The 68,276-nt window shown below is 50.0% G+C and overlaps 5 protein-coding genes across 6 annotated transcripts; 4 read left to right on the top strand and 1 right to left on the bottom strand.

Moving 5' to 3' along the window:
• The first annotated feature begins 2,161 nt into the window (after positions 1-2,161).
• Positions 2,162-4,982, top strand: FAM110D (family with sequence similarity 110 member D). The gene is made up of 2 exons (XM_036257359.1): positions 2,162-2,260; positions 4,047-4,982. Exon 2 carries the CDS (start codon positions 4,141-4,143, stop codon positions 4,957-4,959), a length of 819 nt encoding a protein of 272 aa, XP_036113252.1. The 5' UTR covers positions 2,162-2,260; positions 4,047-4,140; the 3' UTR covers positions 4,960-4,982.
• Positions 4,983-6,387: 1,405 nt separating this feature from the next.
• Positions 6,388-9,737, bottom strand: CUNH1orf232 (chromosome unknown C1orf232 homolog). The gene is made up of 4 exons (XM_036255094.1): positions 9,654-9,737; positions 8,251-8,334; positions 8,042-8,139; positions 6,388-6,694 (listed from the first exon to the last, which is right to left on the bottom strand). The coding sequence occupies exons 1-4, from the start codon at positions 9,735-9,737 to the stop codon at positions 6,388-6,390; spliced, it is 573 nt and encodes a 190-aa protein (XP_036110987.1).
• A 1,600-nt stretch (positions 9,738-11,337) lies between these two features.
• Positions 11,338-12,593, top strand: ZNF593 (zinc finger protein 593). Its single transcript, XM_036256851.1, has 3 exons — positions 11,338-11,760; positions 11,997-12,059; positions 12,159-12,593. Exons 1-3 carry the CDS (start codon positions 11,561-11,563, stop codon positions 12,298-12,300), a joined length of 405 nt encoding a protein of 134 aa, XP_036112744.1. The 5' UTR covers positions 11,338-11,560; the 3' UTR covers positions 12,301-12,593.
• Positions 12,594-16,993: 4,400 nt separating this feature from the next.
• CNKSR1 (connector enhancer of kinase suppressor of Ras 1) lies at positions 16,994-28,663 on the top strand. 2 transcript variants are annotated; one of them, XM_036256399.1, is made up of 21 exons: positions 16,994-17,051; positions 20,142-20,299; positions 20,399-20,580; positions 21,409-21,493; positions 21,906-21,947; positions 22,029-22,133; positions 23,812-23,871; positions 23,982-24,050; positions 24,351-24,452; positions 24,534-24,604; positions 24,684-24,757; positions 24,901-25,004; positions 25,081-25,111; positions 25,510-25,682; positions 26,498-26,571; positions 26,739-26,810; positions 27,046-27,119; positions 27,274-27,335; positions 27,418-27,517; positions 27,598-27,779; positions 28,021-28,663. In XM_036256399.1, exons 1-21 carry the CDS (start codon positions 17,000-17,002, stop codon positions 28,288-28,290), a joined length of 2,142 nt encoding a protein of 713 aa, XP_036112292.1. In that variant the 5' UTR covers positions 16,994-16,999; the 3' UTR covers positions 28,291-28,663. The 2 variants fall into 2 exon arrangements, with proteins under 2 accessions (XP_036112292.1, XP_036112291.1); XM_036256398.1 differs by lacking the exon at positions 23,982-24,050.
• A 795-nt stretch (positions 28,664-29,458) lies between these two features.
• CATSPER4 (cation channel sperm associated 4) lies at positions 29,459-60,205 on the top strand. The gene is made up of 15 exons (XM_036256823.1): positions 29,459-29,521; positions 29,649-29,723; positions 30,083-30,226; positions 34,418-34,519; positions 39,689-39,786; positions 39,958-40,078; positions 40,274-40,407; positions 42,256-42,430; positions 43,408-43,619; positions 44,163-44,328; positions 51,564-51,657; positions 54,953-55,042; positions 56,719-56,863; positions 59,718-59,887; positions 60,198-60,205. The coding sequence occupies exons 1-15, from the start codon at positions 29,459-29,461 to the stop codon at positions 60,203-60,205; spliced, it is 1,797 nt and encodes a 598-aa protein (XP_036112716.1).
• The last annotated feature ends 8,071 nt before the right edge of the window (positions 60,206-68,276 follow it).

Raw genomic sequence — 68,276 nt, 5'->3', positions numbered from 1 at the left:
CCCTGGGGACTCACGACAAGAAAGACAGATGATCCAGTTCACAGCAAGTGTGGCCAAGAGACAGGCAGAGCAGGCTGCTGCGGCTCCTCCCCATCACCCCCATCTCTTGCTGCTTCGGTCAGAGCTCTCACCCAGGAAGCCAGTCCAGTCTGACCTCTCCACCACGACCCTGCTCTACCAGTCTGGGAGAGGGTCTGTGTCCACTGGCATGCTGGACAGGGTACTGTCACCCCTCAGACTGGCAGCTCCTGAGAGCAAGGCTCCTAGACCACCCTACCCCTCAAACTCCTGAGGGCAGAGCCGTCTCCCACTCTGACTGGAGACTCTCAGGGTTGAGTTGGTGTCTCGGTCCCTGACACGGTGCTCCGGCAGGGAGGCGGGTCACTTCTAGTCACCTCATCAGACCTGGGGCTGCCCAGGGCAGCACCTGTGCTCCCTTTTCTGTAGCCCAGCATCTGTCTTTGGTCCCTAGAAAAGAGAGGAGAAAGGGGACGCCCCAGCCCTTCCACCCAGCCCGGATGCTCCTTTAAGACCAAAGGGATGGGGGTTGTATCAGGAGTTAGACACAACAGCCCCATCCTCCCCCTCCTTCACAGGCCAGGTTTCCTGCCATTGACAGCATCCCAGCTGGGCCCTGCCCAGCTTCCATGCTTAACCCCTTCGTGACCAGATTTCAGAATTAATGGCCTTTATCTATAAAATTAGGAGAATGAAAGTACCTATTTCATGTGGTTGTTTTGAGGATTAAATGTGTTCATAGTTTGTGTAAGGTACTCAGAAAGGTGTGTCACATATATTAATCTCTCAATAAAAGTTAGCTATTATTCCTACTTGTGTGAGCTTGGATCAGCCACTTCACCTCTCCGAGACTCTGTCTCTTCTGCTGTCAAATGGGGAAAAACACCTACCCTCCCAAAATATTGTCCTGGGGATGACTTGTGACAAAGTACATGAAAGCATTTTATAAAGTTGTAACAACACAATATGAAATTATCATGGACAAAATAATAATAATAATCTCAACTAGGTAATTAAAATCTCTTACCAGGAGATGGGCCCCTGGTTTTCAGATTCATTACCCTATTTGACAGGCAGAGGGTGCAATGGAAAGAGTGGGTTTAGGGTTGGACTCAGATAAGTCCCTCCCCTATCAGATCCAGTTTCCCTAACCTGCTGGACACCCAGTCTAGGGTCCTTGGGAGGAACAAAGGAGATCAGAGAGCACAGGTGTGAATGTGCTTTGCAAATGTTAAAAAGTGCTAGAAGGGAGGGAAAGGGATTTGTGGAAAGTGACCAGCTAGAGGGGGGCAGGGACCCCTTGACAGGGAAAGTGGTCTTTGAGCTCTGGGAGCTGCAGAGTTTACCTGCTGGGGAGAGGGGAGGAGACATCCTGGTACCAGCACTGTGGGGACATGGCTCCTCTAGGGACATGAGGTGCCAGATAAGAAACCACGCCAGCTCTAGAAGTCCCCAAGTTGGGGCAGAGGAGGAAGGAAGCCGAAGGACCCAGGCTTGGCCCCAGAATCATCCCTTCATTATCCTCTTCCCAGCCAATCCCCTTTGCCACCAGAGGACTCTGGGCAGAGGCACCTCCAACGGGCTCCCAGGTGACCTTCATATCAAGACTTGCTGAGACAGGCTCATCCTGAATGTCTGCAGCACCACTGTCCCCACCCTTAGGCTGCATATTCCTGGCCTCACCCACACAGAAAGCAGGCTTGACATCGTCCACACACCCGGACCAGGACAGGTCTAAGCCTGCTACAGAGGGGAAAAGGCACAGTTATTAGAACCCTGCTCTGTCTTCCCATTCCAACCAAGTGGATTTGCCAAGGCCCAGCAGAAGGGACTGACCCCACATGAAGAGCATGCCCCTCTCCAAGCCCCTGAAGGAAGCCTGAGAATCAGGAGACCTTGTTTGGGGTCCTGGCTGTGCCCCAAGCTCACTGTGCCTCTATGCAAATCATTTAACCTGTCAGGGCCTGTGTGACCGTCTATAAAATAAAGGAGCTGGACCTGGTCCATAGGTCTTCTCCAACACTGAGACTGTGATCAGGAAGGAGTTAATGGAGGCCAGGCTTTGGGTCAGGAAGGCGAGGGGAGGGTTAATCTGGGGGGGTTGGGGGTGGAGGCTCTCTCAGCTTTTCCTGTGGAGAGTGAGGTTTGGCTGCCACCAAAGTTACTTCTAGTCTCTGCTGTCCCTCCTACCTTCAGTCTGGCCCTGCCCTGGGACCCCTGAATTCAGCCTCCTCACACAGAGGTGAGTGCATCCCGAGCCCAGCATTGGGGTGGGAGGGCACCCGGGGACTCAAAGGCAGGAAGGCTGGCTCCAAGCCAATGAGCACAGTCCCCAGTTCTCATCTAGAGCAGAAGCCTTGAGCAAAGTTCAAACCACTAACCCCAGGACTGGGAGAAAGCAAGCCAAGGGATGTCTGCCAGGCATCTAGGGTGGAATATCTGTGGTTGGGCAAGGCCAGCCCAGAAGGCAGGGAAGAAGCAGTGGATGGCAGACTATTTTGGTCCCTGTGTTTAGGGACTTTTTATAGCCTCTGCACTTGGGCTGGGAAGAGGAGGAGGTGGTGAGGGGATGTGAGAGTATCCATGAGGTCAGATAAGCACAGTGCCCTCCTGGGACCTTGGAATCTGACCCATTGCCTGGTATAGTCCTTGGGAGCCAGGAAGGAGGGCACTGTCAGGCTCTCCTTACTTCCTGGGTATGTGTGAATATGTGTGTGTGTGTGTGTGTGTGTGTGTGTGTGTAAAGCTGAACAGGTTGTGCTGGGGTGGGTGGGGTTGGCAGGGTCTCTGCCCCATGGCCCATCACCAGGGCTCCCTTCCCCCATCCCTGACAAGTTCTGTTCCTTTGTTGCCTTCAGACTTCAGTTCCCTTGAGCCCCCAGAACTGATGTGTCCCTCTTAACAGAATGGAGGATGGTGGGAGTAAGGAGGCAGGGGTGGGGTGAGTGTGTTGTGCCGTGTGGGTGGCCCATTCTGTTACTGCCAAGGAAACTGTCAGCTCTTGATTTACAACCCCTCCTGGCCCCTTTCCCCTGCAGAAGGGCGGTGGAGGAGAAGGGTCAGAGGGTCTCAGGATGAGAAGGGGGCAGGGACCCTGAGGGCAGATTTCTGGGAGTGCAGGTTTTGGGAAGAATTGGTGGAAGGAAAATTTTTTAGTGAGGCAGGGGGCCCATCTCTAATGGAAGCTGAAGGTTTTATAGCAGTGGGAATACAAGAAAGAAAAAAGAGGGATGTTCTGACAGGCAAGTAAGAGATCCAATCTGAACCAGTTCTGACTGCAAGGCAAGAGACATAGGTTCCAGTCCCAGGACCTAACTCTCAGTAAGCCCTGAGCAAGTCCCCTCCTCTCTGGTCCAGGGTCACCTTCTTATGAACTGGAAATGCAGAGGTAGATAAGGTGATGTTTACAGGTGGGCATTCTGGAATTCCCTTGGCAGGGGCAGAGTAGATAGCAGGTAGCTGGCTGACATGAACTGGTGACCACCGCCCTGTTCTTCTCAATGGCCTTCTGGGCCTGGGCAGGGCAGTTGGCTGCAATTACTGGAGGCTCCTACCCTGTGGTTATATCCCTGACCTCGGTGCTTCGGGGTGGGAAGGGTGGGCCCTGCTGGAGCCAGCCTATGGCTGGGAAGCCTCCTTGTCTTGGACTCCAAGTTGCTGGGTTGGGAAGAGGTATTTTTTCCGGTGGAGGCCACTTTCGGGAATTGGGCCGGGACCAGCCCCATTTCCTTTTCCAAGTGTCCTGCTTGTTGATACCTGCTCTGCATGGCCTGCGTGGCTTTTGGAGTATGGGTTCCAGGCTGCCAGACTGGGGCAACCCTCAAAGGGGCATGTTTCTGGGTGACGAGGGGGCCCCTACCCAATGTCTCTGAGGAATGGGGGTAAGGGACAGCCTGAGCCTCTGTCCCCTGGGCATGGCACCCGCTGACTTGGATGGGGGAGGGGTGGCTGGCTGATCCTGTTCCCAGGAATGTGCGCAGAAGGGCAGGGATATCTACTCTTCCCTGACCATGCTTCTTTCCTTGCAGGCCCCAGGAAGCCCCAGCCAATTGCTCTCAGCAACTTAACTATCTGCCTAACTCCAGTAGCTTATGGGGCACTGTCCTGCCCAGTTCTGCTAAGATGCTCCTGTCCTCTCCCTCCACCCCATCCAGGGGACGGACCCCCAGCGCGGTGGAAAGGCTGGAGGCCGACAAAGCCAAGTACGTCAAGACGCACCAGGTGATAGCACGACGCCAGGAGCCAGCCCTGCGCGGAGGTCTGGGGCCTCTCACACCACACCCCTGCAATGAGCTGGGGGCCCCTGCATCACCCAGGACGCCCAGGGCCGCCCGCCGGGGTAGCGGCAGGCGGCTGCCAAGGCCAGACTCCCTCATCTTCTACCGCCAGAAGCGGGACTGCAAGGCTTCGGTGAACAAAGAGAACGCCAAGGGCCAGGGGCTGGTGCGGCGCCTCTTCCTGGGCACCCCACGAGACGCCTCCTCGAGCAGCCCGGGCCCAACGGAGCGACCTACGGCTCCTGGTGGTTGGGCCGCGCCCCAGGATGCCCCGGAAGCGGCGGGAAAGCCGGCGCTGTGCCCCACGTGCTCGCTGCCCCTGTCGGAAAAGGAGCGCTTCTTCAACTACTGCGGCCTGGAACGCGCGCTGGTGGAGGTGTTGGGTGCCGAGCGCTTCTCTCCGAAGAGTTGGGGCACCGACGCCAGCCCCCAGCCTGGAACTTCGCCACCGCCCGGCTCCGGGGACGCCAGCGACTGGACATCCAGCGATGGCGGCGCGGATCGCTCGGATCATGCGGGAGGCGGAGGCGGCGGTTCGGAGGCTGCGGGCTCGGCGCGGGACGGGCGCCCCCCGGTGTCGGTGGTGGAGCGCAACGCGCGCGTCATCCAGTGGCTGTATGGCTGCCAGCGCGCCCGCAGCCCGCCTCGAGAGTCTGAGGTGTGACCGCTGACCGCGTCCGCTCGGGAGCGGGCTCCCGGGGAGTCTGGGGTCTGGGGAGGGTCAGGGGGTGAGCGCGGGGCTGGACCCGGACACGGGCAGGGACGCCCTGCTTCCGACGCGCAGGCTGCCTTTTTGGCAAGCCCTCCGCTCTGGATCTTGGCTTCCCCAAGTAACCATGGGGGCATGGGACAAAATGATTCTCAGGGCCCTTCCCAGTCCAGACAGCAGAGGCGCAGGAGGTAGCCTCGTGGCCCCTGTGGAGGCCAGATCTGAGGAGTGAAGACTGGGCTGAGAATTCAGAGAACCTTCTGAATAAAGTCAAAACGTTAAGCTAGTCCTGAGGTTGATGTTGAGGAAGGGGGCGGGGAAGGTTTGAGAGTGTGTTTTTCGTGAGTTTTTTTCGTGGCTGACTGTGTGACCCTCCCTGGGTGGGCATTTAACCTCTCTGGACTGCAGGTACACCCCTGGGTGTTCAAAATATGTTTTAAATAGCTATAAAGCTCATGACAATGTGCCCCGCACATAGAAGTGCCCAAGGAACGATAGCTGCTATAACCACTACCGAATTAGTACCTACCCACACTATTACTATCACTCCTCCACCGACCCCCACGTCGGTCCAAACTAAAGCCGGGAACCGGGTATTTACCGGGGTTCTAGGACAGGGGTCTGCTGGAGAAATCTAGGGTCCACCGGTGTCTAAAAGGTCCCCATTCCTGGAGTTTTTCCGCCCCCTTAGTTATTAGGTTTGAAGGGCTGAACCAGAATTGAGAATAAAGGGACCCTCCAAATGAAGATTTTGCCAACCCGCAGCCCCACATCCTGCCACTATCTTCTGTCCCTCAAAGATACTCAAGGTCACCTACCTTCCTCACACATTTGGCATCTCTTTGTTCACCGTTCCCCTTTTGCCTGGGTTACCTTCCCCTTTCTCCCCACTCATCCTTCTAAGATTATATATATAATTCTCCAGTCGACCTCATCTCTGAGCTCCCAAGTACAGCCCTATATTTTGAGCCTTGACTTGTCACCTTGTGTGAGATCCTCTGATAGTCTGAGTTCTTGTTACTCTCTGGCCTCCTAGTACAGGGACAGCGCACATAGTAGGGCCACAGGCAACATTTGCCCAATTAAAAGAGGCTGGATAGAGCGATAGAGTCTGTCCTCAGGGGTACCCCAGCTTCCTGAAAAGTTGCACCCTAAATCTAACAGTCTATCCTCTATCCTGATACCCGGGCTGTCCCTGGTCATTTTCTCCCTGTATGTTTGTGAGATGAGGGAAGGATTCCTCCAGCTGGACCCCCACCCTGAGATTGCCCACCCAAAAGCAGCTTTCCCGGCTGTCCAGACAAAAGCACGCGGTCACACGGGCTATCGGGCCAGGGTTTTTATGTTGGAGGGGAGGAGTGGGCGCCCAGTTCGGTCGTCGGGCTAGTCACCTTTGGGCGCAGCCTTCACCCTCAACTCGGCCAGTTTGTGGGTGAGGAAGCCCCACTTGAAGTCGGCAGCCGAGTTGGTCTCCCTCGGCTCGGGGTTTTCGGCGACTTCCTCCGTAGCCTCGTCCCCGGCTTCGGGGTCCCCGGCTTCCGGGTCCGGCTCCGGGGTGGGTTCGGCGCCGCGCAGCATGGACGCTGCCGCCGCCTGCTGCTGCTGCCACCTGCTGGCGAACGCGTCCCAGAATCCAAGCCCGCGCGGTTCCGCCTCCGCCGCCTGCGAGGCGGGCTGCGCAGCCAGAGGGCTGCAGGAGACAGGTGGGGTCAGACGCAGGCGGAGCGGTCCAGGTGAGGACGCAGAGGAGGCGGGGTCAAGGGACCAGTAATTGGGTCAGAGGAGCCCGGGCGATTTCAGGGGACTGGAGGGGCTGGGGAGACTGGAAGCAGGTCAGGATCTGGAGGCAAGGGGTGGGGGGTGGGCTCAGAGGAACCGGGAAAGGGATCTGGGGATTAGGGAAGTGACTTGGGGTGAGGCCAGAGGAGGAAAGCCAGAGGCGCCAGTCAGACAAGATGGGGATGGAACCCTGAGAAAGGGGCGGGGCCCAACGATTAGAGCGAGTGGCGTGAGACCCGGAGGAGCGAGATGCTGGGAGAGGAACGGGTTCAGACTCTGGAAATGGTGGTCTGGAAAAACAAGGGTGGACCCTGGGGAAAGAAGTGGGGTGGGGACTGGGGTCAAGTTCTGGGATGGAGGTAAAAGGGGACAAGGAAAATGAGGGAACCGGGAGAAGGACGGATGGAGCGACCCCAAGGGAAGGAGAAAGGTCTAAATCAGAAGCTCGGGGCGGGAGTGAAAGGGGTGTCCTCGGGAGGTAGTGGGGAAATGTAGGGGGAAGGGCAATCAAGGAGCAGTGGTGCAGCTTGGGGTGGGATCTTAGTAGGAAAAGCCCCTACAAGAGCTAGGAGGGAGAGGAGATAAGTTCAGAGAGGAGTGATGGATGGGTCAGGGGCCTTAGGGGAGAAAGGAAGAGGGGTGTCAGAGAGGAGGGAATGTAACAGCTGGTGGAAGGGGCAGAGATAGAAAGTGTGCCAGAGATAGAGCTAGGAGGAAGACTGAGGCCCTGGGTCCTCCCTGATAACCCTCCAGCATCAAAGACCTGGTAAGACTAGCTCCTAAACTAGTGTGCCTCAGATCTTCAGGGAGCTTGCTGAAATGCTGGATCCCAGGCCTCAGCCCACACCTGCTGAATCAGAATCTTTGAAGGAGAGTCTGGAAATTTGTGTTAGTCACAAGCTCCTTGGGAAGATGAAAGTTTAGACCAGTATTTGGGAACCACTAATCTGGATCACTCTCTGTTCCAAACACCTAAAGGTTCTCTGCTCTGTTCCCCAATTCCAGGGAGATAACCTCTCCCACATGGACGGAGAAAGCACCTCAATCCCAACATCTGGTAAATTCTTCCTAAAATCTAACTTAATCTCCCAGATATGCTGATTTGGCCTCTTTCCTGCTAAGAGAAACAGAAACAGCAGGGACTGGCCCTCCCCAATCCTCAGTGGTCAGAAAGGCAAATAGACCATATGGAAAGGCCATGGAAAAGAGGACCCCAGTCCCATCCCAGACCCCCCACCCTAAACACACACACACATACTGGTCAGCACAGGGCTCTGGCGGCAGCAGCTTGTCCTCATCTTCTTTGTTAAACAAAGATGACATTGTCAGCCAACCTTTCACCCCAACCCCCTGAACCTGTGAGGAAGAGGCTGGGAGTCAGTGAAGGGCCACAGCACCACCTCCCAGGACTCCACAGCAGCCTCTGCCAGGCTCCCCAGGGCTGGGTGGGAAGAAGGGAGAACTCACCCGGCGGGCCAACTGTGACATGGGATTGAAGGCCTCTGGAGTCGGTTCTGCTGTCTCAGTCTCCACTAAAGCTGGGTTCTCCCTCTGAGACACAAGACCCCCACCCAACATGAGAGAGGCCCCAAAGGAATAGGAACTCCCTCCCTCACTGCTAGCCTGATACACATAGACCGGTTACCCCAAACTCCACAGAACTAAACACACCTAGTACTCTCACACCCTTCACAAATGCATAAAGGTATTCCTCTAAACAAAGCTACCAGTCACATGCATTACCGGTATAGAAAAATTCCTTCAGAGACCCTTGAGCACACATACATACCCACTTACAGACATGTCCATACACACCCAAAAACATGTGAACATGGGCATGCACACTGATATAGATATACCTGTATATGAGCATGCCTCCACATGGCTATAGCTCTTCACTTGTACATGACTGTGTGCACTGTGAGGCACTTATACAATACAAGGGCATGTACGCAATTTTACCATTCACATTTGTGCGCCTATACAACAGCAGACAGCTGCACAGAGGCCCACCCACAGCACACAAAACCTCTCCACCCATCCACAGACACCAAGACACTGATGTACACACAAACACACACAACATACAAACAGAACACCTGCCAAACCTGCCCAGAGCCATGCAGGTATAGACTTCTGCCCAAATGTACAGACCTGAAAATACCTATACCCAGTTCACACCTGCACATACACCTTAACTTGGGATCCCATATGGAGGCCAATCCTAATACTGACCCACAAATACTTCTACACATGCCCAGCCCTGGGCACCAACCTGTCTAGATATACATTAATTCACATACACATACCACAGAACATATTCCTGCTCCTTCTACATATTTATACAATTGCCACTTATCACAGCCGCTAGATGTAAGTCTGTTTCAGAGCCTTTTCAGTTTTTTTAATGTCAGGATAAACATGGTCCAAGTGTGGCTCTAATCTGTATGCTGACCCTCAGAATACAATCGTCACTTTCCCTATTCTGGTACCAGGGGCTCACTTCTCAAGAAAGCCATCCCACTTCTGCTCAGCTCTGCTCATTGGAAAGTTGAGTCAAGCTGAGTGTACCTTATGTGGCCACTGCCCACTGGACCTAGAAGGATCTCTTTCCTGTGGCAGCCCTTGAGATCTCTGGAGACAGTGACCACTCCTCCAGTGTTCCCCAAGTCTTTTCTTCTTGAAAGTCCTGGCTTTCTGACACTGCACCATGCCACTTGTCATCCCTGAATGTTCTAATTACTTCTGCAAAAACATGTCCCCCCCTTTCCTCTTTCTCTCCCCCTCTCTCCCAGCCTGCCCCTTGCCCTTTTGCACATTTTACTCGTTTCCCCTCTGCCCCTGCCCCACCCACCAAGCATGATACCCACCTCCTCTGCCAGTTCCTCCTCAGATTCCCCACTCAGGGTCTGTAGCACTTTGGATTTGTAGGTTTTCCAGAAGGCCTGGTTCATAGCTGCAGGGGAAATGGGCCTGGCAACCAGGCACAGGAAGGCAGTGCTCAGTGGGTACCCACTGGGTCTGGCTTTAGGAACTTGGTGAGACCAGGAGCCTGTCCCAGGGATCTAGTGACTTCATTAAAGATGCACCAGCCTCCCCAACTGGCATAGAGCCAGCAAGTGAACTGATCCAAAGGAGTCTAGGGTGGGGGTGGGACAGAGCAGGCTTCTGTCACCTCAGCCCCTTGTTGTGACCCATATTGGCCAAGAATAAGAAAGACATCTCTCCCCACAGAAGCCTCCTTCCTGGGCCTCGGAGTACTTGAATTTGATCTCTTGGAATGGCTCCAGAAAAACCCTCTTCCTTTCACAAAGTCCATTTCGAAAGTCTTTGGACCCAGGACCCACGCTGGTGCCCCTATGACTATAGCCATACCAGCTATGCCCTCAGCAGGGCCCTGCCCTATTCCCCACTTAGCCTCTGTGAATTGGAGTGGGAAGGTCCCAAGGCCCCCAGTTAGTGCTGCGGGCTTACATTTCACTGCTTTGTCTGGGCTGAAAACTGATTCCACTCCCCAGGGATGCACGTGCCTGTCTCCCTGTTTCCTGGCAACAGGTTCCAAAGAGCTGGAGCCCCTGAATTATTGCTGAGCTCTTCTGGTCAGCCTGGAAGGCACCAGGCCCAGTGAATGGGAAAAGGTTTCTCTGGCCCTCTCCTCAGTCTGAGCACACAACATCCAGGCTATCTCTCTCTCTCTCTGCCTTTGCTGCCAGCCCATCCATGGGGGTCCACGGCTCACAGAAAGGGGGCCAAAGATGGGAGGTCTTCCTATGAGCACCTCTTTTTCTTGTGAGAGGAGGTGATCCCTCTTAAGTCTGACAGAATGCCTGAGCACTGTGATCTCTGGGGAGGAAACCCCTTCCAATCTACCTCATGGATTTGGCTGGGGGTGGATAGGGGGTGGACACTTGAAGAAATAACTGGGGAGCAGTGAGAAGGGGCGAGGATTTGTTAGGGAATGAAGGTATCATGGGGAGCTCTATGAAGATCAGAATCCCAAACTAATTCACTCTCATTTATTTATTTATTTATTTTTACTTTTTTTTTTTTTTTTTTATCCTCACCCGAGGACATTTTTCCATTTTTTGTTCAGGTAGAGTGGGAGGGAGAGAGAGGAACAGAGAGAGAGAGAAACATCGACATGAAGGGACACATCGAGTGGCTGCCACCCGCACGACCAACCAGGGCCGGGGACAAACTGCAACCGAGGTACATGCCCTTAGCGGGAACCGAACCCGGGTCTCTCAGGACCGCAGGCCGACGCTCTAACCGCTGAGCCAAACCGGCCAGGGCTCATTTATTAATTTATTCACATCACAGACATTTTTCAGTGCCTCCCGGAGATACTTAAAGCATGCCCCTCCTCCACCGCGGAGTCTAGGATCTGGGAACCAGGAAGGAAAGATGGGACCAGAGGATAGCGCTGAAATAGGTGTTGCAGGGCGGGGTAGGCAAATAGGGGTAGGCAAGGCTGCGGGAAGCACAGGAATTCCCCAAGGCCACGCATCACCCCGCCCCTCCCCAGCGACAACCCGCAAGGCTCCTCACGCCCACAAGTTAGGACACTTTGTTGGACCCTGCCCAGGGCACCGTCACTGATATGTACGGCCACCAGGGGTCGCTCCAGACGCGGCCCGCGCGAGTGACGTCATCAGCTGCAGTCTAGCCCCTCCTGCCCCGCCCCCGGGCGTCGCATGGCGTCATTGAACAGTCCGGAAGCGCCCGCACGTGAGCTTCCAAGTCGGCTGTGGGGCCTCCGGCTCCGCCGACACCAGCCATGGGTCGCTCCCGCCGGACCGGTGCTCACCGAACGCACTCCCTGGCCCGCCAGATGAAGGCGAAGCGGCGGCGGCCAGACCTGGATGAGATTCACCGCGAGCTACGGCCCCAGGTTCCCTCATGGCCCCGGCCAGACCCGGGCGCCCAGCCCGACCCCGACCTGCCAGGGGGCGGCCTGCATCGCTGTCTGGCCTGCTCGTAAGTCCCAGCCGGGCCAGCCTTGGGAGGAGTAGGGTCCGTGATATGGGCCGGGGCTGTGAGGTCCGGGGCCTGGGGCGCGCGGTGTCTCCTCTCTTGGGACCCGAGGTCTGCGGGCCTCCCATCGCTTCACACCCTAAACTTGGCGTCAGGGAATGAACTATATGGTCAGGGAGATAGACGTACCTGAGAGACATCAATTAGCTCCTCATTCTTATTACCCCGCATCCCTATAGGAGGTACTTTATTGATTCCGCCAACCTGAAGACCCATCTCCGATCCAAAGACCACAAGAAAAGGTATGAAGGGGTAAGAAGATTGATGGATAGGTGCCTGGTTTACAGGGCTCGCATCTGGACAGCTCCCAACTTCTTTTTTTTTTTCTTTTTTTCTCCCAGGCTAAAGCAGCTGAGTGTAGAGCCCTACACTCAGGAAGAGGCTGAGAGGGCAGCAGGTATGGGCTCCTATGTGCCCCCCCAGCGGCTGGCTGTGCCCTCAGAAGTATCCACTGAGGTCCCTGAGATGGACACGTCTACCTGATGTAGCCAGAGGATGTACAGCCAAGGAGCTGCCCATGGACAATGATGCAGGGCTAGGCTGGGAGAGACTGTGACGACCTTTTTGGGCCCTGGATTTGTGGAGTGGATGGCCTCTTCTGGGGGCCCTCCCCCTCAAATAAAGGAACTGGATAAAGAGTGCTTGCTTTTACTCCCTAACCTCCAGGCCTCCCCCAACTCCTGCCCTGTAAGGATTTGTCTACTGGTCTCGTGTGCAGGACCCAGTGTGTCTATTCCCTACTTGGTCCAGCTTTGGAACCTGCATCTTTGCCTGGAACCCCCAGCAGAGCCCAGGTGCAGTGGGGAGGGGGTGGGAGTAGGATCAGGTTCAGCAGGTTCATATTGCGCTGCTTCCAGTGAGGGCAGAAAAGAAGTGGAATCCCAAGATTGCAGTCCCTGCTGAGTTACCTGCCCCCCAGGACCCAGGTGAGAGGCTGCCCACTTCGTCATGGCGCCTGTGGTGGTGGCCGTTGCCCCATCATCTTCCAGACAGCGTAGCAGGAACCACCCAGTCCAACGACAGCAAGCAGTGTAGCCACAACCCCAACCAGTGGACTCCGGGGCTCTGCCTTCAGCTCCCCAGCTACCTGCATCTGGGGATGTACAGAGGGTCCACCTGAAGGGTCATTTGAGACTTCTAGGAAGAGAAGGGCCTGAGAAGGTACAGCTGGGTGACGGAGATATGGCCGCCATTACTGCCCCGGGGAGATTCCACCCCAGTCCCTCTCGCTTCAGTGCCCATCTGGGCCCTGGCTGCTCAGGCGGCAGGGAACGTGACCACATTCCCTAGCTGTTGGGGCTGCAAACCCAGCCGTGATGGGGAGGAAGGGGTCGGTGCCAGAAACCATGAGTTAGAGGTACTTACCTGTAGCACCCGGAAGTAGCCAGGGGTCAGGTGTCTCAATCTCATGGTAGGGGCCAGTAGTCTCCCTGGCCGCTTGTGGGGTGGAAGCAGGAATAAGGGCCAGTGGTATTTATAGTGGGAAGAGGAAATATCAGGGCAGAGAGATTCCTGACCTCATATACATGAGAGCTATGCCCTCAGAAGATGCTCACCAGTCTGCTCTCCCAGGTCTGGCAAGGGGTGGGGTAGCTGGACCTTTAAATCTGGTCCCTTCCCCCCACTGCCTGCCCTGCCAGCCTTAGGAGCAGCTGTCAGGAGAGATCAGCATCAGGCCTGAGCAGCACCTCCCCCACTCACCAGAGAGGCTGGGGAGGCAGGAGAGGCCTTGCCTGACAGTGGTCAGGAATCTTGGCCTGGACCAGGTACTGAGAGGGCCTCTGCAGCCCTGGTCCTGGCCCCATCCCTACCTCTGATGATTGAATGTCACCAATCAGCTCTCAGCAAAGGTGGGAAGGGATACCTTAACCACTACCCCTAACAGTGGCACTCCTTTTTCAGTTGGTTTCCGTTAGATCAACCACCCCTACCTTTGGAGAAGGTACATATCACTCCTTTCCCCAAGATGACATTCCTGCAGGGACTTTCCTACCCTCAGCTGGAAAATAATAATAGAAGGTTTGCATATTCTGATTAAGAAAGCTACTATTTTTTAAGCACATGATAGCAATATTCTAAGAACTTCACATATTATTATTTCATTTCACATTGATTATCTCAAAATGAAAAAAGGGCATATTTGCAGAATAGCATATAGAGTATTTATATATAGAAAGAATGGAAAAACACCCAGAAAACTTAACAGTGGCTCCCACTGGGCAATGGGCTAAGGATATGCTGGGAAAAAGGTCCTTTGTTTACTTAATGACCTACTGTTATGTAACAACCTTTGAAATTTTTACAGCAAATATGTAGAAAGAACTAAATAGAAGCTGCCATTTATTGTGCCCCTAACTGCCTAGCCCTGCCAGGTGCTGGGGGCACAGAGTATAGACACTGTTGTGGTTGTTAGGACCCCAGTCCTTCTAGGGGAGTACATGGGTACAAGTAGTGAGTTTGTGTCTCCCCTACAGAATTATGAGTTCAAGGGAGGGCAGAGGCTGGCTGGCTTATCACTTCTATATCTTTTTTTTTTTTTATCCTCACCTGAGGACATTTTTCCATTTTTTGTACAGATAGAGTGTGAGGGAGAGAGAGGAAGAGAGAGAGAGAGAGAGAAACATCGATGTGAAAGGGACACATCGAGTGGCTGCCACCCGCATGACCAACCAGGGCCGGGAACAAACTGCAACCGAGGTACATGCCCTTAGCAGGAACCGAACCCGGGTCTCTCCGGACCACAGGCCAACGCTCTAACCACTGAGCAAAACTGGCCTTCTATATCTTGTGCCAGCCCAGGGTAACCAGTGTTTGATGACATCAGGATGGTGGAGATGGGTCTGTTTATTGGGCTTTCCCTGACTGCCATAGGGACTGTTGTGGGAAGAAAGAGACAAAAACAAAACAAAACAGACAAAAAAAAAAAACCATAAAGGGAGGGCTCAGCATAGAGGAGGATTGTGGAGGACACATAGTGTAGAGTATGAGAACGTGAGGTGAAGGACAAAGCTGGAGAGGTGAAGACCATGTTGCAAATCTGGAGCCTACTGGTTCACAAATGTAAGAGCTAGACCTGTGGGGACCTGGTGAGCTGGTAGAGGGCTGTTACTAAACCCATTTTCAGAAATGGAAAACTGATACACTGAGACAGGAAGAAAGTCTTTCTCTCTCTCTCTCTTTAAATGAAAGGATATTAAGCCTCTTTTATTTATTTTTTCTTTTTTTCTTTATTGATTTTAGAGAGAGGAAGGGAGAGAGAGAGAGAGATAGAAACATAGATGAGAGAGAACATCGATTGGCTGCCTCCTGCATGCCCCTCACTGAGGATCAGGCCCACAACCTGGGCATGTGCCCTGATAGGGAATTGAACTGGCCACCTCCTGGTGCATGGGTCAACGCTAAACGACTGATCCACTGCGGCTGGGCAAGAAAGTCTCTTTTGAAAGAAGCAACTGTTGATCTGCACTCATTTTTGATGCCATGTGTGAAGGTGGGATGTGGTCAGCAGAGAACTGAGTTTATATATGAAATTAATAAATGATGACAATTAACACACACACACACACACACTATGTGGGTATCTGTGGGCCAAATTTAGACTTTAGGTCTTGATTACCAGTAAAATAGTGATAGGCTTTGAAGGCTGGTTTTTGGGGCACTGATAGAGATTTCCAGTTAGGTAACACAGAGAGGTAGGCTCTAGGAAGACCTCATAAAATTAAAGCAATAACTAAGCTCTACTTCATGTTATAGATTTCAAAATACTTAAAGGACCTCCTCCCAGCACTAAGGTCTAGGTGACCCCCATTTTAAAGAAGAAACAAGTTCAGAAAGGGGTAGAGTTTGGGCTCAGTCACACAGCAAGTGGATGCTAATTATAAAGTCCCGGGAGAGTCCCTGGCCTGGGCTGGCTGCTGCTGGCAATGATAATTGCAAACATTGAGTATGTTTCAGATGTTCTAAGAGGAAGGCTCTTAACCTGGGCACCAGAATTCAGGGAGCCCATAAACTTCGGGGGGGAAAAATATATATATATATATTTTCACTAACATCTAATCAAAATTTGCGATTTTCTTCCATATGGATAAAAGTGTTAGCAGTATTTATGCCTTTGTTACCAATGGAAATCACATATATTTTTATATCACATTGTAGTTACTGCAAGTACCTCAAAATATTTATGCTTATAACAATTTCAAAATCGTGATAGTTATTAACCCACTGTGAAATCACACTCTGGCCTGGTTGCAGAGCAGAGAGTTTGCACCCAGGACTCTGGCTCTGTAAACTACATGCTGCTCTCACTGTTCACTTTGCAGCCCCCCCCCCCTCAAATCCCCACCTGAGAATATTTTTCTGTTTATCATTAGGTAGAGTGGGAGGGAGGGAGAGGGAAGGGGAGAGAAAAACATCTCACATGGACTGGTTGCCTCCCGCAGGACCCAACCGGGGCTGAGGACAAACCGCAACCAAGGTACATACCCTTGACCAGTACCCTTGACCAGAATCGAACCTGACTCATTGGTCCGTGGGCCGACTCTCTAACCGCTGAGCCAAACCAGCCAGGGCTCAGTCACTTTTTTTTTTTTTTTAATAATTTAATTTTTTTTTTTTTTTTTTTGCTCAGATAGAGTGGCAGGGAGAGAGAGAGAGAGAGAGAGAGAGAGAGAGAGAGAGAGAGAGAGAAACATCGACGTGAAAGGGACACATCGAGTGGCTGCCTCCTGCACGACCAACCAGGGCCGGGGACAAACTGCAACCGAGGTACGCGCCCTTAGCGGGAACCGAACCTGGGTCTCTCTGGACCACAGGCTGACGCTCTAACCACTGAGCCAAACCGGCCAGGGCTCAGTCACTAAAGGTCAAGGTCTTGCCTTGGGAGGCCAGTTTGGAGCGGGGCCCTTGGCCGGCTCTGAAGTCACACTGGCCACACACTAGGGGCACCGCCCCTGGTCTAGCCGTCCTGCCCGGGGATGTCTGAAGGGCGGGCAGGAGGCAGACAGGCGCTGAGCCAATGGCTGTCTCAGCACCTCACCTGGCCAGCCACGTGGGCCCAGGTATGCTGGAGGCCCCGCCCCGGGCCCAGCCCGGCCCCTCCCCAGCCCTGGACTCTGGGAGCGGAAATTCCTGCGCTGGCGGGACTGAGCGGGCGCCGATCCCATCGGGTTGACTGGGCTCCGCCATGGAACCAGTAGAGACCTGGACACCCGGGAAGGTGGCATCCTGGCTGCGAGGTGGGTGGGGTCGGGGCAGAGTTGGGCTTGAGGGGGCGCTGGGACGGGAGAAGTAAAGGAAAAAGGGCTTGCTGAAGCTGTCAGTCTGTCAAGTATTTTATAAGCGTCTGCCCTGTATTGTGCTGGGCAGAGATGAGCCCGGGAGGCCCGAAGAGCCAGAGGGGTCTTCCGTTGCCCCAGCATCTCAAGAGGCTGCCAGGGTGGCGATGGGGAGGCGGTGGGTGAATGAAAATAGAGGGGGACGGCCTCAGCGGGGCCCGCGCCCACAGTATCTCCTTAATCCTCTCTCCGCCCCAGGGCGTAGAGGGCTGTTATTAAACCCATTTTTCAGAAGCGGAAACTGACGCACTGAGCCAGGAAGTGATTTGCTCAGGCTTTGGAATAGAGCCGACCCTTTTCCCCTCTCTCCACCGAGGCTTCCAGTGTGTGAAGCAGAAGTCCCAACCAGACGAAAGGGTTGGCACAATACCCCCCCCCCCCCCATCAAGGGGCCTCCAAGGGGCCCCCAGACTCAGTGAGCCCAGATGGATAGGAAAGGGCCCAGACTGTCAACAGACGCAGAGAAGTGCAGATCTCTGACAGGCAGGTGGGAGGGGAAGGTGAGTCAGGAAGTTTCTCCTAGAGGGGGAGGAGGAGTGGAGAGGCAGCATGAGTACACTAGGATCAGGCTCAGGGTGACCAGCCCCCATAAAAGCAGGGATTCAGGGTTGAATTCAGACTTCCAGACTGGGTTGCAGGCCCAGCTTCTCCCCTCACCAGTTCTGTGACCATAGGTCTCAGTTTCGCTCACCATAAAATGAGAATGGCAACTCAGGTGTCATGAAGTGCACAAAATGAGACAATAATGACAAGTGCCTAGGAAGTGTATGTAGCTCAATGTCAGGGTCTATTGGGAGGCAGCACAACACATTCACTGTACATGGGAAGAGGTTGTTCAGGGGCCCATAGCCATGGCTTTGCAGGTTTATGAACTCCTGTCCAGAGTTCTTACTGTCACACAGGGAATGAGGGAGAGCTGCTGATCACACACAGGTTCCCCGGGGAAGGAATCTGGCTTGCATGGAATGGGAGGAATTCCTTCAAAGAGTGAGCAAACTGTTAACCTTTATTTGTATCAATCAATTTTCCCATCTGTAAAATAGGAATAACTGGTCTCCACCTTCTAGATTCAGTGAGGATCAAATGTCTGAATGTCTATTTATTAGTTAATTTATATTCTTTAATTTAAAAAAAATTTTTTTAGAGAGTAAGGGAGAGAGAGATAGAAACATCGATGTGAGAGAGATACATTGATTGGCTGCCTCCTGCACACCCCCTACTAGGGACAGAGATCACAACCTGGGCAACCCTGACAGAAAATCAAACCAGGACCTCCCAGTCCACGGGGGTGGGGTGTGTGTGTGTGTGTGTGTGTGTGTGTGTGCGCGCTCAACCTGCTGAATTGTTAGTTTATTTTTAACCCTTGACAGAAGGATGGTCCTCCCTTCTATCTGGGAAGGTTGTCCTCTTCCACTGAGCATGCAGCTTCTGGAGGGATGCACATGGAGTGGTGAGGGAGGAAGGGGACACCCGCCTAGCCAACCAGTTCAGCTGAATCAACCCTGGTGATCAATGGGGTGAGAGATGTTGCAGCGAGATCACACTCACATCCTGAATGTGTTTAAAGCCCTTAAAATTTTGCCCAGCTCATAGTAAGCATTCAGTAGATATTTTTCTTGTTTTTGAGGGTCTACCTTATGCCAGGCAAGGGCTGGAATTAGAGATGAAGGGTTATTTAAGGCCCAGTCCTTGAAGAGCTCTTGATAAAGTGGGAGAGGCTGATGCTCAGTTGCAGGTGTTTCTGGAGACACGGGGGCAGTGGGAGCAGGAGGAGCCCCTGACCCAGCCTGCAGAGCTATGGAATGCTTCCTGCAGGGAGTTAGATGAAAAGGGAGTGCAGAAGCTGGAAGAGCTGTCCAGACAGAAGGAGTAGCACCTGCAAAGACCCTGAGACAGAAGAATGTTCTGGAGCTGCAGGGAATTAGTGCTCTGGATCTTAAGAGTTGATTTTTTTTTTTTTTGGTATGTGCCCCTAGTGGGAACCAAACCTGGGACTCTCTGGTCTGCAGGTCGATGCTCCAACCGCTGAGCCAAACTGGCCAGGGCTGAAGTGTTGATTTTGAGGGGCCCTGTCAAATGATGAGAGAGGCACCTCGGGCAGCCTGACCATACCAGGTTGCAAGGGTTACTGATGGTCTACCATAAACCTGGAAATGGGCCAAATGTTTGACATGTATCATGTCATTTACACCTGATTAGAAGGTAGGTGCTTTTATTGTCACCATTTACAGGTGAGGAAGCAGGCACAGAGCAATTAAGTTACTTGCTCAAGTGTTGGCACTCAGGCCTCCCTGAGTACAAAGCCCCATATTCTTTTTTTTTTTTTTTTTTTTATCCTCACCCGAGGACATTTTTTCCATCCTTTGTTCTGATAGAGCGGAGGGAGAGAGAGGAAGAGAGAGAGAGAGAAACATCGATGTGAAGGGACACATCGAGTGGCTGCCACCCGCACAACCAACCAGGGCCGGGGACAAACTGCAACCGAGGTACGTGCCCTTAGCGGGAACCGAACCCGGGTCTCTCAGTACCGCAGGCCGACGCTCTAACCGCTGAGCCAAACCGGCCAGGGCAAAGCCCCATATTCTTACTCCCTATTCAGTAGACAAGCGAGCATCCAAACACCTGGAGGATTTGTTAAACTGTGAACTACTGGGCCCTACCCCTGAGTTATTTAGCAGGCATGGGGTGGAGCAACAATTTTGTATTTCTAACTAGCTCTCCAGTGAGGTTGCTGCTGCTGCTGCTGCTGCTGCTGCTGCTGCTGCTGCTGCTGCTGTTGGTCTGGGGACCACCCTTTGAGAGCCACTGCCCTAAACTATCCTACTTTTCAACTTAGTAGCCTCATCTGTGAAATGAACAGAACACAGCCTTGGTCTCAGGGTTGTTATCAGGAACAGATGGGAGGGGAAAGGGCTTTATGGGAGTGAAGAAGTGACCAGAAAGGCCCTGACACCCCTGGCTCCCCCATGCTGACCCCTGCTGTCCCTCCAGGCCTCGATGATTCCCTGCAGGACTACTGCTTTGAGAACTGGGAGCTGCCTGGCAAGTACCTCCTCCAGCTCTGCCCCCGTAGTCTTGAGGCTCTGACCGTGTGGCCTCTGGGCCACCAGGAGCTCATCCTGGAAGGGGTGGAACAGCTCCGAGCCCTGGTGAGTGAATGATGGCACACTGGCTGCAGCTTCCACCCCGCTGGGGGTATCTGATGGGCTGGCCACTGCCAGGAAGGTGACCTGCTCTCTCTGGCACAGAGCTCTGGGCTACAGACAGAGAACCTGCAGAGCCTGACAGAGGGGCTGCTGGAGGGGACCCGTGTCTTCCAGAGCTTAGCCCAAGGCCGCCTGGGGAGCTGTGCTGAGCCCCCTGCCGATGTCCTCAGTGCAGCTGTGGACCTGGTGCATGAGGCCCGTACCCTCCTCTTCTGGCTCAACAGGTACCTCAGGCTCCTCCTAGGGTATGGGTTTGGGTGAGTGGTGAGGGGACCTTTCTCATCCCTGGCCTCCTCAGGGCCTAGGAAAGAAAAACAGCTTGGCTCTTGCTCAGATATGATGGAGCAGGGCAAAGAGGGTAGTTGGTCTGTGCAGGGCCACTGGGACTCCTGGCCGCCCCTCCCCCCCCCAGCTTGTAATCATAGCAGTCATATCAACAACATTGCATAGAAAGCTTCTCCTCGCCCTGGTCAGTGGGGCTCAGTTGGTTGGATATCGTCTCATGCACCAGAGGGTTGCTGGTTTGATTCCATGTCAGGGTACATGCCTGGGTTGTGGGCTCAATACCTAGTAGGGGGCATGCAGGAGGCAGCCAGTCAATGTTTCACTCTCACATTGATGTTTCTCTCTCTCTCTCTCTAAAAATCAGTAAAAAATATATTTTTAAAAAAGCTTCTCCTCCCCCTTCATTGGTTGCTGCTTGTTCCACGGGTCCCAGCACAAGTGTCACCTCCTCAGGGAAGCCTTCCCTGTTATATACCCTCAGAGCTCCCTACACTTCACAGCAGTTGAAGTAAATCATTATTGATGGAATTATGTGTTTAACTTTTGTCTCCCTAGTGCCTAAACAGAGCCTGGCAGTGTTAGGTGCTTGACAAACAAGTCCTGTGCTGAGCTCTTTAGTGGTATCAATAATCTCCTTTACCCCAAACCGAAACCTATTAGAGTAGATATTATTCCCATGCCTCAGATGAGTAGTTGGCTTTGAGTGGTTTTGTAAACCTGACTGTTAAGCAGTCTGCTAAACACTGTTCCATCCTTCCCCCTGCCAGGTACCTCTTCACCCACTTAAACGACTTCTCAACCTGCCAGGAGATCGGGGAGTTGTGCAGGAAGCTGGGCCAGGCCTTGCAGGAGGTAGGAGAACCAGGGGCCAGACTTGGCCCGGGCTATAGAGACCAAGTCAGGCGAGAGCTTTTTATAGCCCGTGAATCAGCACAAGATCGGGTGTGAGGGCAGGAAGAGGTGAGAGCAGGAAGAGAGGTACCAGCCACTGGGTAGGGGAGCAGTGGGTGAATGGGCTCTCCCACCTGACAAGGCACTCCTGGAAGTTTGACTCTCAGGAGTGGGGGAGGAGAGGGCATGTGTGATGACTTCTGGGGGGCCTGGTGTCAGGGGGGAGAACTTGGGGCCTAAATTCTGAGGCTATGTAGTTCTGGGAAGGGGGTTAGGGTATGGGAGGCAGGAAGGGACTGCAGGGAACCCACCCTGCCCTCCAGAGAAGGCAGTGCCCCCCTTCAGGGAAGGCCCCTGTTCTCACTGCTTTCAGGACTGTCCAGCAGCTGAGAAGGAGAGCCAAGTCCTGAGGATTGTAAGTGTGTGTGTGGTGGGGGTCAGGGGGGAGGTGCAGTGGATGGGGCTCAAGCTGGACATCGTGCTCCCCGTTCCCCAGTGCAGCCACGTGGCCGGGATCTGCCATAACATCCTGAGCTGCAGCCCCCAGGAGCTGCTGGAGCAGAGGGCTGTGCTAGAGCGTGTGCAGCTGGACGATCCTCAGGTGAGCTCTGAACTCTTACCTCTCACCTTTTAAAAAATTTTTATTTATTGATTTTTTAAGAGAGAGATTGATTTGTTGTTCTATTTATGTATTTATTATTATTATTATTTTAATTTTTTTTTTCTTTATTGATTTTAGAGAGAGAGAAAGGGAGAGGGAGAGAGAGAGAGAAACATCACTGAAAGAGAACATTGATTGGCTGCCTCCTGCATGCCCCACACTGGGGATCAGGCCCACAACCTGGGCATGTGTCCTGACTGGGAATCGAACCGGCAACCTCTTGGTGCATGGGTGATGCTCAACCACTAAGCCACACCGGCCAGGCCTATTTATGTATTTATTGGTTGCTTCTTGCATGTGCCCTGACCAGAAATCAAACCCTCAACCTTGGCGTATAGAGATGATAGTCCAACCGAGCTACTCGGCCAGGGCTCACTTCTCACCTCTTGGCAGCATGGCCTGGGCCCTGAAACATGGTTCCAGGATCCCTCAGAATCCTATACTGTTACAGCTAGAAGGCCTTTGGCCTTTTTTTTTTGGTTAATTCTCACCTGAGGCTATTTTTCCATTAATTTTTAGATAGAGTGGACTCATCGATTGGTTGCCTTCCGCACAACCCTGAACTGGGCCGGCTATCGAGCCTGCAACCTAGAGATGTGCCCTTGACCGGGAATTGAACCCAAGACCCTTCAGTTCCAGGGCCGATGCTCTAACTGCTGAGGCACACCAGCTAGGGAAGGTTTTTTTTTTTTTTAATCCTCACCCGAGGATATTTTTTCCATTTTTTTGTACAGATAGAGTGGGAGGGAGGGAGAGGAAGGGAGAGAGAGAGAGAAACATCGACGTGAAGGGACACATCGAGTGGCTGCCACCCGCATGACCAACCAAGGCCGGGGACAAACTGCAACCAAAGTACGTGCCCTTAGCGGGAACCGAACCCGGGTCTCTCCGGACCGCAGGCTGACGCTCTAACCGCTGAGCCAAACTGGCCAGGGCAGGGCAGGTTTTTTTTAAACTTTTTTTCTTTATTGATTTTATAGAGAGAGGAAGGGAGAGGAAGGCAGAGATAGAAATGTTGATGAGAGAGAACATCAATTGGCTGCCTCCTGCATGCCCCCCACTGGGAATTGGGCCCACAACTTGGGCATGTGCCCTGACTAGGAATCGAACTGGTGACCTCTTGGTGCTAGATCGATGCTCAACCACTGAGCCACACTGGCCAGGCAGCAGACCTTTTTTTTGTACAGATGTTAAAGGCCCAGAGGACTTTCCTGGGGTCTCAGTGTTACTCATCACCTCCCCCAATCCTCCAGTGACACATTCTAGCCCTGAGATCTAGATCTAGAAGATTAGGGGAGAAGACATGAACTTTTCTGCTTTAATCTCTCCAGTGGGGGAAACCAGTGCTGTCCCTGCTTATGCCTTTAGGAGAGTTGCTGAGAATTTCATACCTCACAAGTCAGCAGCCCCAACTTCCCTCTGACCCCATTGGAGGAGGAGGTACAGGCCCACAGAGAAGGAACAACTCCAAAGTCACACAGCAAGTTGGGCAGTGCCAGCTTGGGGCCCGCTCTTTCCCCAGTTCTACCCACCCAAGAATTCTGTTCCCCACGGTGGGTCCTGCTCACTGGCCTTGCTGTCCCCACACCCTCAGTGACTGCAGCCTCTGCCTTCACAGGGCCTGGAAATCCATACTACCAGCAACTGCCTGCATTTTGTGTCCCGAGTGGGCACCCAGGTAAGAACCTTTTCAGCTTCCCATCCCCCAAGAGCCTTTTACCTGCCAGCCAAGCCAGCTTCAGGCCCCAGGAGTGTGCGCCCTCTGAGCACCCCCGTCCCCCAAACCAGGTCCCTTCCAACTTCCGGCTGCAGATCCTGCCTGGAGATGAGATTGTTCAAATCAATGAGCAGGTGGTGGTGAGTGAGGAGAGGGACATGGTGGGAGTGAAGGCGTACTGGGTAGAACCCAGGGATGGTGGGTTGGGAGGGACTCTGGGTGAGACCAAGGTGTGGGATTTGCCTTACATGATGTGAGCCAGCTCACACGGGCCGGAGTGGCCTCAGCAGAGCCAAGGTGAAGGGGCTCATGGAGGCATCCTGGAGGAGGAGGATGTGAGGCAGAGAAGGTTGAGAGTGCTCCAAGGGAGAGCGCTGCTGGGTTGCTTCAGAGCCTCCTGCCAGCTTGATCCAGCCCGGTGTCCCTGTCCTGTCCCCCAGGTGGGCTGGCCCCACAAGAATGTGGTGAGGGAGCTGTTTCGGGAGCCAGCCAGGGTCAGCTTAGTGCTGAAGAAGGTTCCGGTACCGGAGACACCCCCACAGGTACCTGCCGCCTGACCCTGCCCTCAGCCTGCTTTCAGATTCCTGTTGCCAGCTTCATCACCTGTTTCTGGTTGTTCCCAGACCCCTCCTCAGGCCCTGGGCTCCCCACAGCTGAGGGTCCCATTGCTGCCTCTGGCTCCACTGTCTTTCAGGTAACAGGCTCTGCCCTAGGTGTGTCTTGGTGGGGGAGCCATGGGCTCATCTCATCTCCCCTTACTCTCCTCTCCCCAGGTCCCCATCCGAAGACATCTTTGCCTTCAACCTGACTTCAAACCCAAGTCCTGGGCCCAGCCCTGCCTCAATAGGTAGTTTCAAAGTCCCACAAGTTGGTAATGCCCCAGGAAAGATATCTGGGGTACCTGGTTCTGATCCCTGGACTCTGATATCCCCATCCTACTGCTGGGCCTGGGGCTGGGCTCATGAACTCTCCTCTCTTCTTCCCTGACAGACTCTGCCTCCCTTGACCCTGAGCCCCTGTGCAACACCCCTGCACCCCCAGCCACACGCCCCACAGGGGTAGCAGCAGAGACTCGTGGACCCTCAGTAGACAAGGTAAACTGAGGGGCTCAGCAAGGAGGAGCGTGGTTCTGGACCCAGACCCTTCTCTAACCCCCTATGGTCCTTTCAGAGTCCTGCCCCTGGGCGGAAGAAATCAAAAGGTATGAGATGCACCCGACTGTGTGGGGGTCCCCTGACATGAAGAGCTCTTAGAAGTCTTTACAGTGCTGGGCAAGACCACCCCCCATACACACACTGCACACGCAGCCTTTTCTGGAAAGAGCTCTGTTTCTTGGGTCAGCAGACCTGTGCTCTTATCCTGGGCTTCTCGTAAACTCTGTGACTTTGAGCTAACAGCTTGTCCCCTGTTCTTCAATTTCCTCACCTCTAAAATGGGGAGATTCATTCCTCAGAGCTGACAGGTGCAGCATTCCAAGCACACATTGTGGGTTCAGAAATATCAGCTGGGGATGCTCTCATGGTGGGCCAGGGAGCAGATCTGGGGGTCCAGGATGCCTTGCCAGCCCCTCACTGACCCAGCTGTGCTATGCTGCTGCAGGTGTGGCGACGCGGCTGAGCCGCCGGCGGGTGTCATGCCGGGAGCTGGGCCAGCCAGACTGCGATGGCTGGCTCCTGCTGCGCAAGGTGCCCGGGGGCTTCATGAGCCCTCGCTGGCGCCGCTGCTGGTTTGTGCTCAAGAAACACACGCTCTACTGGTACCGCCAGCCCCAGGTGAGACCCTCCACGCACATGTAAGCAGGGCCACTGTTCTTGTTCCTGCTCCACCATTTGCTCCCATCTGTGGTCACAGGTGGGCCACAAACCCCCATGAGCCCCAGTGTTCCTTCTCTAAAATGGGGACACTCTTCAGAGAGAAATGAGCTGTGTGTGTAAAAGCACATTTCCTTCCTCTGCTGTTATTCTGTCCATCCCAGTGATAAGCCGTTCGTTCGCTTGTGTATTCATTCAGCAAACATTCAGGTACCTGCTGTATACTCAGCTCCGGGCTGGGCACTGAGGACACAGGGAAGACTTGGACAGTCCTTGCTACTCCAGGCTGGTGGGGGAGAGGGTGAATATACACTTGAGGACAGTACGGGGAAGACATGCTCTGATGAAGGAAAAGCCCGGGGTGGTGGGGGAGCCCTCAGAGGTGGCCATTCCAGCCTGAGAAGGCTTCCTGAGAAATCAGCGCCTGAGGGTTAGCCGAGGGGAAGGAGAAGGCAGGCCAGAAGGGAGAAGAGTCTGTGCAGAGCCTGTGCAGAGCCCAGTGGTGTGGAGCAGCTTTGTCTGTGCCTGGTGACGGAACAAATGCAGGAGAGGCTCCTCTTTTGTGGCTCTCCCTGATCTCTTTGGCTCCCCTTTTCTGGCTCAAAGGTCACCCCCCTGCCCCCACCCCAGATTCTTGCCCTGAGCTCCAGACACTGAGAGGTTTGTAGTTAGTTAGAGAGCCCAGGAGATACCCTTTGTGGGAAGTGACCTCAGGAGCCTGACTAGACCTCAGGAGTGTTGGGGCTTCATGCTGAACCTCACTGTGATCCCCCCAGGATGAGAAGGCTGAGGGCCTCATCAATGTCTCCAACTACAGTCTGGAAAGTGGACATGATCAGAAGAAAAAATAGTTAAGTCCTGTGTGTGATGGGCTGGGGGTGGTGGGAAGAGAAAGGAAGATATAAGGTGACGGTAGGGGTGAGATGGGGGCAGCAGGGGGCTGGGATTCCCAGTGCAGTCTCTCTGGGTTCCAGATGGGCACACCGGGCTGACTGAGGTCTCTCTGCTCCCTGGCAGTGTGTTCCAGCTCACCCATGATGTGTACAAACCCTTCATCTTCGCTGCCGATACCCTGACAGATCTGAGCATGTGAGTGCCACCATCCCCACCCCCGAACTCCCATAGAGTCAAATCTCAGCTCTCTGATAGTGTTGACTAAAGCACTCACTTCTCTAAGCCTCAGTTTCATCATCTATAAAATGAAACTAATGAGAGTTCCTACCTCTCCGAGTTGCTCTGAGGATTAAAGTAGAAGATCATATAGGGGAAGGGCCTTGGCACACAGTGAATGGAAATTCCCTGAGACCCAGTTACCCCTCCACAGGTGGGTGCGCCATCTCATTACCTGTATTTCCAAGTACCAGTCTCCAGGCCGGGCTTCCCTACCCCAAGAGGAAGGTGGGTGTCTCACAGGGGTGAGTCTCACTGTGTCTCACACAAACCTCTGCCTCCTGGGGTGGGGGCTGGGAACTCAAATGCCCTAACCCACTTCCTGGCCTCTCATAACCCTGAGGAGCTTAGTGGGTTCCCCAAATGCTCCTGTCCATCCCAGACTGCTACAGTGAGACGGAAGCAGAAGACCCTGACGATGAGGCTGGGTCCCGCTCAGCCTCGGTGAGTAGGGGACTGGTGGGCGGTGAATAGCAGGGCATAGAGCTCAGACTGACACCTTCCTCTTCTTCTACCCTGCCCACAGCCCAGCCCTGCCCAAGCTGGGAGTCCATGCCATGGGGACACATCACCTGCAGCCAGCCCCATGCAGGGCAGCCCACAGACCTCCTTAGGCCTTCCAACAGGTGCAGTGCTGGGCGCGGGAGCTGAGGTGGAGGGCTGGGGCAGGGACGGGCCACCCTCATCCTGCTCTCCCCTCCCACAGACGACGGTGAAGGGGCATTGGAAGGAATGGTACGGGGGCTGAGGCAGGGTGGGGTGTCCCTCCTGGGCCAGCCACAGCCCTTCACCCATGAACAATGGCGGAGCTCTTTCATGCGGCGCAACCGTGACCCCCAGCTCAACGAGCGGGTGCACCGTGTGCGGGCACTCCAGAGCACACTCAAGGTCAGCTGGGGGGCACTGGGCACGGCAGGGGGCTGGGCTCGATGCTTTTGGCTCTGGTTCCTGGCCCATAGCTTTGGGCTCAGCTGTGGACTGGGCAGAGTGCTAGGTTCCTGATTTGAGTACCAGGGCTATGCTGGGCCAGGTGCCAGGTTCTAGGCACAGACTCCAAAGTTAGCTCTGGGCTCAGACTCTGCTACCCTCCCTGGGTGAACATGGCCCCTCAGCCCTACTCTCCTCACAGGCAAAGCTGCAGGAGCTGCAGGCCCTGGAGGAAGTGCTGGGCGACCCCGAGTTGACTGGAGAGAAGTTCCGACGGTGGAAAGAGCAGAACCAGGAGGTCTACTCAGAGGGCCTGGAGGCCTGGGGAGTGGTGCAGGCTGAGGGCAGCTCCCAAGTCCTGACCTCTGACTCCAGAGAACATTCTCCTCAACCCCTGCCCTCTGACCCTGAGGAGCACTCCCATCTCTGCCCCCTGACCCCGGAGAACAACCTCCAACCTTCTGACCTCTGACCCTGGCCAGCACCTAGCTCCTGACCTCTGGCCTTGAGGACCACCTCCATCCCTCAGCCTCTCACATGCCTAGGACAGAGCATCCTTGGGTTCTGTTCAAGGTTAGAAGTAGAAGTGGTCCATTGTTTCACCCCAAGCTACCCCCCCCTCTGCCTGAATGTCCACCATTTCTGCTCCCTCCTTCTCTGGAGCAGGGTAAAGCGAGCTCTGTGCCACCCTCTCCCCCCTTGGCAATGAAGGAATGGGATGCCGGGCTGAAAGAAACTTCCTCCGATCCATCCTCTGATCTGTGGGGGCATAAAGCTGCCCTCCTCGGTCCTTCAGCACTTCTCCCCTCCCCAAACCAGTCTGTACAGGTGTTCTTCACTTTACACGAGAGACACTGTTCAACCAAATAAAGTCAATTTCTGTAATGCGAATCTATGTGTGCCTTTGACTTCCACAGTAGAATCAGGAGTCTACTCCCCAGGGGGACTGGATGAAAAACTATCAGACGGGGTGAACATTCTTGGTAACTAGCCCGCTGACTGGGCGGCCCCCTGGCTTGGGCTCTGTATGAAGCTCCTGCCTACCAGGATGAGGATTGCTAGTCCATGGCTCAAAAGGGCTTCTACACATGCTCAACTGTCCCCAGCCCCTTGGAGACCAGAGGGTGCTTTCCTGCCCCATCTCAGGGGGGGACAAATTAAGAAATAGAGACCAGCCTTTCACTCTCTAGATGGGAAACATACCTTGCATGGAAGAGCAGGGTGGGCTCCTGGAGACCTGGGTGATGAGATGGGGTAGCCAGTGGGGCGGGGTACAGGCTGTGGTCTGCAAGGAGGAAGGCCCTGAGGTGAAACATTTGTCTCCTCTCCTTAGCCCAGTGTCACCTCCAGCTTCTGATCCAGAGTAGGAACACACCCCTGTCTCCATCCAGGTTGTAGAGGTGACCTGACTTGCTTCCATCAGACTCTAATGTCTGACCCCAGCCAAAGTCCTTAGTGTTCCTGGCTTCCTCTGTGGGGTACTGAGGGGGTTCAGTGGGAGGAGCGTCTCTCAAGATTGGAATTCCTGGGTGGAATGCAAATGGCTGGAGGTCACAGAGGCCTCTATGATATCACCACGAGGGGGAGCAAGACCGCTTGGAATAAGGTTTCTTTGAAGAGTGGAAGGAGACTGAGCAACTATGACTGATAACTGGTGGCAGCAAAGGCTCAACACCATTAATATCAAATCTTTGAATGTCATGGTATGTGGCCCCTGCCTGGTTCCACCACTTAATCTGGGCATCCCAGTGTCGGGTGGGGCACAGGAGGACTGTACTGAGTCCAGAGGGGCAGAGGCTGCGCTGATGGCCCCTCTCCTCACCGTTTCAGAGGCCCACTCACGAGCTCTTCGTCCGGCCAGAGGAGCAAGTGCTCATCAACTGCCGAGACATCACTAGCAGAAACGTAAGGACAAGGCTGGGCTGCATCCAACCTCACCCCCACAGTGACCCTTTTCCAGCTGCACCCAGGAGGCAACAGCCCTCATGATAACTGTTGTCTCTTTTGCCTTCTAAAGGTCCTTCCAGAGGACATTCCCCAGCAGTAACCCTGCTGTCATGAGTCCCAGAAAGATCCCCCAGCAGTGAGCCCTTTAGGTAGTGACTTCTACACTGATACCCCATTCCATGATTCCCTCTTAGCTACCCGCCCCCCCCCCCCCAGAGTGGCTTTCCTCAGGGAACCCCATTCACTGAGAGCAAACATCCAGGCAGAGGCCTCCTTGGTGACACCTGCCTGAAGGAAGGTCCTCCGCCCTCTCCCAGGATGCCTGGGAAATACAGGAGTTCATCACTCGAATATGTGTCAAGCAACTGCTCCGACACTGGGCGTTTCAGCTGCTGCTGGCCACGCTGCTGGTGGTCAACGCCATCACCATTGCGCTCCGCACCAACGTCATCCTTGGCCAGGTGGGACTCTAGCCTGACTTCTGCAACTACTGATCTAATGGGGGGCCTGGGTAAGGCACTTCCCTCTCTGGGCCTCTGGCTCCGCATCTGTCCGTGATGATTGGATTGGCTGCTCTTCAAGGGCCTGTCAGCTCTGACCTTCCAGGGATCTAGAGATAAAAGAAGACATGTGGTAGAGGGGCCCAACTTTCAGGAATACATTGCATTATACAGGAAGGGCAGGAAAAATGGTGTGAGCAGAGGCAGGCAAACAGATGTGTTGTAGGGAAGGGTATCCCATTTTATTTATTTATTTTAAGATTTTAAAATTGATTTTTAGAGAGAGAGGAAGGGAAAAGGAGAGAGAGAAACATCAATGTGAAAGACAAACATTGAACCCAGCCAGTGTGGCTCAGTGGTTGAGCATCAACCCATGCACCAAGAGGTCGCCGGTTCAATTCCCGGTCAGGGCACATGCCCAGGTTGTGGGCCCAGTCCCCAGTGGGGGCATGCAGGAGGCGGCCAATCGATGTTCTCTCTCAGCGATGTTTCTATCTCTATCTCCCTCTCCCTTCCTCTCTCTCTAAAATCAATAAAAAAAAAAAAGTTTAAATGAATAAATAAATAAAGAGAAACATTTATCAGCTGCCTCCTGCACATCCCCTACGGGGGATCGAGCCCCCCAACCTTTTGATACATGAGACACTGCCCAACCAACAGAAGAACCATACCAACCAGAGCAAGGGTATCCACTTTTATTATTATTTTTTTAAATTTTGAACTATTTTTTAAATGTTTCTTTAAAAAATTTTTTTTCCTATATTGATTTGGGAGAGAGAGAGAAAGAAGGAGAGAGAGACAGAAACATCGATGAGAGAGAACATTGATGGGCCACCTCCTGCATGCCCCCTACTGGAGATTGGGCCCACAGCCTGGGCATGTGTCCTGACTGGGAATTGAACCAGCAACCTCTTTCTTTTTCCTCACCCAAGCCATTTTTCAATTTTTTGTTCAGATGGAGTGGGAGGAAGAGAGAGAGAGAAAAACATTAACATGAAAGGCACACATCGAGTGGCTGCCACCTGCACAACCCAACCAGGGCTGGGGACAAACTGCAACTGAGGTACATGCCCTTAGCGGGAAACGAACCCGGGTCTCTCTGGACCGCAGGCCGACTCTCTAACCGCTGAGCCAAACTGGCCAGACAAGGGTATCTCATTTGAATCAATAGTCAGTAAGAGAGAATCACTTTGTGCCAAGCACTGTACTCAGTGCCAGGGTTCCAGGTATGAACCCAACATACCCAGTTCTGTCTCAGACAGACACAAACATGTCATTGTAAGTGCCTGAATAGCAGAGCACATGGAAGCTCAGAGAAGGCATCAAACCTGATGGGTCGAGGAAAGCTTCCTGGAGAAAGGGACACTTAAGCTGAAGCTAAAGAATGAGTATAAGCCCAGCTGATGTGGCTCAGTGGATTGAGCGGCATCTCATACACCAAGAGGTCATCGTTTGGATTTTTGGTCAGGGAGCATGCCCAGGTTGCGGGCTTGATCCCCAGTAGGGGGCTTGCAAGAGGCAGCCAATCAAAGTTACTATCTCTTCCTCTCCCTATCTTTCTCTCTAAAAAAATCAATAAAAACACATTTAAAAATAAAAAAAGAATGAGTAGAAGTTGGCCAGGCAGAGAGAGGTGAGGAGGAGTGTCTGGGGGCAGAAGAAATAGCATGTGTGTTCTGTGTCCAACTCGAAGTCTAGTGTTACTTTGGTCTCATCCTTGCTATTTTTATCTTACATGGAGTATACTAATTACATGGATTGTGCTATTTAAAAGTCAATACTTTTTAAAATGTCCAATGTGGTGGCTGATGAGTTCAGAAAGGTGGTCAGCAGCAGGCTCCTTACATTATGTCAAGGAGGGGGCCTTTATCCAATGTCATTGGAAAGCCAGGGAAGGGTTTAAAGCATGGAAGTCACATGACCAGGCACACGCTGAGAAAACACTGGCTGCCACACTGTGGATGGGAGGGTTTCAAGAATGGGAAAAGGTGAAGCAGGCAGCACTGTGTTGGAGATGTTCAGGTGAAAGGTGGTGGGGCTTGGACCGGGCCTCTGGCAGCAGGTAAAAAGACCACATGCATCTGAAGTCCCCTAGGAGTCGGATCCATGGGCCTAGCAGATTGATTTTAAGCCCTTAGTGAGCACTGACATGTACTGCCTTGTTTAACATCTGTCATCATCTCACACACAGAGCAAGGGAGAGCAGGAAGTTGGGTTTCTGGCTTGAGCAACTGTGTGGGGATGGTGCTTTTTGTTGGGATATGGGGGCATAGGATGAGCAGGTTTGGGGAGGGTGCTGAGTTCAGTCTGAGTTGTGTAGTGTCTGACGTGCCCATGCAATAGCCACACAGAGATAGTGAGGGGTTATAGGTCAACTCTGGAACACCGCAGAGAACACTGGGGTGGAGTGGTGACATCAGAGTTGCCAGCATCTGGGTGGATAGTTGCCGAAGCTAAAGAAATGGATGAAGCTGCCCAGGGAGAGAGAATTGAGCGAGAAGAGAAGAGGCCAACACAGAGCTCTGAGGAGAGCTTACAAGTAAAGGGCAGAAAGGGGCGGAGACGGTGCAGAGGGAGACAGAGGAGCAGGAGGGACAGTGGAGTGGGAGGGAGACCAGGATAGTGCTCTCAGGGAGCAGGCACATGGCAGACGTGACTAAGAGACAAGCAGTAAGGACTATGAAGCATCCCCTGGTCAAGTAGCTTCATGACCTTGATGAGAGGTATCTCTGATGTGGTGGAGGCAGAAACCCAATTGCCAAGGTTTGGAGAATGAGTGGACTGGAGGGCAGATCACACACAATGTGAATCAGGGTACAGATCCTAACATTAGGATATAGAATGAAATAGTAGGATGAAAAAGAATCAAATAGAAATTATCTTTGTGGGGGCGGGGAGAGATGTTGTAAGATGTAAAATATATTTCTTACTATGGGTCCCAATCAAAAGTGGTAAAAGCATTGGTATAGGATACGTGTCCATGGAGGTCAAATCCTAGGGGCCTATGAATGCCAGTCTGGTTTTGAACCTCACCCTGCAGGCCATAGAGAACCATACAAGTCTTGTGGGTAGAGAAGGCAACTCTGGTCTAGCTATAGATGCCCATGACTTGGAGAGGCCAAGAGGACAATTTAGGAAATTCTTTCTATAAATAATGAGGAAAGCATATTGCCTTTAGTGGCCAGTGGGGTGGAACTGAGATGAAGGGACAGAAAGCTCTTCCTTGTTGTAGGTAGACATCCCTGGCCCATGATGCTTTTTGAGAATTTGGAACAGGCAGGGAGCCCATAAACTTTAACCTCACAATTGGATTTAAGAAGCTCTGCCCAGCTGGTAGATGGGGGTGGTAGCAAGGCGTGGGTAGCAAGAGGCCTCCACGTGTGGCAGAGCACCTTGGGGCAGAATCTGTTGGCCATGCAGGTGAAGAAAGGAAGGAGTCCAGGTGACTTTGGTAACTGTCAGGGTAGAGCTAGGGGGCTGGGAGCTGTTAATAGGGTCACAGACTATAGTGGTGTCACAGCTTAATGGGAGCTAAGGGAGTAGGATCTAGGTTGGGTGAAAGTGATCTGGGGGTTTAAGCAGAATTCAAAGTCATCAAAGTCATCAGTTCACAATCCAGCCAGCCAGGGAACATGTCCTGGGGAGATACCCAGGAGTTTGGTCAGACTGGCCTGGGGGTTTGGGACCTGGGGTAGCTTGGGACAATCAGAGGAGAAAAGATGGAACTTGGTGTCCTCCATCTCAGGGGCCAGGGCTTTTCCTCCCAGTTCTGAAGCCAGTTCTGCCTCTCTCCCACCTCCCTTGTTCAAATATCCTCACTCTAGAGGAGCAAAGGTTTGTAGTCAGACAGCAGTCTTCACTGCTAGCTGTCTGACCTTGGTCACCTCTCTTTTCTCACCTGTAAGATGAAAATTCAGCCTGCTTTGTAGGATGATGGTGAGGGTAAAGTGAAGTGATGCTTGTGTGGTCTTAGCCTGGCTCCTGGCATATACATGCAAAGTGTGCTCTAGTGGAGCTACAAAGATGCAGAGGAAGAAGAGCAGCAGGGATGTGGGCCTTCCCTCCCCCCGGACATCCTCTCACTCTGGCTCAGCCCAGTTCCCTACTCTACTGACCTCTCTGTCCCTCTCTTTTTCTCTGTCTTCCATGTAGAAACACTATGAGTTGTTCTCTACCATAGATGACATTGTGCTGACCATCCTTATCTGTGAGGTTCTCCTTGGCTGGTTAAATGGCTTCTGGATTTTCTGGAAGGTGAGATCCTGGGCCCTCCCTGCCATTGCTCCTATCCCTCCTTAGGAACTGCAACCCACCCAGTCCCCATCCCTGTGCTCCTGGCCCTGTAGACTGAGGTGTGTGTGTGTGTGTGTGTGTGTGTGTGTGTGTGTGTGTGTGTGTAGAGAGAGAGAGACAGAGACAGAGACAGAGACAGAGACTGACTACTTCTGACATGTCTGATACAGTGACTTGTACTAGAAGTGCAGCCTCCTTGGGTTCCAGTCCCTGCTCCAGCCTTCCCCCATTCTGTGATTCTGGGAAAAACTTGAAGTCCTTATAGAAGAAATGAGATTGAAAGCATTCACCTTAATTTACAGGGTTCGAGAGTAGGAGCCAACAAACTTTTTCTATAAAGGGCCAGCTAAATGTTTAAGCTTCGTGGGCCCTCCAGTCATCAGTGCACACACACCTCTACTTTGGGAGCACTAAGAAGCATGGACAGCCTTGGCCAGTTTGGCTCAGCGGTTAGAGCGTCCACCTGCGGTCCGGAGAGACCCGGGTTCGGTTCCCGCTAAGGGCGCGTACCTCGGTTGCAGTTTGTCCCCGGCCCTGGTTGGTCGTGCGGGTGGCAGCCACTCGATGTGTCCCTTTCACATCGATGTTTCCCTCTCTCTTCCTCTCTCTCCCTCCTACTCTATCTGTACAAAAAATAGAAAAATGTCCTCGGATGAGGATTAAAAAAAAAAAAAAAAAAAAAAGAAGAAGCATGGACAACACATAGCTGAATAAACATGGCTGTGCTCCAAATAACCTCATTCAAGGACACCAAGATTTGAGCTTCATATAATTTGCACGTGTCACCAAATATTATTCTATTGATTTCCCCCCTAACCATTAAAACCAGAATTCTTAACCTGAGGGTTTTACAAAAAAAAAAAAAAAAAAAAGAGCTGCTGGCCAGATTTGGCCCCTGGCCTAGTGTTTGCTGACCCCTGTTCTGGAGAGTATCAAGGAGCTGTCTGGGTGGCAATGGGTCTGAAAGTTACATTAAATGAGGCAAAGATTCAAACTCTTTGTTTGAATAGGACTTCTGGAGTCAAGGGATTTATTTTGCCTTTGGGCATGTTCAAGAAAAAGTTTTTTGTTTTTTTTTATCACCCTCACCCAAGGACATTTTTCCATTTTTTGTTCAGGTAGAGTGGGAGGGAGAGAGAGAAACATCGATGTGAAAGGGACACATCGAGTGGTCGCCACCCGCACAACCAACCAGGGCCGGGGACAAACTGCAACTGAGGTACATGCCCTTAGTGGGAACCGAACCTGGTTCTCTCCGGACCGCAGGCCAATGCTCTAACCACTGAGCCGAACCAGCCAGGGCCAAGAAAAAGTTTTAAAAAACTGTCCAAGGCCCTGGCCGGTTTGGCTCAGCAGTTGGAGCATTGGCCTGCGAACCAGAGAGTCCCTGGTTCCGTTCCCACTAGGGGCAGGTACCAAAAAAAAAAAAAAATCATGAGTCAGAGGCTTGCCCGGCTGGTGTGGCTCAGTGGTTGAGCATCGACCCTGCACCAAGAGGTCGCCAGTTCGATTCCTAGTCAGGGCCCAGGCCCAGGTTGTGGGCCCGATCCCCAGTAGGGGCATGCAGGAGGCGGCCAGTCGATGTTCTCTCTCATCAACATTTCTCTCTCTCTATCCCTCTCCCTTCCTTTCTCTCTAAAATCAATAAAGAAAAAAAATGTTTTTTTAAAAAAACTATCCAAAAAAAAAAAAACCCAACAAAAAATCCTCTCATAAAAAGAACAGCCAATTAGAATTATAGGCTTTCCTTGGGTTAGAGGTTTCACTTCATGGAACACAGAATGTAGAACCCAGAACAAAAATTCTGAAGTCTGAATGTCTTAAAGACTGCTTTGGGCAAACCACCTGCAAGGATGCTAATTAACAGAAAAAAGAATAGGCTGGTTCATATCTACATACCTCAGGTACTTTGGTTTTGCCAACGTTTCACTGCACTGCTTTATCAGAACTAGCTCTAGGATGCAGACAGACATCTATTGACCAAGAGGGAACGTTTCTGAGCACAGGAGACCTGAAGCAAGCATGAGGATCTTGTGTTCCTCCAAGCCACTCCGCTTTGTCTGCTAAGCTAGGGTTTCTCCACCACGGCACTACAGTATTGATGTTTTGGCCTGGATAATTCTTTGTTGTGGGGACTGTCCTTTGCACTGTAGGATGTTTAGCAGCATTCCTGGCATCTACCCACTAGGTGCCACTAGCACCATCCTAGTTGTGACAACCAAAAATGTTACCGACATTGCCAAATGTCCCCTGGAGGGCAAAATCACTCCTGGCTGAGATAATGTTCCAAGCCTTAAGCTTTCATCCAGGGCCAGGCTACGAAAAGCCAGGGCTTGTTAGAAGCTACTTTTGCCTCCTTCCTCACCACCATCCCTTCCCCTGGGTCCTAGTACACAAAGCCTGCTCCCTGTTGCATGGGTGTGGTGGAAGGGGTGATGAGAGGACAGAAAGGGAAAAGTACAGAGAAGGAAGGAAAGTCTGGAAATTAACATCTCAAATATTACCCAGCCACATAGGAATCCCCAGTTTTGTCCCCAGCTCTCCCATTTTTTACTACCCTCGCGTGACTCCTTCCCCCTCCTCACCTCCACCGCCTATTAATCACTATTTCACCACCTAAATATTTCTCAAATTTCTTGCCATCTCTGCATCTCTGTTATCCCTGTTTTAGCTCTTGCTTTGTCTTCCCTTGCCAGGATGTTGCTATGGCTTCCTGTGTCCCCACCTGCTATCAAAGTGATCTCCCAAGGCACAAGCCAAAGTATCCTTGCTTATTTTTGCAGTCTCACCACTCCTGGCTTCACCCTTGGTATTCCAGCTGCACCAACTACTTGTAGTTGCATTCCCCAACACACACACACACACACACACACACACACACACGCTGCTGCATCTCACCTCCAGGTCCTTGTCCATGCTGACCCCTGTTTACGAAAGCTCTCTGCCACTTACTCACTTGCTTTACTCCTACTTACAGCTTAGGATGCACTCAAATGTCCTCTGTTCCAGGAATTCTTTCTGTCTCTCCCAGACTAAGTTAGGTGTTGCTCTGCGTCTCTCTAATACTATGCGCCTATCTCTCTCACCTGGAGTTTAAATTTACTGGCTGTCCACTTCCTTCAAAATAAAATAATCTGTAAACCCAGCAGGGCAGAAATCCTGTATCTTCAGAATCTGGTTCAGGGTCTGGCATATAGTATGAGCTTAATACTGTAGACAAGCAGACTTATGTCTCCCTGTGGATGTGTAGGCACAGACACACTGAACATAGGACACCAGGAGAGCTTGTGTTTATTGGACTACCCAAGAAATATAAGAACTTTTTCCCATCAAAGAGTGGGTTTTTAAAAAACATTTAATGCAGATACATATTGATCAACACTATATTAAAAAGTACACACAGAATTCGTTTCTTAATTTTTTTTATTTTTATCCACACCCGAGGATATTTTTCTATGTATCTTCAGGTAGAGAGAGAGGGAGAGAAAAAAAGAGACAGAGAGAAACATCCATGTGAGGTGGACATATTGACTGGTTGCCTCCCGCATGACCCCAACCAGGACCAGGGACAAACTGCAACCTAGGTACTTGCCCTTGGCTGGAATCAAACCCAACACTCATTGGTCCGCAGGCCGACACTACGACCGAGCCAAACCGGCCAGGGCCTAATTTAATTTTTTTTTTTTAAGCAATAGCCACTTTCCACTTTAAAAAAAAAATTTTTTTTCTATATTGCTATTTTTAAAGAGAGAAAGGGACGGCTGGAGAGAGACATAGAAACATCAATGAGAGAACATCAATTGGCCACCTCTTGCATGCCCCTCAATGGGGATCAGATCCACAACCTGGGCATGTGTCCTGACCGGGAATCAAACTGGCAACCTCTTGGTGCATGGGTCGACCCTCAACCACTGAGCCACACTGGCCGGGCTACACACAGAATTCTTGCTTTTTCACTTCTTTCCTTTTATCCTTTTCTCCCCACCCCCACCCTCTCTAGGTAATATTTATATATTTATAGTCTCTTGTTTATCCCCCACTGTTTATTTTGCAATCATAAGCAAACATGTATATATCTGTACTCCTCCCTCTCCTAACAGTAGCATGCTATAACCACTGTTCTGCACTTTGCTTTTGCCACTTAATGGATCCTGGCAAACTTTCTATATCAGTCCATGGAGATCTTTCTCATTTTTCTTTTTAATTATTTTTTCTTTATTGATTTTTAAAGAGGAAGGGAGAGGGAGAGAGAGAGAGAGAGACATCAATAAGAGAGAACATCGATTGGCCACCTCCTTCATGCCCCCCACTGGGGATTTGGCCCACAACCTGGGCACGCGCCCAGACCAGAAATCAAACTGCGACCTCTTGATGCATGGGTTGATGCTCAACCACTTAGTCACACCAGCCGGGCTAAAAAAATTATTTAAAAAAAAAAGAAAAATATCCTCAGGTGAGGATTAACTAATAATAAGAATAATAAAATGAAAATAAATACTAATAAATACATTAAGGATTACCTGAGAATATTTTTCTATTAATTTTTAGATACAGTGGAAGGGAAGGAGAAAAGGGGAGAAAGAGAGAGAAACATCAATTGGTTGCCTCCCACATGACCCCAACCAGGGCTGGTGAACAAACCTGCAACCCAGATACATGCCCTTGACCAGGAATCAGACCTGTGACCCTTCAGTCCATAGGCCGACGCTCTAACTGCTGAGCCAAATCAGCCAGGGCTTCATTTTTATTAATTGGAGTGTGTGTCACACAAAGTCTGGGGCATCCACATACTCTCCTGTCACTTAACTGTAGGGCAAGGCCATTTTCAGCAGTGCACTAACCAAGGTGGGTGCTCAGCTTAGGAACTAGCTGTATGTATGTGAGTCTCCACTGAGTGTCTGAGACTGCAGTTGTCTGCTGACACATGTATGAGACAGTGAGTGCATGCTGTTGGGTGGCATGTTTTGTGAGCAACAGAATGAGTAACAGCAGTGGATGGCAGATGACTGGTGTTGCTGTGAGAAGAACCTTGAGCCCTTCATCCTTGGGGTGTGGGGAAGGCAGACCCAGGATGTCCCCATGGGCTGGGCCTGACAGACCCTGCTGGGGCTGGCCCACCCTGCCCCCCAGGACGGCTGGAACATCCTCAACTTCCTTATCATCTTTATCTTGCTCCTGGGATTCTTCATTGATGAACTCAATGTCATCTCTATCACCTACACCCTCAGGTGAGCTGGGAATTCTGGAGAAAAGAGGGGGACCTGCTTAGACCCTGGGAAAGAGATGGGGGGGTTATTATCAGCGGGGGATTAGTTCTGCCTGTCTAGGCAGGTAGGGTGGCAGTGAGGAGAAGGGGTCTGGGAAGGGCCGAGGGGCGCCCCTGAGAGGCTCTGCCACAGGGTCCTTCGTCTCGTGCATGTGTGCATGGCGGTGGAGCCCCTGGCCCAGATCATTCGCGTCATCCTGCAGTCGGTGCCTGACATGGCCAATATCATAGGCCTCATCCTCTTCTTCATGCTGGTCAGTGCCTTCCCCCAGCCCCAGCCACTCCCCTTCCCTGAACATGCCGTGGGTCAGTGGGGATAAAGGGGTGTCTGGAGAAGAGAGGCCTATGGGCCCAAGTCCCTGTGACCACCCTCGAAGCGTTCATTTGCATGTGCTGTCTCTCCAAGGCTCTTGCGTAAAGTCGGGGCGGGTCTTTGGTCTCTCTGGCAGGTGTTCTCCGTATTTGGGGTTACTCTCTTTGGTGCATTCGTACCCATGCATTTCCAGAACATGCAGGTTACCCTGTACACCCTCTTCATCTGCATCACCCAGGATGGCTGGGTAGACATCTACGATAACTTTAAGTGAGTCCCCGTGGGGCTTCTGGTCCCCCAGCCCATCCAGGCAAGGCAGGGGCTGGGCTCCCATGAAGCAAAATACTGACTGGGGAGGAAAAAGGGCTGTGGGGGGAGCTTCAGGTCTGGGAATGAGGATGGAGCAACAAGAAAGGGGTGCAGGGCTTTAAACTGGAGGAAAGGAGACCCCTGGGGCTGGGGCCTCTGGGTTTGTGGACTACTTGAAGTCTTGTCCCCTTTAAACTCCACCCATTTAAAGTCCCACTACAGCCCTGGCCAGTTTGGTTCAGCGGTTAGAGCGTCGGCCTGCGGTCCTGAGAGACCTGGGTTCAGTTCCCGCTAAGGGCATGCACCTCGGTTGCAGTTTGTCCCTGGCCCTGGTCGGTTGTGCGGGTGGCAGCCACTCGATGTGTTCCTTTCGCATCGATGTTTCTCTCTCTCTCTCTGTTCCTCTCTCTCCCTCCCACTCTACCTGAACAAAAAATGGAAAAATGTCCTCTGGTGAGGATTAAAAAAAAAAAAAAAAAAAGTAAAGTCCCACTGCAGACCTATTTGAGGCTATATCTTCCATTTTGCTAAACAGCTGGGTCTCTAGGCCTTGGGCATGGGAGCTGTCTGTGGTTGCACTAGGGCTTTAGGGCAGCCTTCCAGCCCACATTGGAGCCCACTGCCTGGATTCCTGGGAACTTAGGGTCTCATTTCATTTATTCTTAGACCCACTGCCCAAGGTCATGTTTGGCCATATATGGCTGCCTGGGTTCTGTTCTTTTACCCCTTTCCCATTAAGTCTAAACCCTATTTATTTCCAGTCTACTTCAGGGAGTTGGACTCACTGATTGATTTCTTTTTATCCCTTTCATGGGAGAGTAGAAGCCCAGTTGGTAAAGGACTTCTGTCATTATCTGTTATGATTTAGGTAGTGGAAAAACCATAGAGTGTACAATAGGGTGGACTAGGCTTTTGAGTCTTTGCTCCACCACAGTAGTCATGCAACCTTGGGCAAATTATTTCATCTCTTTTCTGAGCTTCAGTTTTCTCATCTGTCGATTGGAGATTATAAAACAATATAACAATGTCATGGATTGCTATGAGGATCAATAGAGAAAATCTATATAAATCTCTTAGCATAGAGCCTGGCACAGTATACACCACACACACACACACACACACACACACACACACACACTGGGGAGGGGGGAGAGAGAACATTATTTTATTTATTTATTTTTTATCCTCACCTGAGGATATTTTTGGTTTTTGTTCACATAGAGTGGGAGGGAGGGAGAGAGAGAAACATCAACGTGAAAAGGACACATTGAGTGGTTGCCACCTGCACGACCCAACCAGGGCCAGGGACAAACTGCAACCGAGGTACATGCCCTTAGCGGGAACCGAACCCTATCTCTCTGGACCGCAGGCCGACGCTCTAACCACTGAGCCAAACCAGCTAGGGCAAGAGAGAACATTGTTATTTGGGAAAATATTTTATGGGAGATTTACAACAGGTATTAACAGTGGGTGGAATTGTTCCTGGACATTTTCCTTCTGGTTTTCTATAATGAGCTTGAATTACTTTTTATAATAAGAGAGAGTGTAGCCAATAGATTAAACTTGATAATGCTGATGTACAAATCCCCACCTTGCAGGGTGGGTTGAGGACCCCAGTGTCTGGCAGTACAGCAGGCGCTCAATGAAGAGCAGCTGCTATGACAACTAGAAATAGGCATTAGATCTGCAAAACAGCAGTGAGGCAGCAGAAGTCCTAGTAGGCCTTGAGATAATTTCCCCATTTCATAGATGAGGAAACTGAGCTCAAAGAGCCAGGGCGGTGACAGGGCCCCTGCCTGCCATCTCCAGGTTGGAGACCAGGGACTACGCAATGGAGATTGGGGGTGCCCTCTACTTTGCCACCTTCATCACCATCGGTGCCTTCATTGGCATCAACCTGTTGGTTGTCGTGGTGACCACCAACCTGGAGCAAATGATGAAGGCAAGAGAGCAGGGGCAACAGAATCAAATAAACTTCAATGAGGTGAGTGAGAAGGGGAGGGCAGAGGGAGGAGAGGGAGTGTATATATGAATGCTGACTTGAGCATATGGGCATGTGTGTGTGTGCTCATACACTCAAGTGCCTGGAGAAAGCCAGGCCTGAGACCCAGAGGCGATATTTTCCACCTTGGATGCCAACTTACCAACTGGGGCTTCTGAGGGGTATGGATTTCCTAGATGGTTTATTTCTATGGTAACTCAAACTGAGCAGCTTGGGTGACCTTAGGGCTTTTAACCAATCTAAGCCTCAATGTCTTCTTTTGTAAAATGGGAATAAAGATAGTATTTACCTCATAGGGCTATTATAAGAACTACATGGGTGAATAAACAGTACTTGACATATACTAAGAACTCAATAAATGTTAGCAAAATTATTATTTATTCAGGGTGGGGAGGTGGAAAGTATAGTATTTCCCAAAGTGTTGAGGGCTCAGGGCTGTGACTTGAGAATAGATGGGTTTTAGAAGTTTGCTGGGTAGAATTTAGAGGAGTGCCCAGCTGGTGTGTTGAGTATCAACCCATGCACTAAGAGGTTCCCGGTTCATTCCCGGTCAGGGCACATGCCAGGGTTGTGGGCCAAATCCCCAGTGGGGAGCATGCAGGAGGAGGCCAATCAATGTTCTCTCTCATCAATGTTTCTATCTCTCTCTCTCCCTCTCTCTTTCTCTTTCTCTAAAATCAATAAAGAAAAAGAAAAGAATTTAGCAGGAGTGAAATGGAGGGGGTCACTAAGTTTTAAAGAGGGGTAAGAATTTCCAAACAGGTGGGGGAAGGGCTTGTATATTTGAAGTTGAGCTCCCATAGCAAGGTAGAAAGGCTAAGATTGGTTGAAGCTAAAATGAGGAACATTAGAATCCTGGTATCCTAATAGACTCATCATCCCTGAAGTCAAGAAGGAAGGGGCTGGGGAGGGGATGCCTGGCTGAGCTGTCTGTCCCCTCTCCATTTCCCCCTCTCCAGACAGTCAATGTGGAGGAGTACAGGAATAAAGACCTGCCGTTGGTGCACTGTATGGTGGCCCGTTCGGAGATGTCTGGCGCTCCCCAGGAGCCACTTACGACGGGTCCCCTGTCGAATCTCTCGGAAAAAGCATGCGACAACTTTTGCTTGGTGCTGGAGGCAATTCAGGAGAATCTGATGCAATACAAAGAGATCCGAGATGAGCTCAACACGTAGGGCGGGTACTGGGGGTACCCCCGAGTCCTGTGAGTTAGGGCTGAGCAGAGCCTCAGATTCTTCCGGTCTTATGTCCTCACCATTTTATAATGTGGACCCTGAGACCCAGAAAGGTTAAGTGATTTGCCCATGGTCCCCCAGTCTTTTTTTTTTTTATTTTAGAGAGAGAGGAAGGGAGAGGGAGAAAGACAGAAACATTGATGAGAGAGAACATTGACTGGCTGCCTCCTGCACGCCCCCCACTGGGGATTGGGTCCACAACCTGGGCATGTGCCCTGACCGAGAATCGAACTGGCAACCTCTTGGTGCATGGGTCGACACCCAACCACTGAGCCACACTGGCTGGGCTCCCCCAGCCTTTTGGAGGAGCTGGAATCCAGACTTCCAGGTTCCTCCCATCTCACACAAGCGAACGCACAGCTTGGCCTGGGATTCTATCAGTGAAGAGGGAGGCTGGAGGGGCTGGACACCTGGGAAAAGGTGGGAGGACTGCCCCTCTTTTCCCCAACCCTGAAACACACTCACCCCTCTGCCCCCAGGATAGTGGAGGAGGTACACTCCATCCGCTTCAACCAGGAACAGGAGATGGACCTATTGCACAGGCACTTGTCAAAGACTGTGCCGATGGAAAGCCATTCCACCATGGACATCCGTGAGCTGACTAGCCAGCAAGACTTGATCACTGCGCTCATCAACAGGGAAAAGGTGCACCTTCCCTCCCCTACCAATCTGTGCTCACCCACCACCCTACCCAACTCAGCCCAGCCTAGTCTCTGCCGAATTACTCAAGGTTTCTATCTTTTCCAGGGTTAGCCCCTTGGCTCCTAGTCAGGCCAATCCACCAGTGGGGTTAGGTTCCATCCTTCCTTCTCTAAGAGGCCCCACCCCCTCCTGTCAGAGTCTACCCGTTGAGCCACTTCTGATTCTAGTGTCCTCAAGCCTACCTTTTCTTAAGAGGCTTGAACCAGCTCAGTTCCTGCTTAGTGGCAGAAACCTAGGCCCACTGATGGCAAAGGACACCTGGGTCCTGTTGAAGGTACATAAGAGCAGCCTTCTCCTGAGGAGGAAGCTTCTAGGGAGAAAAAAGCACACACCCACGTTAGTTTCTGCTTCTATCTGCCTGGGATAGAATGACCTGAAGCCTTGTGAATGTCCACAGCCTGAACTCCCAAACTCAGAGAGGACACTAGGCAGGCTAGAGTTAGTCATATGAAGGACTTCCCTGGGAGGCCTCGAGGGGCACCCTTGAAGCTGGAAGAGGGAGAAAGGAGTATCTGCCATGTCATAACAAGGTGCTGATGAGACCTCTTGGTTTGCAGGTTCAGGAATCTTATACTACTATACCCCCTAAAAAGCTCAAGAGCAGCCGCTGAGAGGGCAGGAGGGAGCCAAGGGGCCTGTGCACACACACCCAGCAACTGCATCTTCCTGCATCCCAAGCATGACTTGGCTAAGCTTGGCCTGAGCCCATCCTTTCCCTTATACCTGAGGTAATGCCTGGGGCTATGGAGGTGGTGGCATCTCTAGGGCCTATGCCTGTGAGCCCCAGGTCTAGAGGAACCAGGATGGAAAGGACACTGGATGAGAGTGGGAGCCCTACAGCAAGGGCATGCTGGCCAAGGCAGCCAGGATTTGGCCTAAGGTGGCGCATCCCTGGCCCCCTGCTCTAGGCTAGAGCTAAATGGGGCCTAAGTGGGCCTAAGAACTAGGAGGAGAAAGGTGAGGCCAGTAGGGCCAGTCATCTCTGTATTCACAATAAAGTTTTGTGTTGGGATCAATGTGTCTGACTAGTGGATCTCCAACCCCTTGGGGAAACCTTGCCTCAGTTCTGACGGACAAGACAGTTCTTGACCCTCAAAAGCCTGTTTATCTGATGGGAGAGTCACTGACTACCCTCCGAAGCTTCTAGTCTAATGGGAAAGAGAACCTGTACCCTAAACAATTCTGAATTGATGGTAGAGATATAATCCCTTCCCTTAGAGTCCTAAAATTTGGGGAGGTTGGAAGCCTCTGCCTGATACAGGAGACAATCCTACCCTCTCTGTCTGAAGGTAGAATAAACTGGTCCTCATTCTGGGAGCCCTGGCCTAATGGGGTCACCAATGACCATGTCATGCAGGTACAGGAAGCTCCATCTTGGGGCAATGGAGAATGACTGGGCCAGGTGTGGGTCCTGACGAGCTTGCTAGAGGAGAGGAGCACTGAAGCTCATTGGAAAATAGCAGGAAGAGTATGTGATTTTTTTTTTTTTTTTTTAATCCTCACCCGAGGATATTTTTCCATTTTTTGTACAGATAGAGTGGGAGGAAGAGAGAGGAAGGGAGAGAGAGAGAGAGAAACATCGACGTGAAGGGACACATCGAGTGGCTGCCACCCGCATGACCAACCAGGGCCGGACAAACTGCAACCGAAGTATGTGCCCTTAGCGGGAACCGAACCCGGGTCTCTCTGGACCGCAGGCCGACGCTCTAACCGCTGAGCCAAACTGGCCAGGGCAGGAAGAGTATGTGGGTCAGGTTAATGAAGTCTGGTGGGGAACTTGTGACCTGCAAGGCCTCTTTGGGACCTCCACACCAAGCACCATTGAGAGCCACAGGAGGTTCCAGAGTGAGGCAATACAGAGAGTCTGAGAAAGCTGTGGCAGTCATGGGCAATAGGAAGAGATGTGTTGGGGGACAGGATTCTGTTCCTTAGGCAAGTCACTGGGCCCCATTTTTCCCATCTGTGCAATGGAGAGAGGATGCTATTGGTCTCCAGCTCTAAAATCAAATGGCCAGCTCTCAGCCTAGGAGTAGGGAGACCAATAAGATCAGCCATGTAGCTGAGACTCAGAATCCCTGGTATTGGGTGGAGGGGAAGGCTGGAAGACCCAGAGTTCTGCCCAGCTATTTAGCAAAGACTGGCAATTATGGATCTTGGGGATATTCACCAATTTGCATGGGCATCCCCAGAGGACCACTGATTGCAGCTGATTGGAAACTCTGCCCTCCATCCCCCTCCCATCAGCATTGGTTTCACCCCAGAGAAACCCCCTGGGGTCTGCTGGAAAAAGTCTGGACACCTGGAGACAGGGTGGTATACTCAGCTGGCAGGTGAGAGGTAGCACTAATGCCAGCAGCACCTCACTCTCTTGGAGCCACTGTCATTCCCCTGTTCGAGCCAGGATGCTTCCCAGTGCCCTCCAGGATCATCAACCAGCAGAGCTATGGACAGCCAGTGGTTTTTGCTGCTGTTATTTATTGGGGATAGAACCCTCAATCTGTCTGGTGAGTATTCTCTTACGCCATTTCCATCTATCCTTCTCTGGGGACCCTTACAGCCCCTTTTCTGGCTGGCCAGAGAGGGGAAGAAGTTTAGTAGAAGATCAGGTAGTATCCCCAGGAAGATCCCATAATGTGAGCACAGCCGTTCTCCAACCCACCCCTAAATTGTTTAAAAGGCTTGGGCATCAATGAATTTGGAGCAGGAGCTGACCTCCAAGGGGCTTCTGGCTTTGCTCTTCCATCCTCTTCTAGGATGCTATCTTTGTCTACTTCCTCCATTTTGTCATCTCAGCTGTCTCCCCCTTTTTGTGTTTCCTTCCCATCTGGTCAGGCCAATAGGATCGATTTCAGCAGGCTAGTTTTCTCCTGGGTTGGCCTAGATCTGAGGGCTCAGGAGCTTGGACACCTGCTGCCCTCTCCTGCCCTACTCCAGCAAAGAGCCTCACTGAGCCTGAGGTTGGAATGCAGCCCTGGATCCTAGGACAGTATGCGGGAAGATATTGGGAGGTGGCAGGAAATTCCATGTCTCATCACTCCCATCAGTCCATGACATTTTTCAGGAACAGGAGTATTCTTGGCAAAGCACTCAGGAAGCAGATAGCAAGTTGGTAAGAGGAGCAGAAGGGGACAACTATTACCAGTAGCAGGTTCTATTCACTGAGCACCTAGTATATGCTAAGCATTGTGCTAGGTGCTTCACATGCATTATCTCATTCAATCCTTATGACCATCAGTAAGGTGGGTCCTATTATCATCCCTGTTTTACAGTTGAGGAAACTGAGGCTCAGAAACATGAAGTGATTTGTCCCTATCACAGAGCTGGGATTCTATTACTGGTCTGACTTCAGAGCCCAGGCCATATGCAATTGCTTCTCAAAGGAGCTGCTGTGGGCAGGAAACCTCGGTATCATAAAGATGTCAGTTCTCAACAAATCTATAATTGTGGCACAGTTCCACTCAAAACAACTTGATAAACAGATTGTAATATACAAGTAGAAAAGCAAAAGGCCAATATGGCCAAGATGATTCTGAAAAGCAATATGGGAGACTCATTCTATCAGATACTGAGATTTACATTAAAGCAACAGTAACATAACGTGGTATTGGTGCAAGGATAGACAAGTGAACCAATGGAATGAAAGCGAGGGCGTGGAAATTGGTCTGGATCCATAAGGACAGGTAGTATGGCAAATCAGGGGGCAAAAGATGGACTTTTCCATAAGGAGGCAGGGACAACTGGTTGACCACATGGGAAAAAAAACAACATAAAATTAGATCCAATGGAAACATCTCTCCCTGCAAATAAAAACTTGAAACCCCTATACCAAGACATCTGTTCATTTCAGCCTGGACTTTTGTAGCGCACAGACCCATGGGTCACCAGGGTTTAGAGGGCTCCTCCAGTATTGGGCCCAAATCCTTCACTGCACTGAGGGTGGGGCATGGAGGTACTGAGAGAAGTGGGGTCTTCCTCAAGATCACACAGCAAGTCAGTAATAGACCCAGGTCTGGAGTCTAGATCCTCCTACTCTTTCCATGCATTCTAGCCAGCCGTCCTGCCCTACTATGATCCCTTTGCTTTTCATGGGGCTAAAAGAAAGTTGGGTGTTGCCTGGTAGGTGTAGATCAGTGGATTAAGCGTTGTCCCATGAACTGAGAGGTCCTGGTTCCATCCCCAGTCAGGGCACATGCCCAGGGAGTGTGCAGGAGGTAGCCAATCAGTGTTTCTCACATCAGTGTTTCTATCTATCTCTTCCTCTCTCTCAAAAAAAATCAATAAAAACACATTAAAAAAAAAAAGAAAAAAAAAGAAAGATCCCTGGCCGGTTTGGCTCAGCGGCTAGAGCGTCGGCCTGCAGTCCAGAGAGACCCGGGTTCGGTTCCCGCTAAGGGCATGTACCTCGGTTGCAGTTTGTCCCCGGCCCTGGCTGGTCGTGCGGGTGGCAGCCACTCGATGTGTCCCTTTCACATCGATGTTTCTCTCTCTCTCTCTTCCTCTCTCTCCCTCCCAGTCTATCTGAACAAAAAAAGTGGAAAAATGTCTTCAGGTGAGGATAAAAAATAATAATAAAAAGAAGAGAAAGAAAGTTGGGTGTGGAAGGAGCAGGTGCCACACAGGGGCAGGTTTGGGGACAAGGGTCAGTGCCTCCTCAGAGCTAGGTTGTGGGAATTAAGAGCCCATCACCTGGGTTGAGTCACTTCCAGTTTTCTGAATTAGACCTTTGACAACTACCAAGGGTGCAATGAGAGGGCATCAGGTAATGGACCTATTTCTGCCCACTGGCCAGGAAAAAGAGGAAAGTTTCCAAGGGATCCAACTCAGCACAACTGACATGGGTCCCTACAGAGAGAGGCTGTCTCAGCCATGAGAATGCACTGTGGTCTGGCAGGTGTGGCTCAGTGGTTGAGTGTCGACCCATGAACCAAGAGGTTGCTGGTTCGATTCCTGGTCAGGACACATGCCCAGGTTGTGGGCCTGATCCCCAGTGGGGGGCATGCAAGAGGTGGCCAATCAATGTTCTCTCTCATCGATGTTTCTATCTCTCTCCCTCTCACTTCCTCTCTCTCTAAAATCAATAAAGAAAAAAAAAATTTAAGTACGTGTGTGTGTACGTGTGTGTACATACACGTGTATGTGTGCATTAAAAAAAAAGAGAATGAAGCTATGTTTTTGTGAGGCAGTGCAGCATAGCACAGAAGACGCTGGGCTCTGGACGATGGACCCTGTTTCAAATGTAGTGCCACTACTTCCTGGCCCTGTGATCTTAAATAAATGTCTTCACCTGTCTGAGCCTCGGTTTCTTCATCTGATTAACAGAAATAATAGTCCTTACCTCAGATTGGTTGTGAAGATTCAATTGACCGATGCTCATTGGAGCAGCACCTTAATCAGACAAGGTAAAAATTGAACAATGTCAAAACTACCCTTGACTGCTTTTGCACTAAATAAAACTGATGGCTTGCAATTAGGGGTCAGGCTGTACAAATAACTGTATATCTTTAAATAGTAAAGTCATATTTAATGCAGTAGGAAACACATCAAAAGGCACCAAGAAATTGAAGACCAAATGCAATAACAGATTTTATCTTTTGCTGATTCTATTTCTAGAGTAGTCATTGAGCCCTGGCCGGTTTTGCTCAGGGGTTAGAGCACTGGCCCATAAACCAAACAGAATAGTCATTGAGGAAGGAGACATAGTTGTCTGCTCTAGTTAAATTTGAGCTCCCTGGCATGCATCAGAAGAGATCTATTAGCACAGAGATGACATGTAAATAAATGAACACATCAAAATGTAATTGGTGTTGTGATTTTTATTGAATCATCCAATAATACTTGGTAAGTGAAAACATCTGAGAAGAACTCTGAATTGGTGGAGGGAACAGGTATATTTGTTTCTTTTTGTGTGTTTATTTGTTTTACAGGCATTATTACAACCTGGGAGTGTGAGTCAGGCACAACAACCTCCATGCCTAGGGGAACTACAGTGTGTTCACATGAATCCTTAGTTCTATCCAACACTGAGAGAGACAACACCCCTATATGTATATATTTTTTTGTCCTCACCCGAGGACATTTTTCCTTTTTTTTTTTGTTCAGATAGAGTGGGGGGGGGGACAGAGAGAAAGAAAGAGAGAGAAACATCGATGTGAAAAGGACACATCGAGTGGTTGCCACCCACACGACCCAACCAGGGCCAGGGACAAACTGCAACCAACGTACGTGCCCTTAGTGGGGACCGAACCCGGGTCTCTCTGGACCGCAGGCCGATGATCTAACCACTTAGCAAACCGGCCAGGGCAAGACAACACCCCTATAGTTCCACTTAACACCTCAGTGACAACCAGGAGGGCAGAAATGGCTAAGTCCCAGAAGCATCCAACACCAGCTTCAATTTCAACTTCACCACCAGTCTACAGCTCTGCTGAGTCCACTGAGCAGGCAACCCTAATGCATAACCCTCAGGAGGAGATATTACATACAACTCACATCACAACCTCCAAAGGCACAACACTGTCAGATTCCATGATGACTTGTAAGTTGAAGGACCAGGGAGGAATAGCCTCATTCATCCACCATGGCCACTTCAGCTGAGACCTCAAAACAGAGTCAGAGAGCTTCAACTGCAGCCCCATTAGCATCAAGCCCCACAGTCAATGGATTGGAAACATCAGTGTCCACTGACTCTCAGAAGTCATCCACCATCACAGCTCAAACAGTTTTAAGCACACCAGGCAATGATGTTACATCATCAGAGTCCATGATAACCACTATCTCTAAGAAGTCAGCTATAACAATATTCCCAACACTGAATAAACCACTCATGTGAAAGGATCTCTACCCATGACAACCAGTGTAGTTGCCCACACCACTTCACTAACCTTGACCACCCTAGGGACAGCTGTTCTTGGGACGACCATGTCTGAGATTCAGGAAGGGGAAACTACAGCTGCACTCCTAACCCCAACAATAGCCCCCACAATGAGCACACTGTCTGAAACACACCACAGCATCACCACACAGATACCTTTCCATGTAGTACAATCAGCCCCCAGTGCTGGTCCTGCAACAGCCCAGTCACCTGAGACAACAGCTGTTCAGTCAACAGCCCTTATCCTCAGCTGCTCACAATCTCTGCCGTGACTGGGGCCAGTTAAGCTTCCCCTAAACGCACCCAGAGCAGTAGTCCTGGAGGAGGAGCCTGTGCTTCAGATGAGTACCCAGACAGCAAGGGAGCCTGTATGTGCAATGACAACTACTACACCTACGCAGGTAAGTCTGAGGAACTCATGTCAGCACAGCAAAGAAGAGGTGGGAGTCAGAGTGGACATCAGACTCTGTGAAGGCCCAGAGGGCTTGGGAGAGCTGGTGAGGTTTGGTCAGACATTGGCATCTAAAGAGTCCATCCAGGTAGAGGTGATTTCTAGTGAGAGGATAGGTAGCTGGGCCTGAGTGCTTAATAAATTAGGGTTGCTATAACAAAATACAAACACTGGTTGGTTTATAAACAGAAATTTATTTCTCACAGTTCTGGAGCCTGGAAGTCTAAGATCAAGGCACCAGCAGATTAGGAGTCTGGTGAAAGCCTGCTTCCTGGTTCACAGACAGCTGCCTTCTCTCTGTGTGGGAGGGGCAAAGGAGGTCTCTGGGGCCTCTTTTTATAAGGACACTAATTTCATTCCTGAAGGCTTCACCTTCATGACCTAATCTCCTCTTAAAGGCCACACCTCTTAATACCATCACATTGTGTGTGAGGATTTAACACAAGAATTTTAAAGGGACGTAAACATTCAGTCTATAGCAGAGGTAGAATGGATAGTTCATTAACCCCTAGCCCCCATGACTCTAACTACTGGCCTGAGATTACATTTTCCTGGGGGAAGGAGCTGATGATCTACCAAAAACAAAGGCTGCAGCCCCAGCAGAGGCCTGGAGTGCTAAGCCAGGAAAATGAGGCCAAAACCTTGTTGTTGGGACAAGGCTAGTGTGGCAGACATTATAGAAAGGCTGAGTTCACAGGGCCTCCCCCAGGTGGTGCAACTAACCCCCAGGCCCATCCTCCGGCAGGGTGGAAGTGGGTCCTAGGAACCAAAAAGATAATGGTGTCCTCCAAACACGTGTCCTCCATGGTTACAATAATTCTAATCCCCAAAAGATTTAAATTTAATATAATTCTGATTTTCCGAAAATGACTACTCTGCTTTTCTAAATATCAAATTTCTTCAGAAAATGTTTCTTTGGCACTGCTTCTCAGGTCTACTGGATAATCCAGCCTTGGGATGAAGTTTCCATTACCTTCAAAACTAGGCAGTGCTTAATTTATGGACCAGTATTCTCCAAAATATATTTTGAGGGACACCAGTGCTATGGGACTTTAGTAGACATTACACTAACAAAAATAATTCTATTGTCAAATATATTTGGGAAATACTGGATTATACAAAGCTGTTTCTTGATTATAAAACTTTTCAGAGCCTTTAGTATTCAGTATTCCACTGTTCACTGTGACTCTCTAAAAAGTCAGATTTTAATTTTTTAAATATATTTTTATTGATTTCAGAGAGAGAAGCATTGATCGGCTGCCTCCTACAGGCCCCCAACTGGGGTTCAAGCCTGCAACTCAGGCATGTGCCTTCCCCAAGAATCGAACTGGCAACCTCCTGGTGCATGGGATGATGCTCAACCAACTGAGCCACGCAAAAGTCAGATTTTTTTTTAATCCTCACCCAGGGCTATTTTCCCATTATCTTCAGTAGAATGGGAGGGAGAGCGGGAGGCAGGGAAGGAGAGAGAGAAAGAGAGAGAAAGATATCCATGTGAGAGAGACACATTGACTTGTTGCTTCCTACATGACTCTGACCAGGGACCAGAGCCGGGGACCAAATCGCAACCGAGGTACATGCCCTTGACTGAAATCGAACCCGCATTCGATGTCGGTTTGTGGGCCAACACTAACTGCTGAGCCAAACCGGCCAGGGCCAGAAGTCAGATTCTTTTTTTTTTTTATTTATTTTTTTTATCCTCACCCGAGGACATTTTTCGATATTTTGTTCAGATAGAGTGAGTGGGAGAGAGAGAGAGAGAGAGAAACATCGACGTGAAAGCGACACATCGAGTGGTTGCCACCCACACGACCCAACCAGGGCTGGGGACAAACTGCAACAAAGGTACGTGCCCTTAGCGGGAACCGAACCCGGGTCTCTCTGGACCGCAGGCTGATGCTTTAACCGCTGAGCCAAACAGGCCAGGGCCAGAAGTCAGATTTTTAAAGCTGATTTTAGCATGCATTTTCCAAGAGTGTCTGTTCCCAGAATCCTCATGTTGAGGAACGTTTGCGCAGCACCTTTTACAGGGGAGGGGAATTCAGATAAGAGCTGAGAAGGGCCGGGCAGGTAGAAGTGACCAGGATGACAAGTCCAACCCAGGTGGGGTTAAGTCAAACTCTGAGCATGAGGTGGCTCATTAGAGTGTTGTCTTATGGCAACATAGTCTCTTGGCAAAAGCAGGGTTATATGCCCACTTGTACAGTGATGCATGTGTCCGTCCACCAAAAATATAAAGTATATAATTGTGTTTTCATACATGGAGAATGAGAGAGTTGTTTTTTTTTTATCCTTATCCGAGGACATTTTTCCATTTTCTGTTCAGATAGAGTAGGAGGGAGGGAGAAAGAGAGAGAGAAACATTGATGTGAAGGGAACACATGGAGTGGCTGCCACCCACACGACCAACCAGGGCCGGGGACAAACCGCAACTGAGGTATGTGCCCTTAGCAGGAACCTAACCCAGATCCTTTGGACCTCAGGCTGACGCTCTAACCCCTGAGCCGAACCGGCCAGGGCGAATGAGAGAGATTTTTATGTTAACTTGTGTTTTCACACATGGAGAATGAGAGAGTTTTTTTTATGTTAATTTTTCCCCTCGAGTAAGAACATGGACTCTACAAGACAGACTGCCTGCGTTTGAATTATGCCTCATTATTTTCTTCTGTGAATAATAAGAGCACATTTATTTCATAGTGTTAGAGCTTGAGGGCTAGCCCTTATTATTATTATTATTTGATATTCCATATCACAATATACTATTAATTGCAATAGCAGAAAATTATGTGATTGGCTTAAACTCTGCCACACCCACCAACACACACTGGTACAAAGCACCTGGTCTTGCCCTGGCAGGTTTGGCTCAGCGGTTAGAGGATAAAAAACAAACAAACAAACAAAAAGACTGACCCTCTTCCTGGTGGCTCTCAAAGGTGCTCCCTCCCTCTCCTCCTTCAGCTCTGTCTCACAACTCTCAGGCTTGATACCACCTCCTTTTAGGCCCAGTTTCTGGGAAAGAAATTGTGAGTGATCTGCTTAGGCTAGGTCCCACAGTGCAATCATGGTATAAGGGATCTCACCTCCTGTGAGGGAGAGTGTTTAAGGAAGTTGTTGTGGATTAGGCTAATACCCCCGCAGTATCTCCTCCACCCAGATAAGAACTAGTGCCCCTTCCCATGGTATCACTGCAGCATCCTCAGAAGGCCCTTGCCCTGGCTCTCGTCCTTTTGCACAACTGTCCAGAGTGTTGGTGGCCCTGCCCTGCAAGCTGCAGAAAATTGAGGTGGTCCTGAGCAGCTGCTTCCTGAAGACTCGCCATTGGATCCTGCGGGAAGGTGCCTTCTCAAGATGCTCCAGTGTCGGGAAGACAGAGGATCTATGTATGTATGTACTATAAAACCGTTTAAAAAAACAACCACAACTAAAATTTGTTAATTTCTTAGCATGTGCCATGTGCTGTGGGTCAAAATCATTTTTCCCATGCATTATCTTAATCTCCACAATAATCCTGTGAAGTTCCCATTTTACAGATGAACAATCTAAGATCAGCAATCTTAGTTAAAGGGTGTTCCCAACTCTCACAGCTAGTTTTTTATTTTATTTTATTTTATTTTTGGTACGTGCCCCTAGTGGGAACTGAACCCGGGATTCTCTGGTCTGCAGGCCGATGCTCCAACCACTGAGCCAAACCGGCCAGGGCCACAGCTAGTTATTAATAGAGCTAGTTTGAGCTCCTAACTACTCACCAGTGCTGCTGCCTCTTTTCTTTGGACGAAATCTTATATAAAAGCTGAATATAAAAATAAATATATAGAAGCAGGTTGGCTATGGTTGAATGAGGGAGGAGGAAGAGTATTCCGTTGGGTCATCTTTCCCCACATATGTAGATAGGCTTTCACACTCCTTCAAGGAGCCTCTTGGGCTTCGTGGGCTCAGTTTGAAAACCAGTTTGTCCTACAGGGATAATTTAGTTCCTCCCAGTGTCCACCATTATCCCTAGTTCTGTCACCAAGAGGTTCATAAGGTTCCTTGCTTAGGTCATGGAACAAAGTGGGTAGTTTCAACATGGAATAGTTAAGTCCATGGCTATGCCCTTAGAACTCTGTTCTTTATAATAATCGCTTTATTAACAAGTCATCTTGATTCTTTTTTTTTTAATCCTATGGAAATAATAGAATACCAAAAAGATATATGAATCTTTGAATAGGGACCAGGGCTTGGCAATTTCACAAGGGATTCCAAAATACACACTGAGAACGCCCTGGCTGGTTTGGCTCAGCGGTTAGAGTGTCAGCCCACGGACCAGAGAGTCCTGGGTTCGGTTCCCGCTAAGGGCACGTACCTCAGTTGCAGTTTGTCCCTGGCCCCGAGTGGGGTTGTATGGGTGGCAGCCACTTGATGTGTCTCTCTCACATCGATGTTTCTCTCTCTCTCTTCCTTCCTCTCTCCCTCCCGTTCTATGTGAAGATAAATGCAAACAAAACAAAACAAAAAACACAATACACACTGAGGGTATGGGGGGGGCATCTGTGACAAAAATTAATTAATAAAAATTGGAGAAAATAAAATACACACTGAAATTTGAGAGCCACTGGCACAGAGGTTAAGAATATGGGCTCTGGAATCAGGAAGATGTTAAATTTTGACTTTGTCACTTGCTTTGGGCAAACCTTTTAACTTTCTAAGCCTCAGTTTGTTCTTCTGTAAAATGGGATTACCAACAGCTTGGATGGCTTCAAGGGTTCTAGGTCTGGAGATCTATGAGATGGGCCCTCACGTTTTAGGAGGTCCAGGAGAAAGGTTAGCAGATTTGTGTTCCCTCCCCTCATTCTCCCTAGCTACAAGTGCTCAGTGACCTTGAGTGCAAGGCAGAAATTGAGTGCATGTCCCTCTCTCTGGGATCTCACTCCAGTCCCTCTCCAGATATAGCACTATTCATATTTCAGATACTGGGGACACCATTGTCATCCTGGGCATCTTCACGGACCCTCAGCTCTCATTTCCACTTGAGAACAAAACAACTCCCCTTTCTACGTGGTCCTCAGAGCCACAAGCAGTGATCCAGACATATTTACCCTGGTGGCCAAAGAGGTCTTTGCCAGCACCAGTATCTTCATGACAGGTGCTAAGGCCACCTACCACTTTGTGAGGGAGAGGTATGTGTCTGTCAGGCCCTGGTAACCTCCTGCCAATGCCAGACTAGCTCTTGGACTATGGCTTGTGCTGGGTTCTTTTGTACCCATGAGCACAGATCCTGTTAGTCTCCTCTCTATCCCTGGTACATAAACACTGGGAGGAAGTAAGTGCTGGGTGAATATTTCTTGAATGAATGCAAATATTATTTTATTCCCATTTTGCAGATGAGTAAATTAAGTCTCAGGGAAAGTCAGTTCTGTCCAAGATTACATCCAATAAATGACATTCATTCCTTTTATTCTTTCTTCAAACAATTCTTTTTATTTTATTCTTAAATCCTCACCCTACTTTATCTTCAGATAGAGTAGGAGGGAGAGAGGGAGAGAAACATGGATGTGATAGAGACACAATTGGCTAGCTCCTGCATGACCCCAACCAGGGCTGGGGAATGAACCAAGACTGAGGTACGTGTCTTTGACTGGAATCGAACTCACAACTCTTTTTGTCTGCGGGCTGACACTCCAACCATTGAGCCAACCTGCCAGGGTTCTTCAAACAACTATTGAGAGCCTACTATGATAAAAGTAAAAACAAAAACAAGGCACTCTCCTCCTGGGACCACGCCCTGCACCTTTCCCCTCCCTGTCTCACCTCCTCTTCCCCTCCTGGTGTATTATCTCTACCTTTCTCTTTTGCCTCTGTAATTTGTTTTCTGAACCCATTTCTTCTACAGCTCACTTCTACCTCTGTGATTGTCTAAATAAACTTGCTCTTATAGTTTGAAAAACAAAACAAAACTAACATTTAGAGTGCTACACACTGTTAGACTTTCGACCTGCATTGCATTTAATAGCTAATAATAGCTAATACTGACACAGAATTTGCTCACTGCAAGTAACTGTTCGAATCACTGCACATGTATTAGCTCATTTAAGCCTCACGACACACTGTATGAGGTAGTTATATTTTTGTTCCCATTTTATAGATGGAGAAACTGAGGCTCAGTTCACACAATTGGTGAGTGGCCAATCTTGCTGGGGACCCAAAGATAAGTAAGACCAAGTCCTTACCTTCAACAGCTGGTGGTCTAGGGAAGGAGCTGGGTCTCCTGACTTCTAGGTTGTATTTCATTAATATTAACAAGTCTTTACAGTGAATTATTCATTACCTCATTTATTCCTAAAAATATATTCCCTATAAAGTGTTGTTTCCCCCACTTTACAGATGAGGAAATTAGAGAATTTTCAGAGAGTTTAAATGACTGGACACACTTTTGTTCTATTCACGCTCCAGAGTTCAGGTTCTGAAACACTAAGTCTGTCCTAGTGTGTAATTCCTCCTTTGTCAGATGAAATAGAACCTCATGATTAGAGTATGCATGGACACTAGAGCCAGGCTGTTACCTGAAGAAACTTGGGGAAACTACTTAACCTTTCTGAGACTCAGTTTCCTCCTCTTTAAAAAGGAAGGGTTCAGGCCCTGGCCTAGCATTCAGTTGGCTAGAGTGTCATCCCGATACACCAAAGTTGAGGGTTTCGATCCCTGATCAGGGCACATACAAGAAGCAATCAATGAATGCATAAATAAGTGGAACAACTCGATGTCTCTCTCTCTCTCTAAATTAATCAATCTATTAAAATTGAAAAAAATTAATAAATAAAAAAGGAAGGGTTCATCAAGGGAGAAACTAGAATGGATTTATTGATGATGAGTTTGAGCCCTAGAATAAAGGTCCCAGGGTACAAAGACTAAATAAGCTTTGGGAAATACAAGAGATGGAGATGTTACATTAGTGAAGGGGTTACATTAAGGTTATTGTCACCTCAAAAAAAGTCACCATGATAAAATTGTGGACAGATCACTATCTGAATTCCTTAGTTTAGAATTTTTGATGTCTGTCAGAGTTTGCCACCAGTTCCTACATTGCCACCAGTAACTGAGGTTTCCTTTTTCAATTTGGAGTGGTTATTTCTAATAAGTGATCACTGATAAACTATGCTTAGTCAAGAAGCAAACATTAGTGAAAAGACAGAGCCTTAGGAAAAAGTAATAATGAAGAAAAATAAAAAGCCAACTCACCATGAATTTTTACCACAATACTATCAAAACAATTATATGGAGGAAGAGGGGAAGAAAAAGACAGAGAGAGAGAGTAGATGTTTTTTGTTTGTTTTTAATTTTTTTCCTTTATTGATTTTAGAGAGAGAGGAAGGGAGAAGGAGAGGGATGGCAAATCAATGAGAGAGAACATCCATTGGCCACCTTCTGTGGGATTTGGCCCTGGGCATGTGCCCTGACTGGGAATCAAACCCACGACCTCTTGGTACATGGGTCAATACACAACCACTCAGACACACCGCAGGCGATGTGTTTTTTTCTTTTCTTTTTAATCCTCACCCAAGGAGATTTTTCCCTTTTTTTGTTGTTGTTCAGATAGAGTGAAGGGAAAGAGAGGAAGAATGAGAGAAACATCGATGTGAAAGGGACACATCGAGTGGCTGCCACCCGCAGGACCCAACCAGGGCTGGAGACAAACTGCAACCAAGGTACATACCCCTATCGGGAACCGAACCCAGGTCTCTCTGGACCGCAGGCCGACGCTCTAACCGCTGAGCCAAACTGGCCAGGGCAGGGCAATGTTTTTTTAAATTATAAAAATAAAAGAAAGAAGAAAAAAAGAAAGGGGAAGAGGACAGAAGTATTGTTTTTCTCCTAGAATTGATATGAAATAACGCATACAAAATTCTCAGCAAGAGACGCAACATCTACAATCACACAGGACAAGCACAAAAAGGGAAATCAATGTTTGTCCATACACACCGCGGGCCCCAGGCCAGGGCTCCTAACAGTGGGCGACGCTGCCTCTCCCCACAGCTGTCCAGTCAGCAACCGGCCTAGGGGCCAACGGGGCCTCTGGGAGGTGACGCTAGCCTTCAACCTGCTCCGCTTGCACAGAGACGCACTCTACCTGCACGGCCGAGTGACCCTGTGTGACAAGCAGGCGGGACCCCCGCCCGTGCCAGGCTTGCGAACCGACAGCTCGGGTTGGGGCTGGGGGGGAGGGGCGGTTCCTGGCAGTCGCTGCAGCCTCCACCTGGGTCTAGACTCGTGGTCATCCGGGGAGCCGGACTAAGGAGGGACGTACGGGACGGAGGTCCGAGTTATTGGCCTATCCTGCCACGGGCGGGGCTGAGGGCGGGGCTTGTGGGGGTGAGTGACTCAAAGGGCGAAATTTTGGAGCCCAAGGTCTTGTGAATTGGTGAAGCCACTGGGCTACCTGTGGTCTCCCGCAAAAGCCTGCCCTGGTTGGGGTGGGTAAGGGGCTTCGCTCCCCTTATGCTTGTGTCCCCGCAGACTTGTAGTCAGAAGAATCCGCCTGGGAAGAATTTTTTTTTAATCCTCACCTGAGGACATTTTTTTCGTTTTTTGTTGTTGTTGTTGTTCAGTTAGAGTGAGAGGGAGAGACAGAGAGAGAAGCATCGACATGAAAGGGACAGATCGCGTGGTTGCCACCCGCACGACCCAACCAGGGCTGGGGACAAACTGCAACCGCGGTACATGCCCTTAGCGGGAACCGAACCCGGGTCTCTCCGGACCGCAGGCGGACGCTCTAACCGCTGAGCCAAACTGGCCAGGGCCGCCTGGGAAGAATAAAGCCTGGTCGCGCAAGGACGCTGAGGGCGGCGCGGTCTGGAAGGTTTTCGGGCCCATCCTAATAAGCGGTAACTGGATCATCTGGGGGCCTCCCCAACTCCTCTTCCAGAGCCTTTCCCTCACCTGCTCTGAGGCCCCTCTTACCTTCATGCCCTCTCACTCCTTCCTAAATCCAAGTCTCCTCCCCACGCTCATATCCCCATGGCCTCCCCCTGTGCTCTGGAGAGGTTCCTCCCCTCACCCTATCCTTTTCTTACTCATTAAACTTCTAGTCTCAGTCGTCTTCGCCTCTCTCCTCCCATTCTCACCCTTCCTGCCACACCAGATCACTATTCTCCCGATCTGTTAGTTCCTTGTGCAAGTGTGCTTTTGTAAATGCTCCTTGCTGGTCTGGAACAGTTTTTCCCTTCTTTCTATTCCATGACAGTCCTCCCAGGGTCCCACCCTCAGCCTGGCGGTTTTGGTTCAGCTGTTTGAGCCACGGCCCAGCCCGCGCGCGGGCTACAGGTTCATGCCCGGTGGAGGTTGTGCAGGAGGCAACCACTATCGATGCATCTCTCACACTGCTGTTTCTCTCTCCCTCCTCACTTACACTTTCTAAAAAAAATAAAAAATAAATAAAAATCAATGGAAAAATATTCTCTGGTAAGGATTAACAACAAAGAAGAAAAAATCCCACACTTAAGGGAAAGCCTGTCTTTAGTAAGTCTATTCTTATTAGAATTGGAAGGTTCATCATTACACCCTGTGTGACCCAGCTTCAAAAAGGGGTTGGCCATTTTGCCCAATATTGATGAAATTATGGGAGCATGCTGCCCTTGTCTTGTCAAGATGGTTCCTCAGGCTTAATCTTTCTATGTGGTTTCAGAGTCCAGTGCCTCCAACAGCAGGAATGCAGCAAGTTGGTACACAGGGATTGCACCAGGGCCTGGGGGTGCATACTGGGTCTGGCAGGTGCTGGTCTTGGCTCCTGTTTCTGCTCAACCCTGTGACTTGGGAGAAGTCAATTACCCTCTTGGAGTTTCAGCCTCCTTAGCAGTACATGACTTATTGTGAGGTTGTTGGTAATCATAGTGTCAGCATAAGAATGTCCAAACCCATAGAGAATTGTTATAAGTTTTTTGAGCCAAAACGAATGACAATTGCCAGGGAGCAAGATCTCATATGCTCTGGAGAATTACAGTTTTATAGTTTCTTTAAGCATTTAAGATTAAGGAGGGAACTAAGAAAGATGACAGGAAGGTGGGAGAAAGCAAACTGGATCTGGATTACAGGATAGTTAACAAGATATTGTGTTCTCTTGAAGTGGTTATGCTTATTTCAAAGGTGTGTTAACCTAAATGCACAAAAACAACGGACAGGGCTTGTTTCAGGCAAAGATAAAACTTTTACTAAGAAGTCTTCTGCCTGGAGCTGATTACCCAGCATGACCTGCCCAGTTAGGAATTTACAATCAGATCACCTTGTGAGGTTACTTAGAATCCCTCTTTTTGTTCACAATAATTAGAGTTTTATACCTCATCAGAACCTGGAACTATCCAGAAACTATTTAGAACAGGGACTGAAATTTCAAGATACAGGGTCAGACAGGTGACAACAGTGAAGTGGCAGGGGTGAGTGAGGGCCACATTGAACTAGAGAGTGCATTTCATCTATCTCCATCTGCCTCACCCCCAATCTAATGGAGGGACTGGCACAAAGTCAGTCCCAGTAAAGTTTTGTTGAAAGAATGAGTGAATAGATTACTAAGTAATCCCAAAGTGGAATATCTAAATCTAAGCAGTTTCCCAGGCTCTCAAAACCACCTAATCCTGTTTTATAATTATTTCTTTCTTCCCTGCAGGAGCCTGGATGGCTAGCTTTCTTCATGTGGTGATGGGCTAGATGCTGGGATAAAATCCTGCCCAGGTATCTTCTCCAATCTAGCCCTTGGCCTTTAGCTTAGTTGTCTGAAGCCAAGACGGGGTGGAGGAAGATTTAGGAAGAGACAATCACTGTTTGGTAAGGAGTGTGGCTGCTGAACCTCAACCTGTGCTTCCTTATCCCACCTTCCTTTCCCATCTCTAGTACTTTTCCAAGGGCAAGATTGAGTCTCACCATATGGTAGGGGGCAGAGCAGATGTGGCCAATAAACAGCAGGGAATTCTACTTTGTATGACTCCTTTTCTATGTAATCTGACCACAAAGTTTAAGCATATTATGAAGAATGGTGTGTGTGTGTGTAGTCACTTGATCTTCTGTGGGTCTTTGTTACCCCATATGTAAAATGAAAGCTTTTGATCAGATAATCTCTGCTTCACCATGAGGACCCTGCCTCTTGTTCCAGGGAAAAAGTTCCTGGGCCTTGGCCAGCTGGTCCTATGTCTTTATTCTGCAGAATGGCTAAGAGTTATTCTATTTCAGAATTAGGATTAAGTGTCTTCATATAATATATTGCCCTGACCATTAATTATTTATAATCTCATACACTCCCCCTTTCTATTAGAGGGTGGATACAGACAGCAGTGTTTGTGCTATCATTTATTCATTCAATAACAGGTTGGAATATACTTTGTACCAGTTCCTGTGTTAGGCTCTGGGGATTTAACAGTACACAAGATAGTCTTTGACTTTACAGAGAGGACAGCTGAGTACAGGAAGTAGGTGGTGTGGACCAGGAAGCAGGGCAGGCTTTATATAAATTGGCAGAGGTGGCACTGACACAAAATCCTAACTAAAACTCTGTGCCTCTTTTTGTTGTTTGTTTTACTTTTGAAATACTACTTTTTATTAATATCTATAATCATTTAGAAATTTCTTGGCCCGGCTGGTGTGGCTCAGTGTTTAGAGCATCAGCAACAAGGACCAAAAAGTCTCGGGTCTGATTCCGGCCAAAGGCACTCTGCTGCAGCTCAGTCCCAGGCCCTGGCCAGGGTTGTGCGGGAGGCAACCAGTCGATGTGTCTCTCTCATATGATGTTTCTCTCTCTCTCTCCCTCCCACTCTATCTGAAGATAAATGAGAAAATATCCTCAGGTAAGGATTAAAAAAAAAAGCTTCTGTTCTGCGTAACAGTAGATGCTTATAAAATAAACCACAAGACAACACTTATTGCAAATGAAAGCAGTGCTCTTATTATAACTAAGATGCAGTTAATTTATTTTATTTTCTTTGCTTAGTTGGGGTGGGCATATCTAGCCAACTTTAGTTCTTTTCAGTCATTGCAGGTGACAGTTCCATTGATATATTTTATTAAACTAGGCAGCAAGTCTTTTTTAAAATAATAAGGTAACTGAAGATTTAAAAATATCTCATAGCTAAAAGTTGATTATGAATATTCTCTGAAATTAACACCAAAAGTCTGTTAAAATATAAGTGAGGAGTCATTCACATTTTATTTTTAATCCTTCCCCGGAAGATATTTTTCCATTTATCTTCAGGTAGAGTGGGGGTGGGGAGTGTGCTGGCATGTTTATAACCCCATAATTGATGATTGGTAAATTATTGTGCTGCTCCATAATTGATAATTGGGAAAGTCACTGTATGCCCTCTAGCTGAACATGTTTAGTCAAAATAACCTCAGTAAATTGGAATACTCCCTGAACCAAGAAATTGTTGGGAATCGGCTACATGTCTGACAGAGTCCACGGAGCCTGGAGGTCTTGAGTCAGAGACTCGACTTTCCCCACTATCTTAAGGAATTAAGCTTGCATTGTGTTTGTGCAGCTCAGGGCTAAGTGTGACCCAATGTACCTTGAAATACCTGAAATACCTGGGTGTGCCTGAGTGTTCCTGTTATCCGTAAGGCAAACTAATTCTATACAGCATTGCTGTGGCCCTGGGCATTATATCAAGAAGATCCTATTTTCTGTAAGGTATAAAAGGCATGTAATAAAGCATATCGGGGCTGATTCCAAAGACTCTGTCACAGTGGTGTTCGGAATCAGACGCCGGCTGGCTAACAAATGGCTCTTATTTGGACTTCAATTATCTAGTGGTCTTTCTTTGACTCTGTCACACCACAACATTTGGAGGCCCCAGGGCTGGTCTCCGAGAACTCAATCAGTTGCTGGCCGGCTTTGCTCTCTATTTGGCTTTAATTTAGCTCTGGTGGTCTCTCGGTTCTCTTCGTGCCACAACAGGAAGTAAAGAGAGAGACATGGATGTGAGAGAGACACATTGATTGGCTGCCTCCTGCACGACCCCAACTAGGGCCGAACGGTATGTGCCCTTGACAGGTATTGCACCCACAACTTTTTGGTTGGTGGCCCACACTCTTAACAGCTGAGCCAAACATGATTGGATGCTGCACACACCCTGATGGGGGATGTAAAAGGTCTGAGCCTACAGGAGATCAAATCCACAACACAAAGCCAATGTAGAGCAAAATGGCTTTATTGCATGCACCTGGGTGCAAGCGGGCTGAACTGAGAAGGGGTCAGCCTTGAATAAGGGTTGGGCTGTCGGTTATATATCCTTATAGCTTCCAGCACTTCCTGCTGATGTACTTTATCTGGCCCATTGTCCACCTTAAAGTAGGGCTGGTCTGGTATCTCGTCAGGCATCTGCTGGGTTATCCATTGCCTTGCGGACAATCCAGATAAACCTTATCCGAACTCAACAAAAGGCTGACCCAAGGTCATGCAAGCAACAAAATTTCCACAGTTTCCGCCTTTTGCAAACTTTTACCTTTACCCTTTAAAACATTACTAACCTTTTCAGGATGGAGTCCGAAACCTGGGCGTGTGCCCTGACCGGGAACCCAACCAGCAACCTTCCGTGCACCGGTCACTCAACTAACTGAGCCACACCAGCCAGGGCCCTTCTGTATTCTTAAAATATGAGGGCAGAGGTAGAAGCCTAGAGCACATCCCAGAGTCCTTCCTTTAGACTAGAGCGAATTTGATCCAGTAATTAAAGCTCTGGATCTTCAAAGTTAAAAGAAAATCGTACAACTTTTAATGCCCTTTTCCCCAAGTCAGGTTTCCAGATACCCTGGAATTTCACTATCCTTTGGTTGATTGATGGCTTTGTTCCTCCTTTAAACAATTTCCGAGTACGATTCCTAAATATATATTAGAGCAAATGAACTTTGTTCCTTTTCCTCGAGAATGAATTTGGGTAGGAAGGCAAAATTGATCCTTCAACGTGAGTCCTGGTCACAAACTGAACACACTGACTCTAAGCCAGCTCAAGCCCTGACCCCAGCCACAGGCTAAACCCTAACGCTAAGGAAGCGGTGACCTACACCCTAACTACAGCTTCAGGTGGGAATACTGATCCGGGTGGGGAATGGGAAGTGAGTGGGACAGGCTGAATGCCATTCTGAATTATTTGCCCTGGCCCCCAGCTTCTCCATCTGCACATGCCCAGCAAGCGGCTCCAGGCCTGCGTGAGCAGAACTTGGTCCAGAAGCAAGACCCAGGTAGGGGATAGACCAGAAAGCTCGCTAGGGGCGGCGGGGTCATGCGCAGAGACATCCGCTCTCGGAGCCGAGGGCAGCGTGCAAAGGCGGGGCACCGGCGCGGCCTGACTCCTGATTGGTCGCAGGCGGGCAGAAAGGGGTGGGGCCGGGGCGGCGCGCGGCCTGGCGGGCGTGTAACGGCCGTTAAGAGAGCCGAGGCACGGAATCGCCGCCCGTCGTCAACGTGGTGTCTGCAGTTCGTGTTTTCCAGAGAGGTATTTCGCCGCCTGCTTTCAGACCCACGTAAGTTCTCCGCCCTTCGGGGGCCTCCATCGGACTGACAAACTCTACCCCACCTTGGGGAGCCTTGAAGGAGCCTCAGACACGCACGACCTACCTAACTCCGGAGGGGGTGGGGGACTGCGCGGGAGAGTGAAGGCGCATGCGCACAGCCACTGAGCCGTCCCACTAGGTCTCTCACTGGCTGGGCTTCCTAAAATAACGCTTCACACACTCCCCTACGTGTTTATCGCCTCGCTTTCTAGTCCGTTGTCATTAACGCCACAGCAGTTGCTGTACTTATGTAAAAGGACCTCAGGCCCCGTGCAGTTGGATGGCGGGAAGCAGGGTCCTTGCCCGCCTGCCGCACACAGCTCCGGGAGAAAGACGCCAGGCGGGTGATTACTTGGTTAGCACTCAGTAGTGTAGGGTGGAGTAGGAGGGGCACAGAATGGAAGCGCAGTTGTCGTCGTCGGAGCAAGGAGCCCTCCTTGAGGAAGTGAAGTTGGAGCTGAGATTGAAGAATGAATAGATCGAGAGCACTTGTGAGGGCCCTAGGCTAGAGTTTCTGAGCGTGGGCGATGTTGCTCCCCTGGGCATATTTGCCAATGTCTGGAGATGTTTTTTTTTTTTTAATCACAACTCGGGGATTGCTCCTGGCATCTAGAGGGTAGGAGTCAAAGTTGCTGCTAAACATCCTACAGTGTACAGTACAGCCTTCACAACAAAGATTTATCCAACCGAAAATGTCAGTGGTACTGAGATTGAGGAACCGTGCTCTAGAGGAGCTGGTGCCTTTGGTGTGTGTGAAAACTTATTTGTCCAATAGAGGAAATTTAGTACTTGCTTCATCACAATAAACTGGGAGGATCAGAGCCCTGTTTGTCTTTTACACCAGTATATTTTCACCACATGGCAAATAGTAGGCACTCAGTAAATTTTGATTGATGAATTGAATACTGGGCTAGGTAGGGAGGAGTGGTGATACTAGGATGAGGAAGATAACCATGCCTCCTCATTAGTTGCCCTTAGGCCTTGTCTGTTTTATAGTGTCTGCTGGTGGTGTGTGTTCCAGGACTTGTTCTTTGTCAGAGCAACTTCTTAGCAATGACTTGGCTTTTCTTTAGATCTGATATTTAATGAATGATCAAGACCATAAAAACAGTGTGGTGGTGTGAGATTCTTAATGTCTGTCAGATCCTCTCCTGTCTTGATGTGGTTCTCTCAACAGCTGCTAAGTGTAATGTTCCACACTAATATTATAATTCTTCAAGGAGAGAAATTTTTGTAACAATCAAAATTTAATTTTTGGCCCTGGCCAGTTTGCCTCAGCGGTTAGAGCGTCAGCCTGCGGTCCAGAGCGACCAGGGTTCAGTTCCTGCTAAGGGCACGTACCACGGCTGCAGTTTGTCCCTGGCGCTGGGTGGTCGTGCAGGTGGCAGCCACTCAATGTGTCCCTTTCACGTCGATGTTTCTCTCTCTCTCTCTCTCTCTCTCTCTCTCCCCTCACTATCTAAGCAAAAAATGGAAAAAATGTCCTCAGGTAAGGATTAAAAAAATTTTAATTTTTGGGTAGCAGCTTGTGAAGTAGAGCCTGGGTGGTGACCAAGGACAAAGTGAAGAAATTATATGAGCTGTCCCTACTCCTGACTGCTCTAGGGCTTGCAGATCTGTGTCTGAGACAGAAACTTCAATTTGTAGTGCCTTAGAACTTCCTTTATTTCTTTTTGTCACACACACAAAGAATGAGGATTAGATTCCTGTAGCATTAGAGCACAGTCCTGGCTGTGAAGCCTCTTCCTAGCCATATGACCTTCACCACTCTAAATTTTTATTTCTTCATCCAGAAAATGAGGGTAATAGTGATAACTACCTCATAGGTTTGATGTGAGCATTAAACATAAGACATGATACCTACAGAGTGTTTAGCTCAGTGCTTGATGGGTAGTAAGTACTGAACACATGTTCAGTTTATTAAAGGAATGAGTATTTCTGTAGTTTAAAGCCTTTGAAGATAGAAGGCATCAATGTTGGATGTGTTTTTTTCTGTCTGCCTCCATTCATTCCTACCTTTCTTGGCTGTTTAACTAATTATTTGTGTTGCTTCTCCTATCTTCA

This window comes from Molossus molossus, unplaced genomic scaffold, assembly GCF_014108415.1.
Source record: "Molossus molossus isolate mMolMol1 unplaced genomic scaffold, mMolMol1.p scaffold_m16_p_12, whole genome shotgun sequence".
Lineage (NCBI taxonomy): Eukaryota > Metazoa > Chordata > Mammalia > Chiroptera > Molossidae > Molossus > Molossus molossus.
The sequence above is the reverse complement of the archived record's forward strand: the minus strand, read 5'-3'. Positions and strand labels throughout refer to the sequence as shown.

What these genes read in the sequence shown, in the direction of transcription:
- FAM110D (XM_036257359.1), top strand. Translation starts at nt 4,141, where the DNA reads ATGCTCCTGTCCTCTCCCTCCACCCCATCCAGGGGACGGACCCCCAGC.
- CUNH1orf232 (XM_036255094.1), bottom strand. Translation starts at nt 9,737, where the DNA reads ATGAACCAGGCCTTCTGGAAAACCTACAAATCCAAAGTGCTACAGACC. An exon ending in TGTCACAGTTGGCCCGCCGG is followed by an intron (nt 8,140 to 8,250) that starts GTGAGTTCTCCC and finishes TCTTCCTCACAG; the next exon opens with GTTCAGGGGGTTGGGGTGAA. An exon ending in CCAGAGCCCTGTGCTGACCA is followed by an intron (nt 6,695 to 8,041) that starts GTATGTGTGTGT and finishes TGTCTCCTGCAG; the next exon opens with CCCTCTGGCTGCGCAGCCCG.
- ZNF593 (XM_036256851.1), top strand. Translation starts at nt 11,561, where the DNA reads ATGGGTCGCTCCCGCCGGACCGGTGCTCACCGAACGCACTCCCTGGCC. An exon ending in CATCGCTGTCTGGCCTGCTC is followed by an intron (nt 11,761 to 11,996) that starts GTAAGTCCCAGC and finishes GCATCCCTATAG; the next exon opens with GAGGTACTTTATTGATTCCG. An exon ending in TCCAAAGACCACAAGAAAAG is followed by an intron (nt 12,060 to 12,158) that starts GTATGAAGGGGT and finishes TTTTTCTCCCAG; the next exon opens with GCTAAAGCAGCTGAGTGTAG.
- CNKSR1 (XM_036256399.1), top strand. Translation starts at nt 17,000, where the DNA reads ATGGAACCAGTAGAGACCTGGACACCCGGGAAGGTGGCATCCTGGCTG. An exon ending in AAATCAATGAGCAGGTGGTG is followed by an intron (nt 24,051 to 24,350) that starts GTGAGTGAGGAG and finishes CCTGTCCCCCAG; the next exon opens with GTGGGCTGGCCCCACAAGAA. An exon ending in GCCCAGCCCTGCCTCAATAG is followed by an intron (nt 24,758 to 24,900) that starts GTAGTTTCAAAG and finishes CTTCCCTGACAG; the next exon opens with ACTCTGCCTCCCTTGACCCT.
- CATSPER4 (XM_036256823.1), top strand. Translation starts at nt 29,459, where the DNA reads ATGACTGATAACTGGTGGCAGCAAAGGCTCAACACCATTAATATCAAA. An exon ending in TCAAATCTTTGAATGTCATG is followed by an intron (nt 29,522 to 29,648) that starts GTATGTGGCCCC and finishes TCACCGTTTCAG; the next exon opens with AGGCCCACTCACGAGCTCTT. An exon ending in CCATTGGATCCTGCGGGAAG is followed by an intron (nt 55,043 to 56,718) that starts GTGCCTTCTCAA and finishes TTTCCACTTGAG; the next exon opens with AACAAAACAACTCCCCTTTC.